Here is a 69,843-nt window from a genome sequence, read left to right as displayed (position 1 = left end):
TCCTTTTTTTTTTTTTTTTGCCTCTCTGTCCCATTAGCATTAATTCCTTGGGGCAATCTTCTATTTCACTAACTTTCTCTTTAACGGTGTCGGCTTTAGGGTTAACTGTGTTTCATTACAGTTTTTGTTTTAATTTCCAGGCTCTCCAATCAGTCATTTTTCTCACCTGCTTCTTGATCCCTAGCTTTGCAATCTGTTTTGTGATCTGTTTTGTGGAGTCCTGTTGTCTGTTTCTACTGTTACCCCTGCCTCTGTGTCTTTGAGGAACGCATACAGGGAGTTAAATCCCTTTGATGATTGCTCTTTTCTTCAGATTTCCTCAGAGGCATTCTCTCATTTGTTGTACTTACTGGAAATGCCTCCAAGGCATTTATTTCCCTCCTGTGTTCTGGACGCTCTTTTGCAAGCTCCTATTTCGTCCACTCAGGGCCTCTACTCTCTTCTATTACGGCTGATGGCTTATGGTTAACTCCACCCGTCTCTCCACCCCGGCCCAATGCCAGGAAAACAGTCTTTATCAAAAGCAATCAGTTTCTTTTTTCACCAGAGGAAAGCCACAGCCCTGCTCTTTGTTTCCTAGTGAGCCCACAGCAGGCTCCTGCCACACACAGGGCACCATTGGTGTCCTTTCCCACTTGGAAGTGACATTCCAGTGGTACTGCCTGTGTCTAGGCCTGGACACTAATAGGCAGGTTGATTTTGCCTCTTCCATGAGTTTGCTCACTCAATTTATAGCCAATATATGTGTGTGGAATAGTTGTGTACGTTAAGTATTTTGTGTATGTATATTAGGATGCTTTGGGGTGCCAGAAGGAGAGAAGCTAATTCAACATGACTTTAAAATATGGGGCCCCTTGGGTAACTCAGGCGGTTAAGCATCTGACTCTTGATTTCTGCTCAGGTCATGATCTCACCATTTGTAGGATTGAGCCCCAAGTCGGGCTCTGTGCTGACAGCACGGAGCCCACTTGGGATTCTCTCTCTCCCTGTCTGTCTCTGCACCTCCCCTGGGGAGAGGGCAACCAACTTCCCTCGGTGTTTCATTGGCCAGAACCACTCACGTGTCCGTTCCTGAGCCAATTCCTGTCCACTAGAGAAAGGCCATGTGTTGGTTGGCGTAGATGGAATGTTCTGACCCATTGCTATCAAGGAAGCTGCTGTGATTGGCTTAGCTTTTCTAGCTCTGAGATCTGTCCTCCAATCACAGGGCTGTTGTTACATGGTGGGGCAGGGACGGAATGGGTGACAAGGAGACATTCACCATTTCTGCTAAGTTTGGAGAGAACAGAAGATCACCTGGTGAATCTAAGGGTATATTTCCATGACAACTCCCTTTGCTTGGCAGTCTATAGAATTTTGCAGTTCTTCTGAAGACACTTGTTATTTGAAAGTCGTGGCTCGTGGAGCGCCTGGGCAGTTCAGTCGGTTGGGTGTCCGACCTCGGCTTAGGTCACGATCTTGCGGTCTTTGGGTTTGAGCCCCACGTTGGGTTCTGTGATGACAGCTCAGAGCCTGGAGCCTGCTTCAGATTCTGTGTCTCCCTCTGTCTCTGCCCCTAACCCACTTGTCCTCTGTCTGTCTCTCTCTGTCTCAAAAATAAATAAGCATTAAAAAAAATTTAAAAAAAGAAAGTAGTGGCTTGTAAAGCCTTCATAAGTCCCCAGATCTAAGACTACTACTATTGGGGCGCCTGGGTGGCGCAGTCGGTTAAGCGTCCGACTTCAGCCAGGTCACGATCTCGCGGTCCGTGAGTTCGAGCCCCGCGTCAGGCTCTGGGCTGATGGCTCAGAGCCTGGAGCCTGTTTCCGATTCTGTGTCTCCCTCTCTCTCTGCCCCTCCCCCGTTCATGCTCTGTCTCTCTCTGTCCCCAAAATAAATAAACGTTGAAAAAAAAATTAAAAAAAAAAAAAAAAGACTACTACCAAGATGCAAATGCTCTCAGCTTCCTTACTAGAAAGAGAATGATTATCACAGAGCATTGCTTTGAAGATTGAATGAGATCTTGTGTCCCATAAGGACAACCATGCCAGGTGGGGAGGCAGCCAGCCGGGTTCAGGTAGAGCTCTGGGACTGGCTCTTACCCTGCCCTGTCCATGATGCAGCCTGACGGAGGCAGCATTCCAGGGGACCACTGTCAAAGGCTTGGGGGGTTGCTTATGATGGTCCGAGGCCAACCGAGTACCAAGTGTCAGAGACCATGCCCTCTCTCCTTTTTTGTGAAACTTGATCTTCAGACAGTTTTTATTTCAAGATCCATCATTTAAGTAATTTTCTTCATAGGAAGAGAATGAGAATTTCCATAAACTACATCTGATCATTACATATAACTATAAAACATGATCATATATGCAATGTCTGAAACTTGTAATGATTCTTCACCCCCTTTCCTTCTTCCTTCTTTCCCCTCCCCTGGCAGCAGTAAAATTTAAAGCCAACCCACTCTCTCTGTGTGAATCTTGCCCCAGGGAACAAAATTGTTACAAAGAAAACATAGGATTACAGGACGCTGTGTGAGTGTGTGCCCATGTGTGTTGTCATGTTTGAGCACCATGTTGTGTGGCCATGTGCGTGTATGTGCATGTGTGAGATCATGATGGTGCACATGCATGTATGTGTGAAAGCATATGTGCATGTGTGTGCACACACACAATTGTGCTGTCCACCGTGCATATATCTCCTGGGCTCCTAGAAATAAAAAAAATAAATAAGATTTAAAGACCATCTAACTCACACGCTTTTTCGATCTCAATGAACTTAATTTCAGCAAAAGACCCAGAGGTCTGCCAACATCCACCCGTTTTCACTCTGTGGCAGAAAAGGACTCGGTCACAACAACAAAGGTGAATGAAGATCCCCTAGAAATGTACATGCCTCATTTAGTTATGTCTCCCTTAGAAAAGAATACCAGCCTGTATATACTATTTGATATTATAAACGACGCTCTACAAAACTTCAAACGATCCAATAATTTTAGTATGCTTTCCTTCAGAGAATTTTGCACGCACTTTAGTCTGTGTGGATTCAGAGGCAGCCCGGTGTCACTGCCTCGGCAAAGCCCCCCAAGCACGAGCCTCCATCCACCCCTGCCTGGGAGGGGTAGTAACACACGTGAACGCCGATGATGCAGGGCTTAGTTGTGAGAGAGTTCCAGAACAAAAACCTTATTAAGTTCCAGACCAAAAACCCTATTAAGGCATTGCTGTACCCAAACAACCTAAAACCAGGTAAGTTAATAATAAAACCTACCTAACAGTAATTGACGAGCAAAAAGCATGAATAGTGACAAAGAAAAGCCACTGATGGTGTCAATGACCTCAAAGTCTTCAGCGATCACAACCGCTGTGTATACCCCTCACTAATGTTGTTTCCCCCCAAAGAAATCTTCCCCCGGAAAAGATTAGGTTTTCTTCTATGGAAGTTCGTATCGGGTTTCTCATGTTATAAGGCACTCACAATTGCTTTTCAAACAATGTTTGTATCGTGAAGCACAATTTTGCAGAAAGCACACCTCTTTTTTCCTGGCAGCACAAGAGCCTCAAGTGACCTCGGTCCGTGCTCAGTAGGGATGCTTCGAGTGGCCACCTGGTTGAACCACTAACAGAAGATAAAGAAGAAAAGATATTTAATGAGGATCGAATTACTCCAGAAAGTATGACCTCACACTCAGAGGACTAGGGTGTTAAAAAGAAGCCTTTATTTTTTTTTTTTATTTATTTTTTTAAGTAAACTTTTTGTTTTTTTTAAAGACTACATTAAAAACAATAGGGTGCCCGTGTTGTGCAAATTCACCCACAAAAGGATTAACACGCAAAGGGGTTATGTAAGTAGCACTTACAGTTTGGGATACAGTCTCTAGGGACGGCACCCTCCTCAGTCACCTGGCTGTTGCTCAAGGGAATTAGACCCAAGTGAAGACGTCTAACGTCCTCTGGAAAGCTGCCAGATGGCACACGCAGCTGTGGGTCCGCAGCGTGCACACGCACGAACCGCGCTTCAAAGGCAAGTCTTCGTTGAACTGCGTGTGGAAAGTCAGTCCTCGGGTGATTAGGAATTTATTTGTATGACATCTGATCTTTTCATGCGTGTGATGGGATTAATAAATGCTATATTGTCAGTAGAGGTTTGGTGATTCAATCTGTCAGTAAATCCTTTATGGGTTTTCTCATATGAAAGGGCCTTTGGTGGCCAGTGTCCCCTGTCTTCAGGGACATGAGGCAGCTCCGTGACTGTAAGCAAATTGGGAGGCACTCTGGGCGTCAGCACTGGATACTGCTTTTGCACGTGCAGTAAATGGGCCACAGGCTGATCGTATCTGGTGCCTCCGAAACATCAGCAATCTTTACTAATTTCATAGGACCACCCACCCACCCACTGGGGCAGCCGCCTTCAAATGCTCCCTCATAAAACTTCACATTTCTGCAAGACCATGAGGCCCTTGCACTTTCTAAGCTGATACGTAAACACTAGCATACATTTAATCAGTAAAGTGTGGAATCCAGCCCATCGTGGATATTGACACTTAAAGAACACTTTTATCATCTTTAAAGTGCATCCAGTTGAACCTCCATCACGCAGCAATTTGACATCAGCCACGGCCATTTATTTTTTTATTTTTTTTTTAATGGTTATTTATTTTTGAGAGAGACAGAGACAGAATGTGAGTGGGGGAAGGGCAGAGAGAGAGACAGACAGAATCGGAAGCAGCTCCAGGCTCTGAACAGAGGTGTGAGCAGGGGAGGGGCAGAAAGAGAGGGAGACACAGAATCCGAAGCAGCTCCAGGCTCCGAGCCGTCAGCCCAGAGCTCAGCGCAGGGCTCGAACTCGCAAACCGTGAGATCGTGACCTGAGCCGAAGCCAGACGCTCAGCCGACTGAGCCACCCAGGCGCCCCCAGCCGCTGGCCATTTACAAAGCCAAGAACCAGCTCTTCTTGAACAGCCAAGAATTTTATGTGGATTCTTTTCTCCCCGACTTGCATCTCCACCCCCCACCCCTACAGCATCCCCAGCATACAGTCTATTAAATACGGACAGCGTTGAACTTTACCTGAGGGTTATGAAATCCCCTTACCCTTTTGCGTCACAGTAAGTGGTTTATTCCAAGGAACGCCCTTCCTCACGGGACTTGGTAGGACTCACAGATGCCACCTGGTTTACCGGTGACACGTCCCGGCATGGACCCCCAAATCTCCGTTCTCTGCCTCGTCAATGATTAGCTCAACTGCTCATCCCCACTGCCCCGTTGAAACAAAATGCTGGTTAACTAGAGTTCAGGTCCCTTCCGGGCCACCAGACTTTGGCCTGAGCTGGCAGCAACCTCTCCTGACACTGATCAGGCTTCTCAGGCTTCCCGTGTCTCCTCCACGTCACTTCCCCACACCGTTCCCTCGAGCTTTGTCCGCTCCTCGCTAGGAACAAAACCCCCTTTTGCCTGGCTCTTGAGATGCTGCCTGAGCTTCAGAGCGATCTTGCTGTGGCCACGGTCTCCTCCCCTTGCCTGGGGTCCCTTTCCCTCCCGTGAGACTTTGCTCAAAGTGTCTCCTTACAAAGTCCGGGTTGGTTTTTGATTTGGGGGCGAACCTACTTTGTTCTCCAGAAGAAAATGTAATATCTAAGTGATCTGGAACACAGGGCACGGAGTATGGGAAAGTGGCTCTTGACTTGTCCTTATCACCTGGCTAAGGCACAGCAGGTGACAGCGATGTGAGGTACAAACTCAGACGCTGTTGTGACTTCTAGCTTCGGTAACTTTATCGGAAATGCATCTGTTAATGAGATGAACTGATTTGAGAGCAGAAACCATACACACACACACGCGCATGCACACACACCCCGTCTAAGGAAAGGACACCATCTCACGTGTTCACTAGCGTGACTTTTCTACTCTCGGCGTCTGCTCCCAGGCAGATGGCCTGAGCTCTCAGCGTAGGACGTTCCTGAATGATCCATCAACCTTCCCATGGACAGTATCCACAGACAGCCCAAAGATTCTGTCAATCCCCTCCCTCAAGATCCCCTCGCGGCTCTTTCCTCCAATCCTGTGACCCTAACCAACCCCAGTCAAGCCCCACCCAGCCAGACTTCAAAGTTGCAGTGAATCCCAGCCCTGCCTTCGCTTCAGTGACCGGACTCCCCCGGTGTCTCTGCCCAGCGCCCGCCCAGTCCTAGTGCAGCTGGGAGACAGGGACCCGAGAGAGTGACCTCATCCCATCAGTGGCTACCTTGCTGCTGGGTCCACGGAGACAGTGCCCCCCCTGTTGAAGGCACCCCCCAAGTTGTCAGGAAGTCACCCACCTCCTAGGTAAGTCTCTTGAGTGACGTACAGGTGAAGGAAAGGAATTACCCGGGACTGTAAAGCGATGGTTCCCAAACTGGGTGTCAAGGCACCCTGGGGAACCTTAGCGAATTTTCGGGGGGGCCCTGTGTCGTATTGAGAGACATCTGTTGGGCACCACACAACCTGCTATTACTGAGTTGTGTGGCCCTAATCAATAGGACCCCTCAGTATTTCTTTTGGTCAGGGGTGAAGGAGTTAGAAACAGCACCTCCCCCAAGAAGATGTCACTTTGTCATGTGGATTATTTTGAGCTGAAGGCAACTGGGACCCTGTGGGCTCAACAGAAACTTTTGCCCCTCCCTTAACTACATAGACAAGTCTCGACTGGGGGGGGTCTTTACAAAATAAAGGTTATTAGCAGAGATCAATTTCATCTGTCTACCAGGGCAAACATCTAATTACCTTTTTAATGTTTATTTCGAGAGACAAAGAAAGAGAGAAAAGAGAGAGAGAGAGAGCAGGGGAGGGGCAGAGAGAGAGGGAGAGAGAGAATCCCAGGCAGGCTCCATGCCCAGTGCAGAGGCAGAGCCTGATTCGGGGCTCAGTCTCACGAACCGTGAGATCATGATCCGAGTTGAAACGAAGAGTCGGACGCTTAACCGACTGAGCTGTGCAGGTGACCCAAACATCTACTCTTTTTGTGGCCCAGGAGGTGCATTGCTTCCCTCTGAGGTCCCAGACCCCTGGCCCTTTCTCCTTAGTTCAGGATCCCACGCATGCCTCCTGTTGCCCAACGGTCTTTGGAATGCCCATGTCTGTGTGGATTCCCCGTACGTACACGATCACATTTGATTTTCTCTGTTAATCTGTCTCATGTCAACCTGATTCTGAGGTCGGCTAGAAGGACCTCTTAGGGGACAGGAATTCCAGCTCCCCGGGCACCCTCTGCCTTCATCTCCACCGTGACACCTGCAGCCCACATCAGTCCCCAGCAAAGGGGAGTCTGCTCCCTCATTTTCTGTTCTATGCCCTGGTCTCTCTGATGTGTTCCCTGATGGTTCCACACCTCTGGAATTTGTATTATTTTAGGGACCATCTGTCTTAAACACCATACTATATATTTTCTTAAAAATATTATTTATTTTGAGAGAGAGAGACTGCACGAGCAGAGGAGGGACAGAGAGAGAGAGAGGGAGAGAGAGAGAGGGAAAGAGAGAGAGAGAGAGAGAGAGAGAGAGAGAATTCCAAGGAAGCTCCATGCTGTCAGCACAGAGCCCAATGCGGGGCTCGAACCCACGAACTGTGAGATCATGACCTGAAGCAAAACCGAGTCAGACGTTTAACGGACTGAGCCCCCCAGGCGCCCCCATCTGTGGTCTCTATTACCTCTTAAACCACCTGCTGGACACTGGTTTCAGTTTACTTTTTAAGCTCATATGTTAATATTCTTTGAAAGGGAGATGGTACAAGGAAAGTTCTCTGAATCTTCTCTTGTCTGGAAATACCTTTATTTTCACTCTCGCTCTGGATCTCGCTCTGGATCTCACTCAGCTGTTGCTGAGAACAAGATGCTGGCATGATGGCCATTGTTGCCCAGCACTGTGAGAATGTTCCCTCCTCTATCGGTGATGAAAGGTCTGTTGTCTGCTAATTTCTGTCCTTTTATCAGTCATCTGTTCTCTCTCTCTGGTGGCCTGGAGAATTTCCCACCACCCCTAACGTCCTGAGGTGTTATTGCAACACCCACCTCAGACCTTGCTGTCAGTCGAGTGCTCGGTGCTTGGTGGCCACTCGGATGTCACAGCCAGAGTGAAAGTCCCCACCAATGGGCTCTGGCCAGTCAGGGACCTCAGTGCCTGATGGATCACCTGAACTTGGCTAGAATATCAAATGTTTTTGTTGGCAGGTAACTGATTCTGTGCAGCAGCTTTATTGAAATGTGATTCACATACCATTGTGTCACCCACTGTAAAGGTGCCGTTCAGTGGTGCTCCGTGTAGTGACAGACTTGCGCGTCCATCACCACAGTCAATTTTGGAACTTGTCATCACCCTTTGGCCGTCGAGCCTACACCGACTTCTAGGCAACCACGAATGTGCTGGCTGGTGCTGTGATCTGCCTGTTCTGGGCTTTTCCCACTGACAGGATCACACAATACGTGGCTTCTTTCGCTCAGCATCGTGTTGTCGAGGGTCCCCCATGCCATAGGTGCCAACGTTTCATTCCTTTTGGTGGTGGAAGAACAGTCCAGGTAGGTCATTTTGAACCCCTGGGAAGGCTTTGAAGAGAAACCGAGGTAAGAGTTGAATTTCCTGTGAAACGAATACGGCTTAATCTGCAAGTCCTTCGAATGCGTGAGCCCCTTCCAAGGCTTTGGAGGTCCTTCCTTAGTCATAAATGTGTCCCCTTTCTCTTTCTCTTTTTTTTTTTAAAACTTTTTCTTTAACGTTTATTTATTTTTGAGACAGAGAGACACAGATCATGAACGGGGGGTCAGAGAGAGAGGAAGACACAGATTCTGAAACAGGCTCCAGGCTCTGAGCCATCAGCACAGAGCCTGACGCAGGGCTTGAACTCACGAAGCACGAGATCATGACCTGAGCCGAAGTCGGACGCTTAACCGACTAAGCCACCCAGGCGCCCCTGTGTCCCCTTTTTCTTGAAGAGCCTGCAAATTGAATCAACTAGGCCCGATGGTTGGTTGGTTTGTTCATTTTGAGAGAGAGAGAGAGCACGAGCGGGGGAGAGGGGCCGAGGGAGAAGGAGAGAGAATCCCAAGTGACTCCACACTCATCACAGAACCTGATGTGGGGCTCCAACCCACGACCCTGGAATCGTGACCTGAGCCAAAATCAGGAGTTGGACGCTCAACCAACAGAGCCACCCGAGTGCCCCTGTATTTTACTTCTTAAAGAGGGTCCTCCCACATCAGATAAGCCTCAGCATCCACAGACTAGGGACCCAGCCCTAATCGGGCCTCTTGCAAATATGCGTCACCCCTCCTCCAGCGGCAGGAGATGCCCAGACCTTTTGCATAAACAGCCTGTTTGTTTCACCATGACTGACGGTGAGCAAAAGCTTGGATGTGCTGATGCCCGAGAAAACCCAGTCCCATCTGCCCCCAGTTACCGGCGCCTGCGGTCAAGGTTGTGATTTTATGTTTGATTCTGTACATTGGTTTAGCGCTCTCTTCTCTTTTTAACCCCGCTTCGGATCCATCGTGTCCTGGGACGGCTGGGGCAGGGGAGTAGGACCGGCAGGTCACAAGTCCTTGTGTGACGGAGGTGGACACCGGTCAAAGTGGTGTCATTGACATTGAGGGCTCAGTCCTGGGGGCCTGGAACCCAGACCTGGATTCCCTAGAAACTCCAGTCCTTGCCTGAATGCATATGCAGTGAATATGGACATATCCAGCGAGGGCCGTTGTCCGAAATTTCCAGGGACAGGAAATTTGCCAGGACGTGTGCAAGGAAACACCCTCTCCTCCAGGCCCAGAGGAGCCTGCTCACGAGCCCCAGGGGTTAACACGCTTCAGCAGGCATTTCTGGACCAACTGGAAAAACCAGGCCAGGCCCTGGGTGACCGCAGGCTGCCCAGTGGGAAGAAGAGAAGTGTTTCCCCAAGCGGGTAGGGAGAAAAGAAGGCAAGAAAAGAATCTGAATCACTCAGCAAGTAAACACATACCACCCAGATTCCCGCTGGTGGAACCGGTCCTGGGGGAGGCAGGCGGTTGGGGGGGGGGGTGTCTGGGCCCCTCACCCCAGGCATCCTGGCTGCTTGCCCTGGCCAAGGAAGGGTCAGGACCCATTCAGTCTCTTCTCCCTGAGCCCCATTTCTACCTTCTCTTCATCCCGTGTCCCAGATGCCGGCCCAGCTCCCGGATAGGACAGGTGATCCTGTGCCCTTTCTAATGACCCAGCCGTCTCCCCCTGCAGCCCAGAAGTAAACTTACAAATGTGGAAAACACGACCTCCCACCGTGCAGAGCCACCTGGGAGCAGGGACAGCCTCTAGGGCTCAGGCCTGGGCATGATTCCATTGGCACCGACTCTGGGGCAGGGGTGCTGACCCTGCTGGCCCAGCCTGGTGCTCACCTCCCACATCTCACCCAGCTTGATGGTCGTGCCACGCGGTGCCCAGCCCGACGACTCAGCTGGAGGATGTGCAGTGGACACGGGCCCCCCTCCATCCCCTCTCCCTGTCCCTGGCCCGGCTCCTGACCGCCGTGCAGCTCTGACCTACACACTCAAACTCTGCCTCGAGTGCAAAGAGGGCTATGCCCTCGACTCCCAGTATCATGCCCAGAATCTCAGTGGGTCACATTCAGGAAGTGCGGTCGAGGTGCCAGGCACATGGTTAACCCTCTTAAAACTTAAAAAAAAAAAAAATGAAACCTGTCGCCTTAGTCCATTCAGGCGGCTACGACACATATACCATAGACCGAGTGGCTCAAGCAACAAACACTTCTCGGCTCTGGAGGCCATGAAGACTGAGATCGAGGGGCCTGCAGATCCCATGAGGTCCCTCCTCCCAGTTCATAGCTGGCCGTCTTCTCCCTGTGTCCTCACATGGGGCCCGAGGCCAGGTTGCTCTGCGGGGCCCCCCCCACGAGGGCATTCATCTTTTTCATGAGGTTCCACCCTCGTGACCTACTCACCTCCCAAACAGCCTACCTCCGAATGCCACCACACTGGGGGTTAAGATCTCAACGTGCCAATTTTTGGTTCGGGGGGTGAAGGAGGGGGGACACAAATACTTCGTCTATGGCATCTATGTGATTGCATTTCTGTGATAAATAATGCCATTTTTAATTTGCATATTTATTATACTTAATCAATATAATTGGCATCACAGATTCTATATTCCAAAAACATTGACCACAAACTCTCCCATCTCAACTATTCCTCCCTATTGCTTTGGGTGCCTTTTGGGTGCTGCTGATGAACAAGAACCAACATGGCACCAGGAGATTCATTTATCCTCCCAAACTCTTCCCTGATAAGATGGCGCCTAGTTGCTATATCAGTCTAGGGTTTGTAACAACAGGAATGTCCTCCTTTAACCACGTCTTCATTAAATCTCGGGGGGAGGGAAGACATTTCACACCTAGAAGTCATCACTATTATTCTGTAAAGATAGAAAGACCCCTTCCCTCTCTATCTTCTCGGTGCCGGGGGCCTGGAGAACACCCGTGAAGGAATTCTGACAGTTCTCAGAGGCTGTCCAAGTGTGGTCATCACAGGTTGGGCGTTAGCAGAGTCTGGTAAACATGGTTCTCTTGCCTTTCTATACCTTGTGTCCTGTCATCGTCCCAGTAACCCGCGGGGAGGCGCGGTGTCTGCGTTAGGAGGCAGCTGAGGCTTGGAGAATTTCAGCCACCTTTCATGATTCCACTTCATGAATGATGGTGCCAGGGTTTAAAACGTGTTTTTTAACCACCCTGAACTGAACACGTTAATCAACCAGCCCCTCTCTAGGGAGCATCTACGTATCCCAAGGAAGAGTTCACGACTGGGATCAGGAGGTGGCCAAGGGGCCATGGCCTCATGGAGCTTTAGCTCCAGCACAACTGTCTCCCAGGTAAGGAACTGCCTTTTTAGAGACCAGAAATCATCCTGGCTATTCATTTTCTGTTTGCTTCTCATCTTGCCTCCTTTTCTATCTTACCCTGTTCCAGCCAGCCCCACCCCCATCCCCGCCTCCACTGGGAGGCACCATGATGGATTCTCTCCCATCCCCCACCCCCAAGCCTCCTCCAAATGTTCTCCTCGGCCCGGCACCCCTGCCCCACCCAGCGGCTCCCTTAAATCTGCCACAGCTCACCCCACATGCCTTCCGGGCGCCTGGCACAGGTGAGCCTTCTCAGATGGGTTTCCCACTCAGTGCTTCCAAATGCTTGTGTGTCATCTACAGGAGAGTCTAGGGGCGCCTGGGTGGCTCAGTCAGTTAAGCGTCTGACGTTTGATTTCAGCTCAGGTCATGATCTCACGGTTCGTGAGATCGAGCCCCGCGTTGGGCTTTGCGCTTGACAGTGCGGATCCTGCTTGGGATTCTCTCTCTCTCAAAATAAATAAATAAGCATAAAAAAAAAAAAAAAAAAAGGAAACTCCAGTTGGCTTTCAGTATGACTTGTAAAATGCAAGACTGATTATCAGTTGCAGATGTGGTCCTTTTGGCCACTTACCCATGGGACAGAATCCAAATCCAGTCCTCTTTTTATCTCCATGCTGAGGGCATCTCGGCGACAGCAGGTTGGGGATGAAGTTGGGAGTTTTGTCAAAATAGTGTCAAAATAGTCCTTCTCAGGGGCAGCCTCCCATCCCCCAAGCCCAGAGACCTTGGAAGGGGGTGTTCAGAGTATGTTCTAGACCACCAGCATCACCCTCCCCCGAAACCACCAAAGAAGGCTCTCGGAGGCAAGGCTCATAAGTTTGTATTTCTTAACCAAGCTTTTTAGGTGACTCTTACATAGGATGGCATGTGAGAATGACTGGGGACGTCACACACTCATATGTACATACAGAGGACCTCCCTGATGGCACTTTTCCAATCTTCCACGTCTGCTCAACCCTCTTCCACTGTGTTTGTTTGCTTGTTTTAGCTGTATTCACGTGTTCAACTGAATGAAGGTAAGGTCTTGCTGGTGTTGGCTTTGGCCACCTATGCTCTGATCCATTGGGAATTGATTTGCACTGTTTTGCTGTCAGAAAACAACTGCCCCATTATTTTCAAGTTCTTGGGTCACCTCCTTGTTCCTCTATGCTGGAGAAAAAAGTGCTGTTAAAAGTCCTGTTGTTTTAGGGCGCCTGGGTGGCTCAGTCACTTAAGCATCTGACGTCGGCTGAAGTCATAATCTCATAGTTGGAGCCCTGTGTCGGGCTCTGTGCTGATGGCTCAGAGCCTGGAGACTGTTTCACATTCTGTTTCTCCTCTCTCTCTGCCCCACCCCCCACTCGCACTTTGTCTCTCTCTCTCAAAAATAAAAAAAGAGGGCTCCTGGGTGGCTCAGCCGTTTAAGCGTCTATCTTCAGCCCAGGTCATGATCTCGCGGTCTGTGAGTTCGAGCCCCGCGTTGGGCTCTGTGCTGACAGCTCGGAGCCTGGAGCCTGCTTCGGATTCTGTGTCTCCCTCTCTCTCTGCCCCTCCCCCGCTCGTGTTCTGTCTCTCTCTGTCTCTCAAAAAATAAATAAACATGAAAAAAATTTTTAAATCCTGTTGTTTTTACTAATCTCACTGTCACAAAGGTGTCCGTGCAGTCACCGCGTCCTGTGCGGTGGTGTTAGGAAGGGTTTCGTGTGTAGCTGGATAGTTTTAGGTATTCATTCATATGTTTTCCTTACCTTCCCTCTTTCCCCCGTGGTCCAGACCAGGCTGGCTCTGGACTTGATCTCTCCCAAGCTGGAGGTGGTAGCCTCAGAGAAGTGACCAAAAATGGGTCTTTCTGGTTCTTACAGTCCCAAAGTCTAAACCCTTAGGAGAATGTTTTAGAGAGAACCCTTTTTAAAATTTTATTATTTTTATTATTTTTTATTTTTATTTTTTTTAATGTTGATTTAATTTTAAGACACAGAGAGACAGAGCATGAACGAGGGAGGGTCAGAGAGAGGGAGACACAGAATCCAAAGTGGGCTCCAGGCTCCGAGCTGTCAGCACAGAGCCCGACGAGGGGCTCGAACTCACAGACTGTGAGATCATGACCTGAACGGACGTCGGATGCTTAACCGACTGAGCCACCCAGGTGCCCCTGGGGAGCACCCTTTTAAAAAACTATAAAATGAAAGGAGAAAGAGAATTGTTTTGGAGGGAGAGGAAGTTCCCTTCTCGGGGAGAGGAGGCAGGAGGGCTGGGGGTGTATGTGCTTGATATCTAGCCTGTGCCTTTTTTTTTTTTAAACAATCTTTATGTATTTTTGAGAGAGCGAGAGCAAGCAGAGGAGGGGCGGAGAGAGGGGGCCACAGAGGACTCAGAGCGGGCTCTGTGCTGATAGCAGAGAGCCCCATGCGGGGCTGGAACTCATGAACCGGGAGATCATGACCTGAGCAGATGTCGGCTGCTCAGCCAGGAGCTCCTAGGCTGTGCCCCTTTCTAGGCAGAGATGAACTGTTTCCGTTCCCTCTTGTACAGACTGCTGGTCGCCTCCACCCGAGGGGACCCACGTGCACTCAGCAGACGGCCACACAGCGCGGTCTTCCTGAGCAGCGAACGCTGGGGTCCTGCCCTCTGCCAGCGCGGACCCTCCTCTTGGCACTGCAGGGCCCACGGGGCGACGTGGGGGATGGCTTCACAGCTTTCTCAGCAAAACGTTGCGGGCAGACATGCCCCCAAACAGCAGCGAACCCTCACCTCCAGCGATGCTCTGGGTTTGTGCCTTTCTTTCTAGGCAGCTGTGTGGTGTCTGGGTATAAGGTTTTGTATTAAAATGAATAGATGCATTGGGTTTGAAAATTTGAGAATTAAATGTCATCAGTATGATGACTAAACCTACCTTATGAAACAAAAAAACCCCCAGAGTCTGGAATGTTTAGGAGGGTATAGACCGATTCAAACTGACTATGGTGTCCACCCAGAAGAGCCGGAAGGACTGTGCAAGGAATATTTGCTGGGACTGATTCGTGAGCTGCTCATTTTAAAAATAAAACATTTTTAGGGGTCCCTGGGTGGCTCGGTCGGTTAAGCGTCGCCTGACTTCGGCTTGGGTCACGATCTCACTCCTTGTGAGCTCGCGCCCCGCGTCGGGCTCTGGGCTGACAGCTGGGAGCCTGGAGCCCGCTTCGGATTCTGGGTCTCCCTCTCTCCCTCTCTACTCCTCCCCTGCTCGTGCGCTGTCTTTCTCTGTCTCAAAAATAAACATTAAAAAAACTTTTTTTTTTTAATTTCAAAAACCCACTAAGGTGACTGAAACAAACAAGACAGAAAGAAAAAGGAAGAAGACAGCGTGAGGGCCGTAGAGGTAGACGCAATAAATTTGCCTCGAGTTTCCTGGAAACCAAGGGCGAGGCAGAGGGAGCACTCTGAGTCACCGAGAGAGGGAAACAGAGCAGCGCGCCGGGGGAGATGATGGTCCTTTCCAGAAGGATCAGATTCCACACCCTGATGCGCCCCGACTCCGCCTGCATAGACAGGGCTGTGTGCTTTCTGGGAAGGCCAGTAGCACTGTCCTTGTCTACACTGGCTGTCCCTTCTATAAATAACATAGAAGGAAATCCCCTATTCTTGGACTGGCCTTAAGATCGTGCCTCAAAAGGACATGAAGCGTCACTTCCTTCTCTCGCTCTCTCCTGACTCCTGACCGGTGTTTGCCACCCACAGTCCCCTAGAATTGCCCTTCCCGTGCTTTCTGGATCCAGTCAGGTGCGGTCTGGTCCTCCCTCACACCACAGCCGACTGCTTCATTCTCCCTGGACCCTGTCACTCAGCCTCCCACCCCATCACGGGCTACTCCCTCTCATTCTCCTTCCCTGGGTCCCCCTGACCTTCACGCAGGCGCCCCTGGAGCTCGGTCTCGCCCAGCCCCTGGCTTTCAGCAACATCTCTGTGCTGACCCCCAACTCTGTGTCCAGTCCCTGAACTCCAACAGCATACTGACCGTCCCCACTCAGAGGGCTAAGGGCCGTCCGTGTTCATTTCCCAGGGCTGCCATTGCTGAACACCACAGACCAGGGGGCTGAAACCATTTGCTTTCTCACACTCTGGAGGCTGAGAGTCCCAGACCAAGGTGTCTGCAAGGTTGATTTCTCCCCGGGCTCTCTGCTTGGCTTTTAGGTGGCTGTCTTCTCACCATGTCCTCACATGGTTGTCCCTCTGTCCGCGTGTCCAAATTCCTCTTCTTACAAGGCCGCCACCCTGAGTACCTCATTCTCACTGAATCACCCCTTTAAAGGCCCTATCCCCAAATGCAGTCACTCCGGGGCCCCTGGGGTTTGGGGTTTCACATGAATTTGGGCAGCGACACAATTCAGCCCACAGCAGCGTCTCCGACTCAAGATGCCCACTGCCATGCTCTTGGTCTTGTCCCCCAGATCTGCCTTCCCATCCCAGCCGACAGCACCCCCATTGCTCTGGTTGTTCAGGCCAAAGCCCTGGGGGACCTCTCTGACTTCTCACTTCAAGGTCCGCATCATCTGGCTCCGTCCCCCGTCCCCCGGAGCCAGGACCACTGGATGCACCTTCTCCAAGGACCCTCCTCGCCTGCATGGACCCCCAGCAATTCGGTCTCATCACAGCAGAGAGCAAAGTGCTCCTTCCAAACGCAAGCCAGGCCGTGTGACCTCTCGACCGCCACCCACTCCGAACAGAACCCCAAGTTCTTTTTGTTGCTCCGAGGTCTTGCACCATCGGCCCCCCTCCCAGTCTCTTGTCTGTTATGGTCCGTGTCTCTTCGGCTGCTCCTCTGGGCTCCACACCTGCTCCTGCAGGGGCCTCTGCCTGGAAAGTTTTTCCTCTGGCAAGACCACTGGTTGCCCTTCCTGCCCTATTGGGGGGCCTCCCCTGTCTCTAGCACGAGCAGGACGCCTCTGCTGTCGCCACTCTGGCCCCTTAGCCTGGTTTTTTCCTTTTGAGCCCTCAGCACCCTCTGACTCTACGTATTTATTGTTTATGAGTTTCTGTCTTCAGTTGGATGGGGGCTGCATGAGGACTCACACGGGGCTCCCTCTGCGCCCCCGGTACGGGGCCTGACGCGCTGCAGGTGCCCCGGAAAGGTGTGTGTCTGCCCTGTGGAATAGAGGCGGGCATGGGGGGGGAGTGGGGACTCCTCTGCTGTTTCCCTCGTCACCTCTAAGCTAAGGAATTTAAGAGGCCAGGAGAGAGCACGGAGAAGGCGAAGGTGTTTCCTACTTAACGGGAGTTTCTGACTTCAGCCCTCCTGGGACACGGGGACTTTGGGACTAGGCGTCAGGTGTGGACCAGACCCAGGGCCTTCTGGAACAGTCCAGGAGGGTTCCGGCCATGTGCCATGCCGGGGCCAGCCACTTGGATGCCATGGCTGCTCCGTATGATCCGTGCAGGCTGTCGGCCAACTCTTCCAAGTTGTAAAGAGAAGCTCGGAAGGCTGGATTTTATGTGAAGTCTCTCCATTTTAAACTGTTAGTTCAAATGGTTTTGTTTTGTTTTTTTTTTTTAATTCTGTGTTTCTAGGAAGACGTGTCACACCTGTTTTGGGCCCACTACAACCAAGTAAGAGCTTTGCTATAAATCAACCTAGAGTGGTTTGGTACATTTAATCACATTAAAGTGATCGATGCCTTTATTTCTGGCCTCTAACCATATATTTAAGTCAAAGAACAATTAAGATACAAACCCATGATTCAGCTTTATAAACCACGTGGAGGAGAGCAGTGCTGTAGGGTTAGTTTATCTTACAAGAAAGCGTAGGGACAGGCTGCCTCATGAGGGGTGCATTCAGCACTTCGATACGAATTGGAACAAATCACCTCCACGAGATGTTTTCTGGCATCCCCTGGAAAACTGCCATGTTAAATACACACGTCCCTCGTGACTACGGATGTGGAAGGCACCGCCTGGGTTTGTGCAGTCCACAACCTGCACAATCCCCAGGTATGGATGCCTCTGCCCAACCCACCCTAGACCTAGACTGGCTTGAGAGTTGTCTGAATTCACCCCTCCTTGGAAAAGAGGACAACTCTTGTTTGCCTACCTCTTCACAGTGCACAAAGTCTCTCTTCCTTCATTGGCTAGTTGAATCTTGCGCAGTCCAGAAATGTGTTATTATGCCTCTTTTTTGGATAAAGGGATAAATTCCCAGAGACTTTAAGCAGTTTGCCTGTGAAAGTACTTAGAGGCAGAGAGGAGTACGAACCACTTCTCTGACCTCAGGGGTCCCTGAGGTCTGGGCCGTTCCACCCGGCATGGCCCGGACCGCTTCGTCCTTCTCCTTTTGGCTGGTGGGCACTCCCACTCCCACTGAGCCCTTTGGTCCGCGGAGCAGTGATCTCCAGTCCCTCCCAGGCCACTGCCGGCAGGACCGCGAACAGTCCTTTTTACAGTCAGTAAAAGAGGAAGTCGATCTTTTTTCCTTCCTTCTTCATAGCCGCGTAATTTATGGTTTTACAGTCGATGTTTTGTACCCAGGACTCCAAGACTTTTACAACTGGGAACATGACCGCTGGTTTATTTTCTTTATTGCTTTGTTGAGTAATTTGTCACTGTCGGGCTACATAAGACCGTCCATTATTGTGAGGTGCAGGCTCCCCAGATACCTGCCAACACACCCAGACAAAGACCGGCTGCTTGCCCCAAGGTTAGTTTGTCTGCGTCTTCAACTAAGAGTGCGGTGGGGGCAGTTTGTCGAACGCGTGGGGGCCCCTCGGAAGCAACTGGGTCCAGCCGTTTGGATAAATAGGCCACCGGTCGGCGCCAAGGTCCCAGGCGCCGAGTCAGAACTCCCTCGGTTACCCCCCCCCCCCCCTTTTTTGGCTACAAACAAATGGAATGGCTTGGTGGGATCTGGCAAAGCCAAGGCTGGTGGGGTCATGAGAGCATTTCGTAAGGCTTGGAAGGCTTTAGTCTGAGTCTCCCCCCATGTGAAGGAGTCCGGAGACCCCTTGAGAGTGGCACACAAAGGGACTGTCAGTTCAGCAAAGCCAGGTATCCATAGTCTGCAGTAGCCTGCTGCCCCCAGGAACTCACAGACTCGTTTGCGAGTTCTAGGCTGAGGAATATCGAGTATAGCCCGAATTCTTTGTTCACCGGGATAGCGCTTACCTTTTTTTAAGGTTGTAACCTAAATAGGTCACTGCAGTACGACAGATCTGCGCTTTTCTGGCTGACGCTCGGTACCCCGGTTTTTGCAGAAGACTCAAGAGTTCTTTGGTGGCGCTGAGGCATTTTAAATGAGAAGGGGCTGCCAACAAGATCTCATCAACATATTGCAGTAGAGTTACCTGCGGGTTGGAGATTCGAAATGGCTCTAAATCTTGGTGCAGGGCCTCATTAAAAAGAGTAGGAGAATTTTTAAATCTTTGGGGGAGTTGCGTCCAGGTGAGCTGTCCGGCTTTTCCCTCTTTAGGATCAGTCCATTCAAAGCTCATCAGTCACAGCTGTAAGGCGGGGGCCTGCAGTGTCCCGGAGAGGGGACCCAGGCAGGACCTACTGGGGACTGGAGGTTTAGCTTGGGGCAAGGCTTTCGGGACGTGGTGGGGAGGGTTTGGGTACAACTGGGTGTGGATGCTGTTGCAACACTCGGGACTGGTGGGAACAGCCCGGCGAGGAGTTTGAGGAAAGGATTCGAAGAATCTTAGGGCATCAATGGTTGATACTTGCCATTGAAGAAGTGTGGGGCGGTGGGGGGGGGGGGGGGCTCCCAGAGGCTTCAGCAACGAATGGTCAAGCCACTTGCTGGGCCAGAGTCTCCTAGAGTGGTAAAGTCATGCTTCTAGGGGCAGCGGAACAGTTGATCTTGTTAAAGGAGATAGTGAGCTGCTTTAGGTGTGGGCCTGGGTGGTTTCGGTGCTCATTCTTTAAAGGACAGACTCACTAAAACAGTTAGAGTTTCTAAAAGCCAGCAAGAAAAGGGAGTGTCTATATCTACCTAGTTACGCATACATGTTGTATATATGTGCGCACACATATGTGTGTATATGCGCACACATCCGTGTGAGCACATATATGTGTATGCATATTTACAGGCTCTCTCACTGCCTGCCCCCTCTCAAACTAAATAAATAAATGTGGTTTGTTTGGGTTTTTTTTGAAGAAACAAATTTAATACGATGCTAAAGAAATAAGAGGGACGGAAGCATATTTGGCATGCATATGAAGCTGAATACTATTCCTGGTGTCTAACCACCCTCGCCCCCGCCCCGCAAACACCCCCTCCCTGCGCTGTACCTGGGTGGGTGAAGGGAACGAGGCACAAGCCACAGGTGCAAGTTCATCTCATCTTTCCTCTCAAACCCTCGAGGATGCCCCCGCGAGAGGTCAAACCAAACTCTTTGAACGGGTCTTCGAGCTCTGATCCAACCCACTTCCATCCGTTGTCAAGCGTCAGTATTTGTTCCTCCGGTGACATCCGGTATGCCGTCTGTGAAACGTACCCAAGCAGAGGGCAAAGGAGGAGACTCCGACCTGCCTGTGCCCACCCGCCTTGGTGCCCACCCTGGGGAATCTCCTTCACGCATGTACAGCAGGAGCCCTGCCCCACGTAGCTTGCCCAAGCACATGTAAAGTTGGGGCACAGGTCTCCCTGTCGGGGGAGGGAGGGAAAACCGTTCCCACCCTGGAGTTACTCACCACCTCCCTCTCGCCTCACCTGGAAGAGGCTGCCGGCCTGGCTTTGCACAAGTTTCTGGTGCAAGGAACTGCCGGCCCCTGAAGAGTCCTCACGGACAAGACGGGCAGCAGGTCTGCTGGACCTTGCTCTTCTGAAAAGCAGGACGCATGCACGGAAAGGCTTTGTGACGGCCACCTTGCCTTGCAAAGCAGCCCTGTATGCCTCGCCAGTCTTGACTAAGATAGCCTTTCATTCCAAGCCCAGGAAGTGGGCTTGAAATAGAGTTCTAGAGGCTGACCTTTAACGAAGTCCGTTTGACGATAAATGGTTGTCGTTAGAGCTAGTGCCGCACCGGTGGGCATGCCGTAAAGGTCACGGTAGCACCCACAGCCGGCTGGCATCTGCCCTTGCCCAGGAGACCGCAGTCACGCTGCCATTGATGCCCAACGTGTTGGCATTCATCAATGCGGCATTAAGTATTAGTCTCGACGTGATGGAAGCAATTTCTTCACTCACAGAGGCAAGCTGAACACAATCTACTGGGCCCCGAGAGAGGGTAGGTGGAGGGCTGTGAGGACAGCCGTCTTGGATGCTCCAAAGCAGACATGTGGTTTGACACGAGGCAGAGCTCAGCATTCCCGGGCTGAGGTTGGTGATTCATTCCCCACAGAGGTTCGTTCCAGAATGCTTCATTAGAAGTGGATTAATTCACATGTGTGAAGTGAGTCCCTTTACTTTATGGTTCCTGGAGCCACAAGTGCCAACTCGAGAGTCTAGAGTATGTCCCCATAGCGACGTGGGTCTGAGTCAGGGTAGGTGTTTTGCTAGGTTTGTTTGAGGAGGATGTGGCATGTCCTGAATACCTTACTAGTTCTCCTACAGTAGTCGTAGTAACTAGGCATTTAGTAGGAGCTGGGTGGTCTTTGAAACCTTTAATATGCCGGAACTCATTTCCACGGAGCTGTGTCTCTATGAGACTTTAGGGGCATCCAGCGGTTAAGTGACTTCTGTCCTGTTCCAGGTTCTCTGAGAGGCAGGAAGTTTCTTGGGGAGTGTTTTGGGTCCATCCTTCTGGGAGTGCAGGTGGCAGAGTCAGGCAGAGGGAAGGACCCAGCTCTGGTGCGGTCACTCCCAAGGCCTCCTCCCCCAACCTGGGCGCCTCTGGCTCTCAGGGTGGCCCATCGAGTTGTCCCGAATTAGAGACAGAGGCTCCGGTCAACTGGCCATGGGACATGGACACTCTCAGCAGGTGGCTGTGCTCAAGGGCCAGGCGGCTATCTACAGGGCAGCTGTGGATGTCATAGGCTGGGGTGGGGCAAGCGGGGGGATTAGGAATGAGGGGAATAGCTTCGGTGCAGGGACGGGGGACACACGTAGCCAGGAGCTGACCGGCGTGTAAGCAAAGAGCCTGCGCTTTTGAAGGCGTAGAGCTGTATCCCTGTTCATCCACCGCCGCGAGAGGGTAGAGAGGGTCACCTACAAGGAAGCCTGATAGCTTGGGAATTCATAGTCTGCCCAGGAGAGAAAACATGGGGCGAGAAAAAGGTCACAAAGCCATGAGAAAGGCCAGAGCGTGGCCCGCCCCCCCCCCCCCCAGCCTGGCTGGGACGTGGGGGAGGGGGGTCTCCCAGGGAGGAGGTGGGACCTCTTCTCAGCTCCTCTGTTCTCTGTGACAGGACACGGGCCATAAAGGCCAGCGGACCAGGCCTGAGTCTAGCTGCAAGGAGCTTGTCTGACCAGGACCCTGGTTGATGGAACCCACATCCTCGGGGAGCCTGGCACGGACCTCAGCCCAGAGGGGCCCTGGGCTAGCCCAGAAAAGCCTGTAATCCCTCAGCTTGGAGGCACAGACGCACCCAGATGCCCGCCCAGGCAACAGGAGGCAAGGAGAACCCTCTGCTCTGGACCACGGGACCAAGGAAGTCCCCCGAGGGCAGAGCTGGGGCCCCCAGGACCTCTCGGGATAACAGGGCAGGGGTCGTGGTCCTCCCCGCTGGACAGCATCTGAGGGAAGCCACGTGACCACCAAATGCTGCTTCCACCCTCCCCTTCTCAAGTGGATCTTTCTATCGCAATTATCCTATTTTTCCTCCATCATTATGACTCAGGTGTGTTGGGGACAGTTTACGTCGTAACTTGGCCTCCAGAGCCAGGCCGAGGGGCCCCGCTGATCTCAGTGAGTACACGTCAGCCCAGCCCCCCATTCCTACTTGGTTGCCCAAGACGCACCCGAGGCCAGAGAGCCAGCCCAGGTCTTGGCACACCCGAGGGACCCGGGGAGCCGAGGTGCCCTCCTGGAGACCCCGTGTTCCTCAGCTGTAAAACGGGGAAACCCACGCGCCTATCTTGTAACCAGGTCACTGGCATGATATGTGCTTGATAAAAGGTCGTTGTCATTTTTACAGGGCCGGGGACCCAGTGCCCACTGAGCCTTGGAGCCACGCCTTGTCACTTGCTTCCACCACGGAAAAGAACGACTATTGAAAACTTCTTCCCTGTTTGAACAACTGGGATGTGGATTTACGTGAGGAACCCGCTGGGAGCACGGTGTCTGCATGAAGGGGCCCAGGAGTGGCGTCTAGGAGAGGCCTCGTCCGTCTCTTCAGGACACCCCGGAGGTCCTGAGCTCACACAGAGAAGGTTTCAAATGGTTTCCTAAACAAAGCGCTGACGCCCTTCCGACAGCACTCTGCTGGGAATCAATTCTCCATGTCCCGTCTTCTGCAGGGGGTGTGTTCTTTCTCCACCATTCCTTCTGACTACAGGACTCTGAGCTCGTTAACATGACCATCAAAATACAAAACTAGCTTCTCCGTCTTAAACAGCAGGGGGACCCGAGGTCTTACCAACAGCGGACCATGAACTATTCCCATCAATGGATTTGCTGTCAGGGACACACATTTCAAAACCAGTCAGTTGGACGGTTATTCGTACATCATTTTTATTTTTATTTTATTTTATTTTATTTTATTTTAAAAAATTTTTAACATTTATTTACTTTTTTGAGACAGAGAGAGACAGAGCATGAATGGGGAAGGGTCAGAGAGAAGGAGACACAGAATGGGAAACAGGCTCCAGGCTCTGTCAACACAGAGCCTGACGCGGGGCTCGAACTCACGGACCGTGAGATCATGACCTGAGCCGAAGCCGGACGCTTAACTGACTGAGCCACCCAAGCGCCCCATCATACATCATTTTTAAACTTAGGAAACATTCCATCCGTACAACAGAGTACAGATACTACAAAAAGAAGGTACGAAGAGAAAAGGAAGGGGACCCCAATGTTGTCACCGTCCCGGTTAACAGATTGTCACCAACCCCAGCCTGTCAGGCTCTTGCTTTGCACCCTCCGCCGTTCCCACTTGGGGAAACCACAATCCTGCATCTAGGGTTTGCCCGTTTCTTTCTATGTTTCATGGTCTTCGTAGGTAAGTATATACGCATATACCTCGAAACAAGATGTCACTGATGTTGAATGTTTAGATATTTATGTGACTGGAGCCACCTGTATGTGCCCTGCTGCAACTTGCTTTTTTGCTCAACAAGTTGTGGGATTTATTCACGATAATGGGTACAGCTGTGATTTGACAGGAGTTTCGTGGCGTCCAGGTTTCTGCAACAGAAATAGTGCTTTTGTGAACACTCCTGTGGGAGTTTCTGGGCACACTGCTAGAGTTTTCTTTAGGGCACACACTTAAGAGTGGAATTTCTACAGGGCGCCTGGGTGGTTAAGTCGGTTAAGCGTCCGACTTCAGCTCAGGTCATGATCTCGCGGTTTGTGGGTTCGAGCCCCGCGTCAGGCTCTGTGATGACAGCTCGGAGCCTGGAGTCTACTTTGGATTCTGTGTCTCCCTCTCTCTCTACCCCTCCCCAACTCGAGCTCTGTCTCTCTCTCTCTCTCTCAAAAAAAAAAAAACATTAAAAAATGTTTTAGAAAAAGAGTGGAATTTCTGGGTGAAAGTTTTATGTGTCTTCAACATTACAGCCTAATACTGAAAAGGTTTTCAAAGCGGTTGTACGAATTTAAACCCTTCCTCCTTTCTCTTCCCCTCCCTGCAGCTGACTCAATTTTGGTCATACACAGTATTGAGTGACTTTAATTTTTGCTAGTCTGGTGTGTGTGTGTGTGTGTGTGTGTGTGTGTGTGTGTGTGCACTACATAAAATTTGCCATTTTAACCATTTTTAGGGGTATAGTTCAGTGGTCTTTAAATGCATTGACTTTGCGGTGTAGACATCACCATCATCCATCTCCAGAACGTTCCATCTTCTCCAGTGGACACAATATCCCGATTAAACAGTAACCCCTCCCCCAACCCCCCGGGACTCCCACTCTATCTTCTGCCTCTAGGACTCTGACTACTCTAGGGACCTCATATCAGTGGGATCATATAATATTTGTGCTTTTGTGTCTGGCTTATTACACTCCACATAACGTCCTCAAGGCGCCTCCACGTTGGAGCACTCCGAGTTTTAATTTGTGTTCCACTTCCCGTAACGGCGCGTGTCTGTGTGTTCTCCAGGGCACTGGGGAGAGGATCTGGGATCATGCAATTGAGGGAGCTGCCAGCGGCCGCTGTGTGCTTCTTGTCTGCGCAAGGGATGCTGAAGCTTGGAGACCGCAGGGCAGAGAAGGATGCTGTCTTAGCCAGCTCGGGCTGCTACAGCAAAATACCACGGCAGGGTGGCTTAAACACAGTTCTGGAGGCGGGAAGCCCAAGATCAGGGCTCTGGCCTCTTTGGTTCCTGGTGAGGGCTCCCTCCCGGGCTTGCAGGTAGCAGCCTTCCTGCCGTGTCTTCACGTGGCCGTGCGCGCAAGAAGAGAGGGACAAGACAGAGACCGAGGCGCAGACAGACACACACACACAGAGGTCTCTCTTCTCATTATTACTAGGGCACCAACCCCATCAACCACCAACCCACCCTGTGACCTCATTTCACCTGAATTATCCAAAACCCCATCTCCACATACGGTCACGTTGGGGGTTAGGACTTGAACATACGAATTTGGGGGATCATAATTCAGTCCACAACAGATGTAACAAATGGGACGGCAAAGACAAGCTGGAACCCATGTGCATGGGCTGGAGGCCATGGCGCCAGACGGTTGCCCGTGACCTTGATGCAGGTGTCCTCCAGAAGCTGGGGCAAGGGTTTGTCGACACAGACCTAAACACACATGCCTGGCCCAGGAGTTGGAGAGGCGGGAGGATCCGGGGAAAGGCCTGGCCACTACCTCGTGCAAGGAGGTGCATAGCTGACCAGCAACACGATATGGGAGCAGAAACCAGACCTGCTTCACTTCTGGCCTCCCCAGGACCCCTTATGGCCCGACCCCAACAGGTGCACACAGGACAGGGAGTTCTGGTGATGTCGTGTCATTGCAAAGCCACCTCCTCTCCTAAAAGTTCCAGGACTTTTATGTTCACATATGGTCTGTAATTCACCAGAACCGCCTACACATACGATGCGATACAGGATTCTAACGCCGTCTTTAGCCACGCAATACTCGGTTTGCATTAGACTTCTCCACCGATCTGCATGTCGCCTGTTAACACTTCAAGACCCCGTACACCCGTGGTTCTGTTTCTTGGCTCTCTGGTCTTCCCTATTCACTGCCTTCTTTTCCCCACACCAGCATCGTTGTACAGCTTTTTATAATGAGGTCATCAGACCCTATCTCCTGCAAGTGGTCTTCTGAGACCGTTTATTTGGAAATAATCCTGCCGTGTCTTTGCTCCCTGTCAGGCGTGTCTTGCCTGTTTTTGGCCCTGTGTTCTTTCACACTCGTGCATATGTAGTTTAGACTACATCAGTGAGCGTCACTACACATGTGTCAGAAGTTTGGATGCTGTTGTGCTAAATGTGTGATGTCCATTGGAGGGGACAGTTGACATCCTTATAATATTGAATCTTCTATACATGAATTGTGTTTCTTTCCATTTATGAGGTTTTTCATATCTTTCAGTAAAGGCTTATAATTTCCTCCATAAGAGTTTTCACATATTTTTGTAAGATTTATTCAAGGCAACTAATTTTTTGTTACCTTTGTTGGGCTTTTTTTTTTTCAACTTTTTATGATGACACGGTTCAAAGATGCAGAAAGTATGGAATATTAGTATAATGAACACATGTACACACTCCTCCTACAGCCAATTAGATGGCTTTTTCTGATGAACCCTTTGAAATTAAATTGCAGATGTCATGACCCTTCATGCCTCAATCCTTCCACGTGCCTCTTCTGAGAATGACATTCTCCCACCAAATCATGCTACCATTGTTACGTAAATGATACGTTTAAAAAGAACATTCTAGGGGGGCCTGGGTGGCTCAGCCAGTTAAACGCCTGACTTTAACTCAGGTTATGATCTCATGGTCCATGAGTTCGAGCCCCACATTGGTCTCTGCTGACAGCACAGAGTCCGGCACCTGCTTTGGGATTCTATGTCTCCCTTTCTCTCTCTGCTCTTCCCCTGCTCACTCTCTCTCTCTCTCTCTCTCTCTCTCTGAAAAATAAATAAACATTAGAAAAAATAAAAACATAAAAAGTAAATAAAAAGAACATTCCAGTGGCTAGTTGGTGACGTAGAAGAAAGCAGACTTTTTTGTGCACTCTCTCTGTATCTACATTGACTGACAGCTAACCTTTCTTAGCAATCCTACTGATTTCCTCTTGAATCTTTGAGGTTTTGTAGGTACACAGTCACATCATCTTCAAATAATGACAGACTAGTTTCTTCCTTGGAAATTCTCATCAGGTTAATTTCTCACCCTGGCCAAAACATTCCGTACAATGCTGACTAGAACTGGTGCTAGCAATAATCCCTTTCATTTCACCACGAAGGGTGATATTTGTGGAGATTTTTGTAGATCTCCTTCATCAGATAAGAAAGTTTCTTTTTATTTCATCTTTGCTAAGGACTTTTATTTTTTATTATGGAGGCATGCTGAATTTTACTGAATGTTCTTTTTAAATCTATTAAGGAAGGTGTGTTATTGTGTTGAACTATACTGATAGCTTTTTTAATGTCAAAGCAATAGTATATTCCCAGGAGAACTCCAACCTGATCACGATCGTTTTTTGTAAAGTGTTGGATTCATTTTGTTAATGTTTGTTTAGGATTTTTACATTTATATTCATGAGTTAAATTGGCTTGTAATTTTCCTTGAACAGGCTTTGCTGGTTTGGACCTTGATAAATAAACAAATTTTTTGTTTGTTTTTCGATTTCTTGGAAGAATTTTTGAAAGACTAGAATAAGAAGTTACTTAACTGTTCCTTTAAAAGCTTTTAAATGTTTATTTATTTTTGAGAGAGAGGGAGAGTGAGTGGGCAAATGGAGGAGGGGCAGAGAGAGAGGGAGACACAGACTCTGAAGCAGGTTCCAGGCTCTGAGCTGTGAGCACAGAGCCCGATGTGGGGCTTAAACTCATGAACTGTGAGATCATGACCTGAGCTGAAGTCAGATGCTCAACCGACTGAGCCACCCAGGTGCCCTCTTAACTGTTTCTAGCAATTAACCTGGAAAATCATCTGGCCAATTATTTAGTGTAAGCGTCTACTAATTAATAAAGATTGCTCATTATGTTGTGCACAACTTCTATATTTTTACTGATGTTTATTTGTTTGTTTGCTTGACCTTTGATGGCTATGGGAGAAGAAGGCAGTTTTGTAAAGATCTCATAACTGTATAAATGTTCCTTTATACATTTTTTAAAACTCTGTTGTTAGGTATATATAAGTTCACAACTATTATATTGTCCAAGCAATCTGTTTACTTTATCATAAGTGACCCTCCCTTATTTCCAATAAAGCCTTTTAGTCTCAGATCTATTTTGTCCGTTATTAATAAAACCAAACCAGCTTTCTTTTTACATATGTCCATTCTACAGATGTTTCATAAACAGCATAGCACATGGCTGTCTTAAAAATTAGATGATCAGATAATTTATGTATTAAAAAAATCCATTCCTATTAACTGGACAGCATAGAGCATTTACATGTAGTATGACTACTGATGAATTTGCATACACTTCTACATGTATACTTTGTGCTTTCTATCTGTCCTGTTCTTTCTGGGTTCACTTTTCCTCCTCTTCCCTCCCTTATTCTTCTTTGCTTCATTTTGTTTGACTTCATTTAGTTCTTTCCCACTTATTCCCTTTTTTCCTCTTTGCAGTTGGACATATCAACATATACTCTATTTCTTATTCTTTTGTAATTATCCTTTTAACAAGCATATCAACAATGTCTAATGTTAATCAGCATATTTGTTCTCCTCCAGAGGAATCCAATCATTCAAATATGTTGATCTTGTTCATTCCACTGGGGATACCACTGTTTTCATGCTATTATTTTCTGATATTTTAGCTCTATTTGTTGTTGTTGCTGTTGTTTCTACTCTACCTTTGCAAATTACACATTATTGGGGTGCTGCTTTTTGTTTCTTTGTTTTTTTTTTCTTTGAGAGATAAAGAAAGAGTAGGGGAGAGACAGAAGGAGAGAGAGAGAGAGAGAGAGACAGAGAGAGAGAGAGAGAATTCCAAGCAGGCTCCATGCTGTTAGTGCAGAACCCCATGCAGGGCTCGATCTCACGAACTGTGAGATCATGACCTGAGCTGAAATCAAAAGCCCCACATGGGGCTCAATCCCATGAAGCACGAGATCATGACCTGAGCGGAAATCAAGAGTCAGACGCTTAATCGATTAACCAACTGAGCCACCCACGTGCTCCTCATGGGTGCTGTTTTATTCCGTCAATGTTGGTTTAGATTTATCCACATTTTTACCACATCCTTGGCTCCCTCCTGCCTCTGTGTGTCAGTCTTTCCTTCTGGGATTTTCTTCTTCCTGAACTACATCCTTTTCAAGTTTCCTTCTTGTGGTCAATACTGTCTTGATTTGTCTGGGAATGGCTTTTCCCTCTTCCTTGAAAGAAATTTTTTTACAGGATATAAAATCCTAGGTTGTCAGTCACTTTCTCCAACACTTTGAACATTTGATTCCTTCCTATGCTGCCTGTCCTGGGAGGGGGTGGGGTGGGGAAGTGTTCTGCTCCAGGAGGCTTTTCGGGTCTCCTCTTTATTTTAAGGGTTCTGCATTCTTACTATAAGATGTTTAACTATGGATTCCTCTTTTTCCTGCTTTGGATTTGTTGTGCTTCAATAATCTAAAGATTCATGAGTTTTATCAATTTTAGAAAAGTTTTAATCATCACTTTTACTTCATTCTCTCTGTTATCACATTTTGGAGATCTAATCAGACCTACTTATCTTTTTTTTTTTTTTTTAAGTAGGCTCCATACCCAACAAGGAGCCCAACACGGGGGCTTGAACTCACCACCCTCAGAATGAACACCTGAGCTGAGATCGAGAAAGACGCTTAACCGACTGAGTCACCCAGGAGCCCCCAGACATAGTTTAGATCTTCTTCCTCTGTTCTCCATACCAGCCAGCTTCTTTTTCATATATTTTTAAAAATAACTTAGTCCCTTTGTGTGCGTTTTGGATAAATTCTCCAGTCCGTGTCATGAATTCCCTCTTCAGCTACTGGAATGCTTTTTTGTTTGGAAGTTCTCTTTAGTGTTTCCCCCTGCAGGTCTGCTAAGTTCTTTTTACAGATCCTTGCTTCTTATTCATTTGTAGAGTCTCTCTTTTTTAAAATATAGCGAACATACTTATTTTCTCATTTGTATTTAATAACTCCAGTAGCTATGGTCTGATTCCACGGCTTGTTGTTCTCGCTGACTGTTTTCCTAACGCCTTCTATTTGTTGTTTTTAACTAAATTAACGCTCTCTTTAATTGTGACTGTATAGGACTTCCCCCCCCCCCTCCACTGGGCTGAGGGGTGAATAGTCAGGGTCATCCAGAGAAAACAGAACCAACAGGATAGATCCACCTCTCTCCTCTCTCTCTTTCTCTCTCTCTCTCTCTCTCTCTCTCATCAGAATCAGCTCGTGTGATTATGGAGGCCAAGAATCTGCTCCCTGCGCGCTGGAGAACAGAAAAGCCAGCGGCATGATTTAATCTGAGTCAAAGGTCTGAGAATCAAGAGCACCAGTGTTGGAGGGCGGGCATACATGGATGTCCCAGGTCAGGCAGAGAGAGCATACTTTGCCCTTCCTCTGCTTCCACCTGCATTGGTGAGGGCAGTGCTCAGTGTACTAATTCAAATGCCAATCTCTTCCAGAAGCACCCTCACAGCCACACCCAGCAACAACGTTTTACCAGCAAGCTGGACCTCTTTTAGCCCAGTCGAGGTGACACATAAAATCAACTAACACAAGCAGCATTCCACGAGAGAGGATTCAAGTTGGCTCTGGCCGTATGCTGGGACATCCTCAATCTAGAACCACCTTAGATTAAATTCTTGGCTCGATGTTTTCTGGCCACCAAGGTAGTGAGAATTTAGGCTCAAAACTTAAACTGTCATAGGAGGACCTGTTTGTAGTTACAAATTCTCAGGGGAGTATTATTCCTTCTCTAAGGAGAGCCAAGACTAAGATACAGACAAGTTTGTTGGTCATCACCTTCCAGTGGGATGGATAGCAATTTTTTCTTTGCATCCTCTTTCTTTCTGAGAGAGCTTTGTGTGTTTTGACGTGCTGTGGTGGTATCCTAGCCAACTTCCCACCTTGCTGAAGCCTTTGACTTTGCCATTCACCCTCATCCCCTGGGTGTAAAGCTCTTCAGAACTTTTGATGGCTTCACGATGTGTGCCACTGTGGCTCCTTCCTCCCTTCCCCGGATACAGACCCACACTTCACTTTTGTGTCCGAGAAGTTCCCAATTCTTCTTGCAAATTCCGCTGTAATTTTTTAATGTGTACTTATTTTTGAGCAGGGGGCCGGGGGAGGGGGCAGAGGATCCCAAGAGGGCTCTTCACTGACAGCAGTGAGCCCAATGTGGGGTTCGAACCCACAAACCATGAGGCCATGACCTGAGCCGAAGTTGGATGTTCAACTGAGCCACCCAGGGGCCCCAATGCAGCTGTAATTTTAAAGGACATTAACAGGGGCCCCTGGGTGGCTCAGTTGGTTAAGCGTCCAACTTCAGCTCAGGCCATGATCTCATGGCTCATGAGTTGGAGCCCCGCGTCAGGCTCCGTGCTGACAGCTCAGAGCCTGGAACCTGCTTCGGATTCTGTGTCTCCCTCTCTCTCCCCGCCTCCCCCACTCATGCTCTCTCTCTCAAAAATGAATAAATGTTTAAAAATTTTTTAATGAAAAAAGAAATTAAGGTTCTGCTTTCATTGTATCACAGCTACTCCCCTTGGTAAGCCATTCTGATTTGCCGCCTGTATTCATGAAAGAGGTGGCAACGTGGGCCTAACTTGGGAGCCGATGCGACGCTGTGGTTCAATGATGCCGTGAAGAGCTGGGTTTCTAGTCTTCTCTATGCTGTCATTTTGGAAGGTGGGACTTTCTCCACTGCACAAGGCAGTAGGTTTCTGGACGTTCCCTGAGAAGAAAATCCCCAAGCCCCTCCCCTAAACCCCTCACCTCACGGGCCATGAGCCAGTTGTGAGCTCATCCCTGAAGCAGGAATTCTGGCAGGCAACGGGACAGAGCGGCTGAGCCAAGACTGGCCACATGGCCACCTCCAGCGCGGAGGTCAAGTTGGCTCCCAGGCTGATGGTCAACTCCTGGGAGGTGTGTCCACTCCAACAAACATTCCCCGCAGCCGTGCAGAGAAGGAGAAATGGACGTTGCGAGAATAACCAGCAGAAGAGGGATGAACACAGAGACACATGTGCCACCTGGTGTGAAGGTGGACTTGGGGGTTTGGTGGAACACGGGCTCATTTCTGGACAGCCCCGAACACGCCATTCAAAACCGAGATAAGTGAGTGGCCGGGAGGAGACCATCGACCGACCTATCTGTCATTCACAACCCTGCCTGGGCAATGTCCTCTACTGGGGACAACCGAGACACCTGTAAAGTATGAGAGATGGGTGGGTGCTGGAGAATATTCGGGATGGTCCCCTCGGCGGCTGTGAGGGTGGGAGACAAAGGAAAGGTCGGGAAGGGAAGAACTCACCAGGGAAGCCCAGCTCCCCGCCAAAGAGTCATGTGAGTTGGCAGGAGGTAGGTTTTCTTCCGCTCCCACTTTATCAGAAAGCAGCCCATGTTTTGTGTATTGCAAACTTGGAAAGAGTTCCTAAGGACAGGGAAGAGCCTGCCTTCTGGAGGAAGGTTTATCTCCCCCGCTTCCCCCCCACCCCCTTGTGCGTGATGGTGGGTAGCCCTTCAACCACTGCTGGGGACAAGGGGAAGGTGGGGGTGACTTGGGATCCGAAGGCAAAAAAAGGTTGGGCACAGGAGGGCTGGAGAGGGTCCTCGGCGGTCCTTGCGTGGGGACAGAGGCCACACGCTCTGTCCAGGAGCTCCGGGGGGGGGGGGGGGGGAGCTCCGGCAGGGACTCAATCACTGCCCCCCCAGAAGTTCCCTCCTTAACCCAAACTCGAGACCTCGGGGCCCCAAAGCGCTCGCAACGGGGGCGCTCCAGGGGACGAGGGGAGGGAGGCGCGCCCCTCAGAGCCCTACGCCGCCCTCGGCCCTCCGGGGACCTAGCCGGAGCTCCAAGGGGTCCACCCCGCGGGCGGGGACCAGGAGAGCGCCCCGGGCTTTCCCGGGAAGAAACTCCTCCTCCCGCCGCCCCGCCCCGTCCCCTCCCGGTGTCCGAGGTGCCCCGGGACCGCGTTTAGGGGTGTCGCCCTGGGCGCTCCGACACCGCCTCCCGGGATTAAAGCGGGGACGCCGGGCAGAGGAAGACGCGAGTTCCGCAGGAGGCCGAGGAGGCGGAGGAAGAAGAGGAAGGGGAGGACGAGCCAGGGGCGGAGAGCGCCGGGCGGGGAGCCCCGCAGGTGAGCGGCGCGCCGGCCGGGTCTCCCGGCGGAGTCTGGGGCGCGGGTCCCAGGCGCGAAAAGAAGGATCTGGGCGCCAGGGGACAACCCAAGCGCCCCCCTCCCCCCCCGCGCTGGGTGGCGGCGTCTGGAGGTGAGGCCAGGTGTGAGCAGCGCGAGCGCGGCAGGTGCGTCCTCCCGCCGGCAGGACGCCCCGGGCAGGGCCGGGCAGCGCGCCCTCGGTGGGGGCCGGAGGGGGCCGGCTTCGCGCGGCCGGGAACGTCGCTCCGCGTCCCTGGCTCATTGGTCGGAGCAGAGAGTGCCTCGGGGTCCCTCGGGGTGGGTCCCCTCGGCCAGAGCCGGCTCCAGGACCCCCCACCTTCTGTGGCCCCGGAGCTGGGGGACGGGGGTGCGCCTTTTCCTTTGGGGGGATGAGGAGGAGGACAGAGCGTTGCCTATCCGTTTCTTTGTTTCGGGAAAATCTCTGCAGCCCCGGAGTGTTACCTGAACTCCTACTTCTTGGTTCCCTCCCGAGGTGGGGGGAAACTGGAAACTCGCTGTAGATTCCGGGAGCGATACGGCCGGTGCGGCGGGGACGGCGGGGACAGGGCCCGGAGGGCCCCCGGGCGAGGCGCGAACGGCTCGGCCGTTCCGGGGAGGGACTGGCCCACAGCCCGGATCAGAGCCGGGCCGCCCGGGCACCGGGATCCGCAGGAAGCCGCCCGGGAGGAGCGCTCCTGGCCCCGGCCGCGCGCTCCCTGCCGGGGACAAGGACGGGGCCGCCCCGGCGCTCCGGTCCACCGCACGCCGTCAGGCCCCGACCTGGACGGTGGCTGCGGGGCTCAGCGCACCGGCCTGGCTGTGGACAGGTGTCCTGCCCGTGGCCCCACGTGCTCTGCGGAAGAATTGCCTTATGGCCCCAAAGTTCGTGCGTCCACACCCCAGAGGGCATTTGCCAGCCCAGAGCCCTGAGCCGGTGCTGAAGCGGTCGCCCCCATCCGAGGGCACAGCCAGGTGGCCTGGAATCCTAAAGCCCGAATCCCTTTCCAACGCGCAGGGGAGGCGGGAAGCCGTCAAGAGGAACCCTAGTGGCTCATTTGGGAGGGAAATGATAGCTGGGGGGCCGAGGCCCACGTGGTGGGCAGGCGTCACCAGGGGCTCGGCCCTGACACCGCGGACCCCTAGATTCCAACTGACGCAGCAGTTCCCGGGCTAAGATGGGCACAACCAGCGGGACGCTGGCCTTTGTGCTCCTGGCCTAGCAGCTACAGGGCCTCACCCGGGTCATGGAAACTTACAAAGGCCGCCCGGAGGGAGTTTTAAGGTGTTCAGGAACCCTGAAGTGAGGGTTGTTGACTTAGCCTGGGAGGTGGGGGGAGGTTCTCCCGGAAGTGAGGCCGGTGCCAGCCTCCCCTGAAGGCCGGTAGGGGCTGGGAACGGGGGCAAAGATTACCCAGGCCCAGGAACCTGGGGACGCAGGCTCTCAGGCTGCCGCTGCTGGGTGAGGCAAGGGGACCTGGTGGGCCAGGTCGGGTGGGGGGGAGCCCCCAGGAAGTCGCTGGCTTCCTTTCCTCAGCGTTTCCAGAGGTGAGGCCTGGCTGCCTCCCTCCACCACGGCAGGCCTTACTGGGGGTTGGGGTTACCAGGAAAGGGCACGGCCAAGCAAGCAAACGCTCAGCCCAAGAGTTGGGGGGTGGGGGGCGTTCCCACAGTGGAGACCCTCTGCCTGGAGATCGGTCACTCAACTCCTTCCTCTGTTTTAGTTTTTTGTTTTTAAATATCAACCCAGGAGCAGCGTGGCCTTTGTTCTTGGCTTGGATGAGTCAGGCCAAGCTACTTTTCCCTTCAACATTCACAAGGTCAGGCTTCCCCTAACAAGGCTGTGTTGTTGCCAGAGCCCCGGACACCGCTTGGAGCTCGGGCCTCGCACCCGTGGCTGGCTCTGCCTTGGGCTCAGTCCCCGGAATTGCAGGAGGAAACGGGGCCGCACTGGTGTTATAATAATAATGGCAAACCTGGACGAGGCACTCTCTTCCAGCCAGGTGTCATTCCAAACTCTTTGTAGCGTACTTAATTATGGGGAAACTGAGGCAGAGAGGTGAGATACTTGCTCCGGCTCCCGTAACCCCTGGGAAGACCTGGGGAAGAAGCCAGGCTGTCTGGCTCCTTAGGGCTCTGACAGGTAGTGCGACTGCCTTTCCTTCCTCCAGAAGATGGGAGTGCCATAGAAACCGTGGGGACAAGGGCTCAGGGAGCTGAGAGCGGGGCCCAAGGAAACCTCACGCGGAAGGGACTTGCTTGGGGGCCAGGCTCGTTCCCCCTATCCTAATATTGGAGCACCTGCCCACAGCCCCACCTGGACTCGGTGCTGAATCTTCCAGAATAATCCAGGCAGACGTGTGCAGGACTCCTCCGCGGGGAGAGCTGAACTCCCTGGCTATTGGGACATTGAGGGACAAGACTCAGGCGAACATGTGCAGTAGACAAGGAAGCCCAGATACGTGGGGGCCTACCCGGAATTGCACAGCAGGAGCCCAGGCCAGTGGCTCACTCTTTTCCACCCAAACCTGTGGCAGGGGTCCTGGGAGAGCTTCCTAATGAGATCCAGGTAATTGTCCTGGTTCCAGTCGCTGTATCAGACTGACAGCGGGGCGGAGCTTGGGAATATACTTTCCTAAGCTCTCCAGAAAATCCCAGGCTTGGGGGCCAGGGGCAGGTCGAAGCCTTGATAATAGGAAAATTAGCAGGGTCGAGTTAGTGGTGACCAGTTTCGGTTACGTACAGGCTGGAAGCCGGCCTCTGATGAGGGCGGTGAAGGGCGTCTGGAGAGGCTCTCGGGGTCTGAGTGCTTTTCCATGTTGGTTTCCTCCGCTGCTCTGGATCTCCCGGGGTCATCCTGCTTCTCACAGCTGCTCGGCCTTTGCTCGCCCTCCCCGCCCCACCTTTCCAGGGCACCTGCAGGGACCTGCTGACATTGGGTCCTCCCAGGATGAGTTGGTGGCCTCTGCGGATGGGGTGTGAGGGCGTCACATACCTGAGCGCTGAGACCTGAGTTGGGAAAGCACCGTGAGTCCCATCCTGGTTTGGTGCTGGGGACCCGAAAGGCCATCTCGGGGAGCCCCGGCTTGTACGCCTCCAGGGGTAGTGGGCCAGGGGTAGAGGGCTTGGGTAGGGCCCTCTGTGCTCTGGGCCACCCTGGCCTCAAGTACATGAGAAATCCTGGGGAGTAACAAAGGGCTTGTTTGGTCATATAGGCAGTTTGAGGGGGACGCCGTAGGGGCAAAGCTGGCCGTCAGGAAGAAGAGCCGGCCAGGGACTCGGTCTGTCCCGGCCACTGCACAGTGGTTGGGAGCAGAGGCACCAGCACGTATGGAAATGTCACGGTCACGGGCAGCCTTAGAGGCATCGGGGGAGAAAGGCAGACACCGATTTTCTGGTGGGAGTGCGGGCAGTCGTGTGGACTGTGAACGGTGTGAACTTTGAAGAGGGAAGGTGGCCCAAAGACATGCTCGTAGAGGCGAGTCCAGGAGGAGGAGGACAGGGCTTGCTGGGTAGAAACTCAGGGCATTTTGTTGGTGTGGACGGAGCTCAGCCGTGGGTGTCCCCGCTGTATGAGGGTGCAGGGGTGTGGTAAGGGAGCACAGGACGTTTCAAGGGCACCACGTGCAGTGGCGGCATTCTGGAGGCTCGTGCGATGGCAGGAGAGGTTGGGGGCTCAGGGGAAACCAGCAGGAGGCCGCGGCGTCCAGCGGACATTCGACAGAGAAATATCGTCAAGCGAGAGCTGAGCTGGAAGGAGACGTGGCCTGGGCCTCATGACCACTTATTGGTGTACGAGGCAGGAGACCCGGCATCGGAGTCCCTCAAGGTCACTGCTCTGCAAGGGACCGTCCTGGCAGGACCCCACGCCTGAGCTCATTTCACCCCTTGATCTGAACTCCAGGGACGTGGGGCCTGTTTTCCAGGGGTGCTGGGTCATTCTTCGGGTGTCTGACCTCAGGCAATAAGAGTTCATCGTCCCTGGCCCCCCCCCCCCAGTCAAAGCTCAGCACCGTTCTAGAATACGCTTGGACCAATACGCGTGGAGAGCCCACCTGCCAGTCTCAGATCAAACATGCTTCCGTTTGAGGAACTCTGTTCTCTCCAAGGCAACTAGTTGACTATTTAAACTTCCTCACTGTTGGAAATTTGGTTTCCCGGGATCGGGTTACACCTGCCTTTCTGATACCGCTGACCGCTTTGATCCTGGCTGCGTCCTTTGGATTTACACAGACTAAACTGAATGTCTCTCGCACATGACAGTCCCTTTGCTATAGGCAAGCAGATCTTAGCTGCTGTCACGATGTGTTTGTTCAATGCCTAGCGTGTGTTGGCCACGGTGTTGGAAACGGACACACTTGGTCCTCGAAACAACCCTATTACCTTATTATCCCATTCCACAGATAGACTTGGGCAAGGTCTTCAACCCTAGCCGGGGCCTTTGCACGTCTCGGGACTCCTCTCCCCTGCAGGGACCCGGACGCCTCCCCAGCCGGCCTGTCACATTAGGTGTGCACTCAGTCTTGTGCACCTGGGCCCGTGAGGTCACCCACGTCCTCACCTTGGAGGCTGGTTTTGTCTTGTCCAGGTGCAGGCTTTCCGGCTTGCTCTGTCCCTCAGATTCCGTCTTACTCCTTTGGCCTCTGGAACTCAAGAAATATTGGAACGCTTTCTTGTATGCTAGTAAGCGAACAAAGCTTAGCTGTAAGAAAAAAGACAGAAAGAAAAAAAGGGACCCGACCCAATTCCTGCCCTAAAAAGTTTGTAATCTCAACCGGGACAATGAGGCATTCATAGAAAAAGAAACTTGGAGGATGCGGGCAGAACCTCTCCTGAGGTGATGACTCTGCCTCTGTGTGCCTGCACTGTTCCTGTGTGAATCACCGCGTAGGCCTTTTGTCCGATTGTCTTATACTTGTTCATGTTGACTTGCTACTTAAACCCACCACTGTCCGATAATTTGCATCTAACAGCGCTTTGGATTTGGGGGGTGGTTAAACATTTTTTTAAGTTTATTTATTTTGAGAGAGAGAGAGCATGAGCAGGGGAGAGGCAGAGAGAGAGAAAGAGAGAGAGAGAATCCCAAATAGGTTCTGCGCTGTCAGATGCGGGGCTCGAACTCACGAACCGCGAGATCAGGACCTGAGCCAAAACCAAGAGTCGGACCCTTAACCGACTGAGCCACCCAGGCGCCCTATAACGACACTTGTGATTTGACGCAGTGGTTGAGGCATAAAGGGGCTGTCCTTGATCATTTGTTCATTGGATAAGGAGTGTCTGTTGGTGTTGCTCGCTTCGAAGTTTGAAGAAAGGGGTACAGGGGTCAAGGAAGGGGGGCCTCAGAAAGCAAATGCTTTCTGAGATTTCCAGAGAAGAAATTTATCGCTTGGAAACAGCTTCGTCATGTCACGGGGTGCAGGCAGGACTCCACGGCACGGTCCTGCCGAGCAGTGGCCGGGCAGGTGCTCGGGGTGACCCAGCTCTCTGCAAAGAGAGCCCCGAGTGACCGAAACCACCGTGTCGTGTTGTGTGACTCAAGTGGACCTTTCGGTGCCGGCATGGGGAGCTGGCCGGGGACAAGGAGGGGCTAGGAGCTTGGTCACACATCTGCTCTTTTGTCACTTAAAGAGAAAAGTGCTTTCGAGGACAAGCATCTGTGTCCTTTAAATGATAGGAAAGGATGTTTGAGAAACCACGTCTCCCCCCATCTAGGCTGTCTTGCTCGGCTCAAAAACCAGTTGAAGAGATTTGCTTTGCTGTGGAAATGCGTAGGCGTTTGTGTTTGTTTTGTTTGTTGTGTGTTTTTGTGACACGTAACCTTTTTTTCTACACGTGCCGGTTTTGAAGATGAACCCGCCCCCGTGTGGCCTCCCGGGCGGGGCTTCTTAGAGATCCAGTTCCAGAGTGAGACCCTGCCCCTTCCCTTCTTTTCAGCCAGAGAAAATTACAGGCAGTGTGACTCCTGTCTTCTGTTCCAAAGTCCGAGGAGGCTGATCTGGGCGCACCGGGTGTTTCTGGTTCTAAGGTTGTGTGGCTCGTGGGATCTCTGGATGAGATAGGATTATCCTGTCGTGACTTCTGGGTCCTGTGGCTTTTCCTGGATCATTCATGGCTGCGGCCGCCTGGGCTTCTTCCTTCCCTGGCTTCCTCGTCTCTCTCTGTTAGGGATCTCGAATGAACAAGGAGCATGGATTTCGAGCGTTGAGTGATCATTCTTTTCAGAGGGCTCTCAAACTGGGAAAGACGCCAGAGGGATCAGATTTTCATTTCCTGAAACTTCACCCAAACCTATAACTGGTGAGACAGCTCAGAGGCGCGGGGAGCCGGAAACCAGAGGGCTGAGAATGTTTGCCTAGGCAGAATGCTTTGCAAAGTAACCTTGGGGATTTTTTTCCCCCAACTTGGACCAGAGGGGAGCGGGAGACACTGTATGTGTTGGGTCTTAGAGCCCTTGTTCTTCAAGGGGCACACGTAGGACAGGTGGATTTTTTTTTTTAAGTTTACTTATTTTGAGAAAGAGCCAGAGAGAGAGAGAGAGTCCGAGAGAGAGGGAGAGAGAGAATCCCAAGCAGGCTCTGAGCTGACAATACAGAGCCCAACTCGGGGCTCTGACTCACGAGCTGTGAGATCATGACCTGAGCCGAAATCGAAAGTCGGACACTTAACCAACTGAGCCACCCAGGCGCCCTGGACAGGTGTTTTAATATGTGATAATCACACCATGTAGAGGCTTCCATGGGGACCCTCCCAAGTGCATACTGCTCAGGTTTCTTTCCTCGTATCTAGAACAGCGTTGCCCCTTTTTGATTTTTTAAAGTGAAAAAATCCCACAGCTATCCCTATGGACTCACGCGTGTATTTTCGCTCTATGTGAACAGTAAAGAAATGACATGGTGCCTGTTTATCGTGACCTGCTCAGGGAGGTTTCCCAAGATTACAAAGCCATCCTCACATTTTCATTTACAGCAAGTTAACGTGCGTTTTGAGTTTGACGAGTCCAGTGATGATCGGGGGCTGGAGTGTCGCATTTCGCTCCCCTGGGGTTTCCGGGCGGGTGGACTTGGCCGTTGGGGAGAAGTACCCAAGGCAAGTCTGCAAATGCCTCCTCTCAGTCCCCAGCCCCCCAGCCCCCCAGCGGCAACATCTGTCAGCTTTATAATCACTTTTATTTAACAGAAATGGCTGCATCTCTGACCTTGCTGCAGACACCGAGGGCTACATCGGTATCCACTCATTTCACAGCTCATCAACCCGGTAGTGGGGGCTGCTCTGATCTCCTTTTGTAGATGAGGACGCTGGGGCATGGGAACGTTAGCTGACCTGCCCCAGGTCCCAGGTCCCGGAGGGGACGGGCTCACCCACTGCACTGTGCTGCCGGCCGCCGTTTGAGCACCTGCTGTGTGCCAGGCACTTTACGGGCCGTGTGAAGGCCAGAACTTTCTCACTGGGAGCACGGTCCCGTGGGTGGAGGGCTGGGAGGGCCATTTCTTGCAGTGTTCTTTGGCCATTCCGAGACAGCAGGGAGGGGCCCAGGGCAGCCCTTCCTGTGCCCACAAGAGGGAGGGAGTGATGGCCGAATGGGGGCTTTACTATAACGCATCCCGTGTGGATGGTGTTTCTAGAAATTGCTGTCACAACTGTTCACAAACCTCTGCAAACAAAAGCGCCTTCTTTTCATTACCGCCAACCTCAGAAATGATCAAAATGGTCAGTTCTGAAGTGGCTTTTTTTTGGATTTGGGGTGGTAGGTGGTGTAATGGGCACGTGTGGACGTGTTTTACGGAGGGTTTTTTACATGTGTTTATTAAGAAGTAGGAGATTCCACATGGCTTATTTGGAAAGTCCGGTGTGACCTCCCTCGGGTACTAAGTTCTGGACCACGTGCTCTCCAGGGGACACCTACCCCCCCAACCCCCATCCCGTCCCCGTGGGCGCTCAGCAGGAGTGAGGGAGGGAGCCTCTCCTGGCCAGCTGTTGCTTGCTTGGGCCCCCTCATGAAATCCTCACCGGGGAGGGGGGGGGGTGCGCCTGGGTGGCTCAGTCCGACTTCTGCTCAGGTCACGATCTCGCGGTTTGTGAGTTCGAGCCCCACGTCGGGCTCTGTGCTGACCGCTGTCCCGGATTCTGTCTCCCTTTCTCTCTGCCCCTCCCCCGCTCACACTCTGCCTCTGTCTCTCTCTCTCAAAAATAAGTAAACGTTAAAAAAAAAAAAAATCCTCACCGGAACGGGACCGTGCCCGACTCCGTATCCATTTCTGTGCCAGATTCAGAGAGGTTCAGGCGCTGATGCAGTGATACCTCCAGGAAGGGGTATTGCCACGAGCTGACCCCAGGTCTCTGCCCCCCGTTAACCTCGCCTGAACTTGAGGGTCTCAGAGGCACCTCGTGCCTGCTTCTGTTGCCAGGATCCTCTGTTGCAAGAGGCAGCCTGGGGATGTCTGGCCAGAGCCGTGTTAAGCGTCGCTGGCCTTGGACCCTAATGCAGGCAAGCACCAGGCTCCTTCCGTCCGTGCGTGGGGAAGAGGCGGGCGAAGGTGAGGGCCAAGGTGAACGGGTAGAACTGCCGTTTCTTCCGGAGCTAACTCTCACCTAGAAAGCCTTCTGGTTCTTTCCCCACGGGTCTCCTAAAAAGTCACCGGTATGGAAGTACCACAGTCTTATCATTCTGTCTTCTAGGTCGTCTTGAACGTTCCGGATCTCTACCATTACCTGATGCTGCTGATAAACTCAGGATGGCTTTAAACTCAGTAAGTGGTTAATAATTACCTCCCCAGCCTTTTCTTCGTGCCCTTAATTCCTGCTGTTGTTTTCTGAGGTGTGTGCTGGGCAGCATTTTAAGAGCTGGCCGCAGGGAATGCGTGTGCTCCACGGATGCTGGTCGGGGCCCTCTCTCGGTGAGGCTGGGCGGGAGTGCGGACACAGCAGCTGCACCCCTTGAGAGCGCCCCAGAGCTGTGGGGCGGTTGTGGGGTATGTGCACTGCTCACTGGGGCCTCTTCTCTTCCTGCCCTGCAGGTGGGTTTCAGGATAGGATGTGTGGAAGGAAAAGGGCAGGAGGGTGCCCGGAGGGAGGCAGTCCCAGGGAAGGACAGCAGACCCCTGTGCAGCCGCGTGTCCTGATGAACCGGGGGAGGCTGCGACCGAATGGAGCACTGGGCTGACCATCCCTCTCTCTGGACGCCCCCACCGCCAGCAACTCTGGAGACTAATGCAGTGTCCTTATCCTTGGTCCCCATTATCTCTCACTGATTTATCTTTTTTTTTTCAATATAAGAACTTTATTGTCAAAAAGGTTTCCATACAACACCCAGGTGCCCTCCTCAATACCCATCACCCAGCCTCCCCTCCCTCCCGCCCCCCATCAACCCTCAGTTTGTTCTCAGTTTTTAAGAGTCTCTTATGCTTTGGCTGTCTCCCACTCTAAGCTCCTTTTTTTTTATTTTCCTTCCCCTCCCCCATGGGTTTCTGTTAAGTTTCTCAGGATCCACCCAAGTTTCACTGATTTATCTTATACCTGGGAATGCATGCGTTCAGGGCAGCTTTGTGTCATAACAGACATTTTCCGTATCTTCTATCTGGAGAATAGATCTTTACGCTTTTTCCCCTTTAGCCATTGCCGGTAGCTAGTCACTGGATCCATTTAAAACTTCTTATCCGCTGCACAAGACTCTGCGGGGACAGGCCACTGTGCCTGCTGCAACCTTCCCTGGGTGGGACAGCATGTTCTTAGATGCTTCCGATAGAGACCAAACACGTGTGCTTTTTTTTTTTTTTTGCCTCTGGTGCCCCATTTAGATTAGAGATTACACTGTTTCCCCTTCTGTGCACTGCTCTGGTTCAGAGTTACAGTCTTTGAACTTCTGAAGGAGAGCATCAGTGAGTTATTAAGCAGAGGTGAACCCTGAGAGCCCGCCTTTGGTGCATTGCTGTATAATCTCGCTTCCCTGGAGGCCCCGCTTAAAATGCTAAGTGTGGTGCCTCCTCTGCTCGGAATACCAGTCCTGTCGGAGACCATGGTCCGCAAGAAACGGAAGAAATGAATCAGTGGGAAGAAGGCTAGGGGGGCACACGTGGCCTCCCAGCGTGGCCCGGCCAGTGGGCGATTAAGGAGGATGGAAACAGAGGACACGGTGGGGGTCCAGGCGGGGTCTTGAGGGGGCAGCCGGGAGAAGGCGGCGTTTAGGCAGAGGGAGAAGAGAAGGGCATTCGGAGAAGATGGAAGGAGCCGGAAAAAAAAAGCTCGGCCTGGGGCAGCCCCTTGCACACCCTGTGCGCTGAGACCCAGCGGTTGCCCTCAGGGCGACAGAACCCCTCAGGCTCCCTGCGGACGTGCGTGCCCACAGCCCCCATCCACAAGCTATTTAAATGTCCGTTAGTAAACGGTGACACGTCTCTGTAAGAGAAGAGGGGATAGAAAAAGAACCTCTAGAATAGCATGTATAATGTGGACCCTTAGGTAAATTTCTCAGCCTCCATCATTCACGTTCGTCTCTGCAAAATGGGCGCGTCCGTCAGTCATCCCTGCACCATCCTCGGGGGGTCTGGTCAGGCTTCCAGGGGGTCATGCATGCAGGGGCCTGGCTGCCGCTCAGATACAGCCGGTACTGTTCCCCTGAGAATCTCCGTCCCTGGGGTTGGGTATTGACCCATTCCCAGACTCCTGCACGTTTTTTCTTTAATTCATATTTTCTTCTTCACTAAATTGCGGTGTTGACCGTTACTCGCTCTTTACTTCAAAAAATGACTAGTGAGCAAATACAAAAACCGTTGACAACCAGCTGGAAGTTCTGGCTAGCCCTTACTGCAGGTGAGTTCCGTGTTTGGCCCGACAGGAGTCTGCAGCAGCCTTATCAGCACCTTGTCTGAGGACCGCGGGTGGGCGTGTAACCTTTAGGGCAATTGGGGTTTTATGTGATTCATCTTCTTCTTCATTGTTCAGGGGCCCCCGCCAGGTGTCGGACCTTTCTACGAAAACCATGGATACCAGCCTGAAGGCCTGTACCCCCCGCGGCCCGCCGTGGCCCCCGGCGCCTACTCGGTGTATCCGGCTCCCTACTACCCGCCCGCGGTGCCCCAGTACGCGCCGAGGGTGCTGACGCACGCTTCCACGCCCAGCAGCCACACGCAGCCCAAGTCCCCGTCGGGGACAGTGTGCACCTCAAGTAGGACCCCTTTGCATTTACTTCCTACAACAGTCCAGGCGCTGGGGCCTGTCTTCTCCAGTGGCTCTGTCGCTAACCGTCCTCCGTCTGCCGGGGCTCCCCTCTCCCTCGCTGTCACTGCCCTTCTGGCCTCCGGCCCCGCTGCAAAGCCCTCTCTTCACTTTCCTTAACCCTCCTGTCGCAGCCTTGTCTGCACGCAGGGCCTCCCTGTCCTGCTCTTGCCTGCGGGGCCTGTCGCTGGGTCCGTGTGGAATGAATGGTGAGCTAGGCCACGGGAGTCACCACCTACCCTGTCTTTGTGGTGCGGTTCCCTGGAACGGCGAGTCGTGTTTGAGACACGGGACAAGGCCTTTGTGCTCAGCGAATGAGGCGGCTGGTGTGGTTGTCACACGGACGTATCTCGTGGCTTTAACGATCTCGTGGACGGAGCGCGGGGGGTGGGGGCGGGGTGCTGGGTGGCTCAGTCTGTTAACCGGCCGACTCTGATTTGGGCTCTGGTCCTGATCTCACAGTTTATGGGATCGAACGCGGAGCCTGCTTGGGATTCCCTCTCTCTCTCTCTCTCTCTCCCTCTTTCTCTGCGCCTCCCCTGCTCACACACACTCTCTGTCTCCAAATAAATAAACACAGGGGCGCCTGGGTGGCTCCGTCGGTTAAGCGTCCGACTTCGACTCAGGTCACGATCTCACGGCTCGTGGGTTCGAGCCCCGCGTCGGGCTCCGTGCTGACAGCTTGGAGCCTGGAGCCTGCTTCGGATTCTGTGCCTCCCTCTCTCTCTGCCCCTCCCCTGCTCACATTCTGTCTCTTTCTATACACGTATATATAAATCTCAAAAATAAACTAAACCTTAAAATTTTTTTTTTAAAGTACACATTTAAAAAAAAATAAAGTAAAATAAAACAGGATCCTGTGGACAGAGCAGAGCAGGTGTAGAGCACGTAAACAAGTACTGGTATTAGTGAGTCAACAATTCGCATTTTTGTCGACGGGGTTGTTATTTTGCAAGCACGCATGTACACACAGCCTGTACGGTCAAAGATTAACAATAAAGTGAATTTCCACCTGCCCCCGCAGCGCATCACAAAGCACAGACGTGAGTCCTCATGGCCTGTGCTGCTCGAGGCTCCGTGTGCACGTCTCTGGACCCCTGTAGCCCTCAACCAGTGCCGTCACCCTTAATTCCGCCCCGACACTTCCGTCTGCTTCCCCCACCCTTCGCAAAGGGTTCTTGTTCTTTCCTCCTCTCGTCAACCTCTACTTTTTTTTTTTTAATGCCAATTGTTGAGAGACAGAGACAGAGTGCGAGCGGGGGAGGGGCAGAGAGAGAGGGAGACACAGAATCGGAAGCTGTCGGCACAGAGCCCGACGCGGGGCTCGAACTCAAGCCATGAGATCGTGACCTGGGCCAAAGTCACACGCTTCACCGACTGGGCCCCCCGGGCGCCCCAACCTCTGCTCCTTTTTATTCCCACATCTCCTACCCTTCCGTCCTCCTCCTCCTCAGTTACCCCTTCTCCTTTCCTATACGGTTCCCTCTTTCCCTCCCCTGGTTCCTCTCGGATCAAGGAAATGCCCGCCTCTGCACTGATGTCTTTCTGGTGGTAGTTGGGGAGGTTGAGACCCGTGGTTCTTAATCGGGGCTGATTTTGACCCCCAGGGACACTGGGCAGGGCCTGGTCGTTATAACTGGGGAGAGGCTGTGACTGGCAGGTGCCAGGGATGCTGCTGAACACCTGTGGTGCACATGACAGCCCCCCGCCACGGAAGACCCGGCCAAGATGTCAGTAGAGCCGCGCCCAGAAGCCCCGGTCTTAGTTCATCATGGTGGTTGGAAGGAAGCCAGGGTGTAGACGGCTAGGGAACTCCTGACAGTGGTAACTGCCTCCCAGAAAAAAGGGGGTGGTGATCAGAAACCAAGGGTCCCCTCTTGAGGTCAGCACCTTGAAAGGGCAGGCAGACCAGGGGAGCCCACTCACCTGACACCCACATTTCCACTGTTCTGGGGGAAACCTGGTGATGACAGGCAATTGGACAGGAATCTGTACGGTCCTGATCAGTGACTTTATAAGGGAAGGACATGAGCCTACATGTGTGACTTTGCATTACAAAACTGCCCTTTAAACTCAAAACGAGCTGAGTGAACCTATTTTTAAGACCTTTTTAATTGACTTCTACAGACGCAACGGACATTTGATAAGTCTAATGTTTGGCCTTGGAAATGTTTTTTTAATTAGCAGACAGTTTTTTAGAGTAGTTTTTAGGCTTACCCAACAGCGGGGCGCAGTCCCTCTTACCCTTTTTACCCCCAAGTCTGCCCCCTCATCTTGCCGTAGCTAGCGGGCCCCGCTCGTTACAACCGATGAACCAATATGGATACATTGTCATTAAAGTCCATAGTTTTACATTAGGATCACAGTCTTTGTGCGTCCTGTGGGTTTTGACAAACGTACAGTGGCCTGGCCGTCATCACAGGAAAGAACGGAAGTTTCAGCGCCCTCAAATAGCACAGATTCGGGAGTGCGAGGGCTATTTGGGGACATAATGCACCTATTTGCCGTAGCAACGGTCCTAAATGTTTCACGCTGCGTCCCAGTGCGTGCACTGCTTAAAGGCTGGGTTTTGGAGGAATCGAGGCCAACAGTCAGTGATGCAGATGCTTGGTCCTGGGCTCGCTAGGGCCGAATCAATGGCAGACCGAATCGATAACGATGAAGGGGCATGGGCAGTGAGGTGTAATTAAACCTAATAGTAGCACGGTTGCAAACCAGCCCCGAGTCAGGTCTGGACCGACCAGACGCTGACTGCAGGATGCCTGTCCAGCGAAGGTGGGATCGGGGGTCCCGCTGCGCACTTGCTCCTAGTGAGAGGGGGGCAGGTTGCCCTCTGCCCCTTGAGAGGTTCAGAATACTTAATAGCTTCTAGCTCACCGGGCACATTATTTTATCCTAGATCAAACAGCATACAGGGAAGCTCCCTGAAGTGAGAAACTGTCCTTGGCTAACGGGTCAAACTGGCCATTTGGAATTTCCCCTGTGAGCGTCCCCTGCCTCTCCGCCCTGCCCAGTTCTGGTAACTTCAGGGCTCTCCTCAGACCAGTAGCCTTCGCCTCCCCTGTGAGCCTGTTAGAATTGCAAATTCATGCCTCCCCGCCCCCCAGTGGAATCCGAATTCCTAGTGATCGAGGCCAGGAACGCTGGTTAGCAGGCTCCCTGGTGATTCCTAAGAACTTGATAACAAGATGAGAGGAGTGGCTTTGAGCCCAAACAGATGGGTCCGCCCTAGTCCACCTGACTCCAGAAGCTGAACTCTAGCCCCGGGTGACTTCCAGAAGCACAGACGTGTACAGGTGGGGTTCCCCGGGCCTCCCCCACCCTCCGGGACACCCAGGTGTCCTATAAACAGAGGGGGTTGGAGGGTCTGTTGAATGCCCTCTCCGCCTCCCTGCCCTCAGCCTCTCTCTCTACCCTCTGCTCCCCACCCCCCACCCCGGAGCCACTAATTACTGGGTGTGCCCTGTCTGGCCCTGCCCTCTGAACCTTGGCTTACACTCTGACCAACAACGGGCCCCTCGTTTTGTTTTGACTAGAGAACGCTGATGACCCTCTGCAAATGACTTTATTCGTAGCTGAGATGTGAGCTCAGTGCTCCTCCTCCAACCAAAAGGCTGATGTCAGCACTGCCCGATGGAACGTTCCGCAGTGATGGGAATGTTCTACACCCGCCCTTTCCGTACAGCAGCCCCCGGCCTCATGTCTGTTGAGCATTTGAATTTACGGAACTGTTTAATACCCCTAATGATACGTAACTGAAGTGCAAACAGCCACGTGTGGCTGGTGGCTGTCGAACGGGACGCTGTGGGTCTGTGACATCCATTCGCTAACCTGCCTTGAGTAAGACAATTTATTCTACCTTGAACACCAGCGCCAGGGAGGTGATAGTTTGGGGACACTATTACTGCTATCTTACACTTGTATTTTTTTTTAATTTTTTTAAATATTTATTTTTTGAGAGAGAGAGAGAGAAAGAAAGTATGCAAGCAGGGGAGGGGCACAGAGAGAGAGAGACAGAGAATCCGAAGCAGACTTCAGGCTCTGAGCTGTCAGCATAGAGCCTGACGCGGGACTCGAACTCACAAACCGCGAGATCATGACCTGAGTCGAAGTTAGACGCTTAACCGACTCAGCCACCCAGGTGCGCCTATGCTTGGAATTACTAAAACAAGGCATTTTCCCTCTTTGGGGCAATTTTTTACATTAATCACTTATTGGACCATTTTAAGATGATACTTTTTTTTAAAAGAGCTTAACATAAGTATATGTTACTTCATATCATGGCTTCCTGTTTTGCTTTTGTGCCCTAAAACGCATAAAATTGAGTGCGCGGAAGAGGTTGAGACCTCGCAGGATGCGTTCTTAAAATTAAAAGCCTCATTTTTGAGTGTATAAAAAGTTATCATGGGGCGCCTGGGTGGCTCAGTCGGTTGGGCATCTGACTGTGGCTCAGGTCACCATCTTCTAGTTTGGGGGTTCGAGTCCCGCAGCGGACTCTGTGCTGACCGTGTGGAGCCTGCTGGGGACCCTCTCTCTCCCTCTCTCTCCACCCCTCCCCCACTTGGCTTTCTCTCTCCAAATACATAAATAAACTTAAACAAAGTCATTATCTCATGATATGCTGTACTATACAAGTAGTGGTGAGATGTGAGAGTGTGCCTTCTAAGAAATTCTGTGACCACATGGTGTGCCCACCCCCCTTTCCCCAGAGGCGAAGAAAGTGCTGTGTATCACCTTCACCCTGGGGGCCGTCCTGGCGGGAGCCGTGCTGGCCGCCGTCCTGCTCTGGAAGTTCAGTAAGTGCAGGGGGGCATCCTCATGTGGTGTCCCGCTCTCTGGGGGTGGGGCTTGTTGCTTCTGTTTGGTGACGGGGACGCAGAATCCCCATCCTCCTCCTCCAATCTCACGGTCCCCATTGTTAGGAGTCACTTTCCCGCTTCCTCCTACCCCGTGGGTCGCGGGAATCCCATACTGTTGGTGGAGTACTGACCACGGTGGGTTTACGCGGTGCTCTGGGGCGCTAGCTGCCGCCCCGGGGCCACTTGTCCCCTGGATCTCTGTGCAGCATCACCTGCTACGCGCTGGGGCGGGTCTTGCCTGCAGCAGCTCTTTAACCACAGCCCGGCCTTTCCATCCGCCTGGGGCAGGGGACTCAGGGCATTTATGGATCCAGAGGTCACCTGAGGAAGGCGGGTGGTGCTGTCCAAGCCCAAGGCTGGGAGCCCCTCCCCGCCCCCCTGGAAGTGATGCACCGGGGCCCCCCCTGCCTCTGACGGCCAGCCCTGTTTCCTTTGGTAGATGATGGGGTCAAGGACACATCTGCTCCTTATTAAGACAAAGGGGGGACGTGATCTCTCCTGCCGCTTGGGGCTCGGAGAGCGGACGTTGGCGCTCGCAGTGGGTGCGTGGGGTTTTCCTGGTGTCCCCGGCTGACTGGGTCTCCCTCCCGTCTCTCTGCAAGTGGAGAACAAATGCTTGGTGTCCGGGATCGAGTGCGGGTCCTCGGGAACCTGCGTCAGCCCCTCTCACTGGTGTGACGGGGTCCTGCACTGCCCCAGCGGGGAGGACGAGAACCGATGCGGTAAGTCTCAGGACTGCGTGCGCCTGGGGACGCAGGCGCTCTGCCCGGGGTGCCCTGGCTCCTGGTGTCCACCGCAGAGACCGCGGCCCCATCCTAGGCAAGATGGCCAGGCCTGTGTCCGGCACGGCCACCCGGGAGGTCACTGAACCGCTACCTGGAGGCTGTACCTTTGGTCTGATCGCAGATGAGGACCCAGGCTCAGAGAGGGTGTGCTCCTGGCCCAGCAGCACACAGCAGGGACAGAGGGGGATTGCAGGGCTGGGTCACTGTGACAGGGCGCCCCCAGCTGGCCCGGGGCGTCACCTCGCAGCCACTGCAGGAGCGAAGTATTTAACGTGGAGATGGGGGGGGGCGCAGTATGTGCTTTCAAAGCCGGCTCGCCTTTAGAATCATGTGTGTCTATCATCACAGAGCGGGCACCTGGCTTTGCTTTCGGTATTTTCTGTCAATTGTTGCAAGTGATTTCAAGGGTGGTGGCGTGGCTGTAATCGGAGATGGGGCCTGAGCGGGAGCGGTGCTGCATCCACCGACAGCCACCCGCAGAGTGAGTCTGACCTCAGTCCGGCACCGGCCGAGGGGACAGCACGCCGGCTGGTTGTTTCCCGGCCGTGCCCGTGTGGCCTGGGTGGGCGGAGATGGAGGAACGAAGCATCGTCTAAGGTGCCGGTAACTGAGCTCCACCCCGGGCTGGAGCTGGCTTATTTGTCTTGAAAAGCTTTTACGTTGCGGTCCTCCCGCGGAACATGTTAGGCAGTGTGACCCACGCACGCGGGGACCACGGCCGTGGCGCTGTGATGCTATGTCCCCGCGCCCTGGATCCTGCCGCACGCTCTGACACGTTTATATGACAACCACTTGTTTTTAAGCAAACAGAAATTTCAAAATTGTAGTGCCAGGGGCATCGCCAGAAATTTCACGAGTGGCTTTACTCCTCTCCCATCCAGTTTCTCCTAACTCCCGAGGGTTTCATTTAAACATGGGGCAGACTAGGGGTGCTTGGGGGCCTCAGTCGGTTGAGCGGCAGGCTTCGGCTCAGGTCATGATCTCACGGTTCATGAGTTTGAGCCCCACGGCGGGCTCTGTGCTGACAGCTCGGAGCCTGGAGCCCGCTTCGGCTTCTGTGTCTCCCTCTCTCTCTCTCTGCCGTGCGCCCCTGCTTGGGCTCTGTCTCTCCCTCTCAAAAAAAATAAACATAAAAACATTTAAACACAGGGGCGGAAGATGTGGGTCCCCTTTCTTCTCCTGGGCCTTCCAGGGTGAAGACAGCTTTCCTGCATGTCCTCTGAGCCAGGTCACGGCACCTGTGCGGGACACCCCGCTGGCCCCGGCTGGTGGGACCCCCCAGTGGGGAAGGCTGGGCCTTGGGCGCCGGCTCTGTGTGGCCCGTGGGGCAGCCTGTGTCCATGGCCAACACCTTGGTCCGTGAGCCCCCACAGCACAGCGTTGCCTGTATCCCGGAGAGTGTTTGCACTTGGCAGTGACTCCCCGCCCCCAGCTCGTTAAACTTTCAACACACCACCTTGCCCGTGTGTTGGTGACATATTTGTCGCCATTTTCCTAAGTAGGGGGCGTTGCGATTCAGAGCGTGGTGAAGCGATCAGGTGTGATGGCTTTTGGTGTTTTCATACGCATGGGCGGGCGCACATGGGCAACCCTGAACTCTAGCAAGACGAATTGTTCAAGTTCCTCTTCCTCCCTGTCTTCTTAATGTTTACGTTGTGTCTGTTTCCTTCAACACGTTGAGCTAACGTACCCGGGCAGATCAAAATCAGGAAGTACCCAAGGATGTGCAGGGAAAACCCAACCTCCCCCACCCTGCACGCACACGCGCACACGGTCATGTGCCCATCCACCAGCCAATCACGTTTCTCTCTCAAGGGCAGCAGATATGTATCGCTCCCTTCTCTTTCGGATAGTTTTTAGGTGAAAAAGCAAATACGTGTGTGTATATTTTGTATTGTCCTCACCTCCCAGTGGTCACTGCCTCGCTGACTGCACGGGCCTTGATGACACAGCCTGGGACCATTTCTGATTGGGACGTGAGCCCTCGCTTTCCCGCAGCCACACACTCCGTGCTCCTGGGTGTAGACATGCCTTGGGAGGCTTCTTCTGGGGGACCCAACATGCATGTTCCAGGCACAGGAGAATATTGGTAGGAAATACCTCCAGAAGCAAGATCGCTGGGTCAGATTTTGTAATTGGATAGACCCACCTTAACTTAGGATTATTTAATTTCCACATTGATTATTTATATAAAGCAAAACAGGTGACCGTGACATCGTGCGTGTCTTCTGCGTCGGATCAGAACACACATTTGATGTGCTTGCAGTTGTCCACCTTGTGGAGCGGACGTTATTTTCAACAAAATGCACATCTTCTGACACTAAAGAATATCTCCCGTCCCGTTGAAAACGTTCAAGTGCGCACAGAGAGCGTTCTTTTTCCAGGGGTGCGTGTAGTCTTGAATATATATATCGAACGTATGCGTATTGTTAATGCTAATCCGCTTTCTACATCCGTCGCCCTGGTTTCTGTGGCCATTAAATGTCGCCAGAGAAACTGGAGAACCACTCGAGGTGACCCAGTTACCGTACTGTTCTGTGCACTTGAGATCGGCTGAGAGGGGAGACCTTAGGTGTTCTCACCGCAGGAGAAAGGAAAGAAAAGAAAGCTGGATCTGTGCAAGGTGGTGGGTGCGCTTGATTGTGGCACCCGGTTCCCAGGGTACACACGTCTCAAAACACCAGGTCGTACCCCTTAAGTATGTACAATTGTTATCTGTCCTCTATACCTCAGTAAAGCCGAGAAGTTCCTGATACTTAAAAAAAGAAAGAAAAGAACTTGAGCTTGGGACCGTTTCCAGCTCTCTGGGGCATCAGCTGTCGTGTTCTCCTAGTTAACATTTGTCTAAGTGTTTATTTAAACTGCAGTTAGTTCACATACAGTGTAATATTCGTTTCAGGTATACAGGAGAGTGATTCGATAGTTGCATACATCGCCCCGTGCTCATCATGACAAGTACCCTCCTTAATCCCTATCACCTGTCCTAGTGAGCATTTGACTGCAGAGACACGAGATGGAAGGAAAAAAAAAATCCCTAAAATTACCACAAACCGAAAAGGAAACGTCTCCTGCACTTTCTGCTATGCCACAGTGTCAGTTTTATTTTAATTTTGGAATTATTTTTAATTTTGTTTCATGTTTATTTTTGAGAGAGAGAGAGAGAGAGAGAGCGAGCAGGGGAGGGGCAGAGAGAGGGGGAGACACAGAATCCGAAGCAGGCTCTAGGCTCTGAGCTGTCAACACAGAGCTGGACCTGGGGCTCGAACCCACGAGCCGTGAGATCATGACCTGAGCCAAAGTCAGACGCTTAACCGACGGAGCCACCCAGGCGCCCCAGGGCCCCCTGCCCTGCACACAGTGTATGGGACTTTCATTTCAATTGATGAGCCAATTATTAGTATGTCGTTATTAACGCAAGTCCTTAGTTCACGCTTGGCATTGTGGACAAACGTGTGACGTGTTTGCATTTGGACAGCGGGTTAGAACAAATGTGCAATGACACGTACCCACCAGTACAGTATCATACAGAGTATCCTCACTGCTTTGAAAATCCTCTGTGCTCTGCCCGTTCATCCCTCCCTCCCCCAACCCCTGCAACCACTCCATAGTTGTGCCTTTTCCAGAACGTCCTATGGTTGGAATCATACAGTTTGTAGCCTCTTCAGAACGGCTTCTGTCACCTGGTGATATGCATTTCAGTTTCCTCCCCGGCTTTTCCTGGCTTGATAGCTCGTTTCTTTTTAGCACTGAATGATGTTCCATTGCCTGGATGGACCACGGTTTGTTTAGCCACCTCAGGGAGCTCGTGGCTAGCTCCCACATGGCGCATGGGGATCACCCATCCAGGAAGCATTAGGAAATTATCAGACCGCGGCTGGTCACGTCACAGGGAATGAGCCAGAACGTCCACTGAGTTGGGGCCACAGAAGCGGGGCAAGAATGAGGTCTGCGATAATCAGGTCCTCATTTTATATTTTAAGTCACATATATTCCCCCCGGAGCTCAGAGCACGGGCTCACATGCTTTTGCGCATCAGTGAACGTCGTACGTCACACAGCGTTTAGCAGCCTGCCCTCCTTCACGGCATGCCGTTTTCAAGGTCGTTTGTATGAATATGTGACACCAGTTAATCCTCAAGCCATATGGGCGGGACCCGCTCTGTGGCTGTGCCCCTCCTGATCCAGCCGTTCACACATGGAACGTTCTCGGAATTCTGGATTGTTGTTACCCCTAGGGAGGGAGAAGTCACTGGCATAGAGAGAGGTTTAGAAGACGTCTAAGGTGTTTCATTTCCTTAAACATAAGCGCTGAGGTCATTTGGGCGAAGTGTGACTGAATTTAGAGGCAGAACCTTGCACCAGGGGGGTGGGGCATGTCTCTGGTGCTCTGCCAGGATCCGGGGTGTTGGGCAAGAACGGTCGATCTGTTGTTCAAAATGATTGTTTAAAGATCATTTCTGGGGGCGCCTGGGGGGCTCAGTCAGTTAAGCGTCCGACTCTTGGTTTCAGCTCAGGTCACGGATCTCACAGTTCGTGAGTTCGCGCCCCGAATTGGGCTCTGCGCTGATGCTCGGAGCCTGCTTGGGATTCTCTCTCTCCCTCTCTCTGCCCCTCCCCCACCCACTCTCTCTGTCTCTCTCTGTCTCTCTCAAAATAAATAAATAAAACTGAAAAAAAGACCTTTTTAAAAAAAAAAACCCTTTATCTTTTTCATTTATTTTTAAATACTCGCTTTATCAAGATATGGCTCACGTACCATAGAATTCATCCCTGAGAACATACAGTTCAGCGGCTTTTCTACGGTCACCCCCTCCCCCCACCCCAGGGTCCCCCGCAACCACTAATCCACCGAGTGTTGCTCTGGATTCCCCACTCTGGGCCTTTCATACAGCGCATGGGCCTGCGTGGGCCTCCTTTCAGGGCCGATGACACTCCGTGGCGTAGATGGGCCACCTTGTGTCCATTCATCCGTCCACGGTCGCTTACGTTCTCCTGCCTTCCGGCTCTTGTCTGAACACCCGCTGCCAGTGCTTTGGGGGTGAAGAGCACTTTAGAGCCGGGAAGGGGTGCGCGGTCAGTGCCGTGGGGACAGGACCCCTCGTGTCGCCGCCTCTGAGCCTTTGTGTGGGGGCGGGGGGGGGGCTCGAGTGGCGTTGGGTCGGCCCCCAGAACCTCACGGAGCGTCTCCTTCGCTGCAGTGCGCCTCTACGGACCGAACTTCATCCTCCAGGTGTATTCGTCCCAGAGGAAGTCGTGGCACCCCGTGTGTCAGGATGACTGGAGCGAGGGCTACGGAAGGGCCGCGTGCCAGGACATGGGCTACCGGTGAGTGCGGCCCCACCGCGGAAGCGGAGGGAAGATTCTCTCCGCCCTCCCCGGAGGGACCTCTGGCTCCTTCCCAGAGCTGGTCAGGGAAGCCAGCAGGTGCCCAGCGCATCCCCCTGCCCCCGTCCCCTGCACCTGGTGAGCAAGACTCACTACCCCCCAGCCCTGCCGCCTCCTGGACCTCCATCCACTCCCGGTTCCCCGTCCGCTCCCACCCACGGTCAAGGTCACCGAGGTCCAGGGTGCCGGCCGGGGACTCCTTTTCTCAAGGAGCTCTTAAGGAGCACTGAGGCCTCACCTCCTCAGGCCTCCCTGGCTGGGGGGGGGGGGGCGGCGGGGGGCTGGGGGAGGTCAGAGGGCACAGATGTGCAGACGTTCACTGCATACATGCTTGGGGGACGCACTGAGCCTTTGAATGGGGGACAGGTGGCATCAGATTGCCGTGGGAGAGAATTCAGTCCTGCCTGTGGCCACAGGGATGGGGGGAGAGGCAGGAGGGACCCTCCCTGGGGCTCCCAGCCAGGGGCTCCCCAGGGTATCCCTTGGCGTGCATGGCAGCCGTCTGGCCGCACGGGGAAAGGCTGTGTGATTTTATTGTCACTAGGTCTTCCTCGGGGTGTCTCTGTGTGACTTCTGCGCAGCACTAGGGGGTTCTCCGTATGCCAGTAGTCAAGGTTAATCACTGCTTGATAAGAAGTGTGACATCTTTGGGGGTGGGGCAGAGGGGGAAATGGGTGATGGGCATTGAAGAGGGCACTTGTCGGGATGAGCGCTGGGTGTCGTATGGAAGCCAATCCGACAATAAATTATGTTTTTTTAAAAAAAAAGAAAGAAACTTGGCATCTTAGCCAGCGAAATCTCTCCAAATGCCATCCCCAATGGACGTAGTAACGCCCCCATCATGTTCAGGACCCAACGGGATTTTATAGCGGGGGAGTGTTTTAACATCCGTAAATTCTCTTAGGTTACATGTACTCACATCCCCTTTGTCCGTATTTCTCTATCCTCGCCCAAACTAGATTAGAAAAAGGCCCACGGAGGGCTTTCACCTGACGCTTCCGGGTTATTGGATCCAAAGAGGATTATTAGACAGCGTCACTTGATCAGACCTTGTGGTTTTGTTTCCCACATGCTAAGGTGTCCCCCCTTATCCGAACACCGTACGAGAGAAGTATGGCGATACGGCCCAAGGATTTGCCGTCGCTTGTCACGAAGCCATTATTTTAATCAAGGTTTTCTGTCTCCTTTAGGAATAGTTTCTATTCTAGCCACGGAGTAGCGGATGACAGTGGGGCCACCAGCTTTATGAGGGTGAACACAAGTGCTAACCATATGGATCTCTATAAGAAACTGTACCACAGGTATTTGGTGATTTCTTTATTTTTCCTTTAAGAAATTTTGTAACGAGAGCGAGCAAGAGACACCATGGGGAGTCACGGTCCCGAGGTGGCGTTCTCGGACTGCGATTCCAGTATCACTGAGAGTTTCTCTCTGGGAGGAGATCGGACTCGGAGTGGGGGTGGTTCATTCTCGGGGAGCAGCTGAGGGTTATTTGCCATGGTCTTCGTGCCCTCTGCCCTCAGCCCTGGTGGCCCTGGAAAACATGGTAAAATGAAAATGGAGAGTCCTCCTGACTGCATTAAAACACTCCCCAGACATTAGAGACGGACAGACTGCGGGTCAGGGTATGTCTCCACGAACCCCCGAGAAAGTCAGCGTCCCAAGGGGGTTGCCAGCCCATCCCGCTTCGCCCGGGATGGTGCCCGTTTCAGCCCGGAAGTCCTGCTTCCCCAGGGGCCCTCTCGGTCCCCAGCAGCAGGGATGGCTGGTCCCCTGGCCCCCCCAGCCACCCTGTCAGATGGCACCCGGCCGGGCGTGCGCGGCATCCCGGGGGGCCCGGGAGGGAGCAGCTAGTCCGGTTCAGCCCACGTGTCCTGTAGCTCGAAGCCAACCTGTGGCCCGGGGCGGGTCTCAGTGTGTCCAGTGGGTGGAAGAGAACCTGAACAGCAGATCGCAGGATTGGTGGCCTAGCTGGTTGGGAGGGTGGGGGGCAGGGGGTGCTTGAGCTGCTTGTTTCGTCTCGCGCGTGTTTAAAATGTTCACCGTCTCCCCAGACCGTCGTTGCTACCTGCCTCCTCTTTCACGTGAAAGTCGCACGGCGTCTTTGTGTGCAAGCCCTGGTCAGCTCCCAGGTCCCTATCGCTCATCCCCAGGTGGCTGGCCAAGCCGTCACCTCCCTGTGGGCCAGGTGCCAGGGGCTGCCCTTGGGGTGGGTGAAGTGACGTGGCACCCCTCCTTTCCTTGGAGAGGGCGGCCGGCGGCGGCTTTGCGTTCCTGGTGGCCGCTGGCCGTGGTGGCTGGGGGACCGATTTCCGCCCAAGCTGCCCAGCCTGGCTGTCCCCAGGAACGTGACAGAGTGAGCCCAGGAGGAGGGCTGTGCTCACCAGGTGCACATCAAAACGGCGGGGCCGCGGTCTGCCTGCCCAGGAAGCTAAACACAGCTGCCTGGGCTCTTGGTCGATGCTGAGTGTTTCTGTCCTTCCCGGTGACACTCCCATGCGGGATCAGGGCTGCGCGGGGAGGGAGGGCCACCACCTCCGGGACTCACAAGGTGGCTGCCGGGTGTGGGGGGGTGGTGCGGAAGGCTCCCTTCTCTTCGCTTTGATCCCCGAGTCGCAGACTCCATGTGACCACACGCTGGTGGCCGGACAGCGGCCCCTCCACATGGAGGAGAGTCAGCCTTGTGACCCTCAGGAAACATTTTCTTTTCATGGGAACGTGTCTTCTCTTGGCGTTGCCATGCCGCACAGCCGAAGACGCCTGGGACACACGGTGTCCGTGGAACCAGGGGGCATCTTGATGTGAGGGTGTCAGAAGCTGACTTTATGTGTGGAACTTGGGCTTGTGTCGAGTCGTTTGGGGGAGGTTCAAGGAAGCAGGGCTCTGCTCTGGATTGGATGCTGTTGGGAAGCGAGGCGATTTTGCGATTGGTATCTTAATGCCTTTTTTCCTTCTAGAAGGGGGCTGGCATGAAGCCAGGCTACACGGAGATTGGCAAGCAGGTGCCGTCACTCTTGGCGGCCAGCAGAGGGGGCTGTTGGTCACTGTGATCTGGACTAAGCTTCTGGTCAGGCCCCGGGGTGGACCCCCTGAATGTGGTTACGTTGGGTGCAACCAACCCTCTCTCCTCCACCATCTGTCAGGGGAAGATTCACTCTGAGACGGAATGCGCTGGTTACTTATTTTTCAGATGCAATTTCACTTACCGCCCAAATGAGTGACTTAACTTTTCTTTGGCTCCTGAGCCAGCGAGGGGTCGTCTCGTTTTTCTGTGCAATACGCGTAAAGCAGTTACAGGAACCCGGAAGGTTACAGATGACTTCCTTACAAAATTAGAGGGTGATTTTCAGTTCTGGAAATAAAAATAGTAGCTCATGTTATTGGGTGCTTACCCTCACAACCAGTCTATGACCAGGTACTGTTATCCCACTCTACAGATGGGACAAACGACGCACAGAGAGGTTAAGTAACGAGCCCGGGGTCACACAGCTGTGACTTGAAACCCGGGCTGGGACTCAGTGCTCGATGCCAGGGTCCCCCAGGTGGATGTGCTCTCCTTTTTTGACTCTTCAATCGCGGGCCCTTCTGTGTCTGGGGAGGCAGGGGGGTGCGACCATGGGAAGAAAATGTTTATTTCTAAGTATTTTGAGGGTCAAGCATCTCGTGTATTCTAGTGACCAGAACACCCCCTGTTCTTTTGTAGTGATGTCTGTTCGTCAAAAATGGTGGTTTCTTTACGCTGTATAGGTAAGCGATTCCTGGTTTCCACCCCCCCCCCCTTTTTTTTCTCCAAAGGGAGCACCCTGTACCTTCAGAAATGCATCCCCTGCGTCTGGGGAGGCGGGGTGATGGGGTGGGATGTGTCCGAGCCTTGCACCCGGTCTGTACCCCAGCTCCACTCAAGGAACACCTTTCTGAAACTGCGGTGTCCTGGAGATGCCTCCGGCCTCGGGGCCAGGGACGCAGCCGTCCTGCGGGGACAGGCAATCTCAGGAAACTGTCGGGGCGCCAGAGGCCGTGGGTCTCCCCGTCTCGTGTTTGGCTTGCTTCTGGCTTCCCAGCCTCTATCCGTGTGGAAGGCACCCTCCCCGTGCCCTCCTCTTTGGTCCTGTTTTCGAATGAAACACTGGTCCTGCAGCTCAGCTTTGAGTGTGAACAGGTCAAACTAGCCGATGCCCCCGGGTGGACCGCGTGACCCGGGATCCTGGCCGTGACTCCCCAGCCAGGCTCAGCTCAGGCTCTTTCAGGCACCAACAGGGTGCTCACCCCGGCTCTCCGGACCTCGCTGTCCACTTCGTGGGGCAGGAGACCCACCCCCTCGAGCAAAACCTCCAGGCAGCCCCCATTGGATGGACGCTCGTGGAGCCCCGCCTCCTTTGCCCTGGCGGTGACGGGGACAGGGCAGACACTGGAGGGGCTCGGAGATTTACCCAGGGAAGCCCCTGGGACGTTAGCATCCCCTCCAACCTCCCTTTCTCCCCCGGGTTCGGGTCCACTGTGAACTTCTGCTTGTGCCTCTGAGGCCCCTGCGTCACCCGCCCGCACGACCAGGAGCCTCTGTCCTGTGGCTCCTTCCCCACCAGCGCTCAGAGTTTCCAGAGAGGAAGCCTCCTCTCCCTTTCTGGCAAAGAACTTGTCACAAGTAGCAGCAGGCCAGGCCAGGCATTGAGGACTCACACTCGCTCTCCGTCCTCCTCCTTCCTCCCTCCTCCCTCTTCTCTTCCCCTCCTCCTGCCTTCTTCCTCCTTCCTCCCTCCTCCTCCTTCATTCTCCCCTCCTCCCTCCTCCTTCTTCCTTCCTTCTTCCCTCCTTCTTCCTCCTCCCTCTTCCCCTCCCTCCTCCTCCCTCCTCTCTCTTCCCTCTTCCCTCCTCCTTCTCCTTCCTCCCCCTCCTCCTCCTCTCCTGCCTCTTCCACCCTTTCTCTCCCTCCTCCCTTCCCCTCCTCCCTCCCTCGCCTTCCTCCTCCCTTTCCCTCCTCCTTCTCCCTCCTCCCTATCCCTCCTCCTCCCTTCTTCCCTCCTGCCTCTTCCACCCTTTCTCTCCCTCCTCCCTTCCCCTCCTCCCTCCCTCACCTTCCTCCTCCCTCTCCCTCCTCCTTCTCCCTCCTCCTTCCTTCCCACCCTCTTTTGCAACGTTCAGGAGTCTTGGGGCCCCTGAGCGTTCAGTCTGTCCACGACTCCAGCAGGCCCCAGGGCCTTTGCTCCCCAGGATGGTCGCCTGCATGCGCAGGGGACAGCGAGAGGGGGCGTCAAGTGGCAGCGGAAGTGCTGCTTCCGGGGGGGGGGGGCTGGGGGAGCGTCCCCTCCTCCCCGCAACCGGAAACAGACCAGGACGCATTCTCTGTAGTTCAGACCCCAAACGCGTGGGTTGCTCCCCCAGCCTGGCCGGACTTCGGGTGGAGGGGCCGGGCCCACCCTGCGGGGGCGGCGGGGCAGCCCCGCCCGCGCTCACCTGCTCCGCGCTGGTCGCCTTCAGAGTGCGGGGTCACCGCGAAGATGGGCCGCCAGAGCCGCATCGTGGGCGGGAGCAGCGCCTCCCCGGGGGACTGGCCGTGGCAAGCCAGTCTGCACGTCCAGGGCGTCCACGTCTGCGGAGGCTCCATCATCAGCCCCGAGTGGATCGTGACGGCCGCCCACTGTGTGGAGGAGTGAGTCCCCGGGGGCGGGGGGAGGTCTGGGGGGGGGGGGGGGCGAGGGTTTGGAGGTGGCTCTGGGGCCGCGTGACCTGGGGCGGAGTCTCCGATCTCTTCAAGCTCTGGTGTCCTGGCCCGTGCGTGGGGCCCGGCGCCCCCTTCGCGGCGTGACCGGGGGGGCCTGGTGGGCTGGAGCGCGGGGAGCGGGACCCCCTCCTGCCGCCGGCTTCGCGGCTCCTGCCTCTCTCGGGAGCCCCCTACTTCTGGGAGGGCCGGACTCCCTGGAAGCCCATCCTCACCACCGCAGGCCAGGGGACTTCCCGCTGCCCTGCCCCAAGGCTCCCTGGGACGCACGGTCAAGCATCCCTGGCCACAGCGTGGCCCTCAGGACGGGGCAGCCGTAATTTACAGCGTCCGCTTTTGTGGACGACGCTGCCCCCCTCCTTTCTCCTTAAACACAGACTTTTTTGGCCACACGCCTCCTTTGGAGGAAACCGCTCGGCAGAGAGGTCTTTCCGGCTTAGCATGACCTCAAGCCGGCTGCGGTCCTGGCCATGCCGTCCTCTGGCTGTGTGGCCCCCGACCGTTCACGCAAGGTGTCTGACCGCAGTGTCCCCTTTGCACACCTGCAGGACAGGTGTACCTGCCCCCCGAAGGCCGTTGGCGGGGGGGCGGGGGGGAGGGAGCAACGTTTGTCACCCACTGGTGTTCCCTTCCTGACTTCCTTCCACCGGATTCCGATACCTCCCGGGATCTGGGGTTCTCCTAAAAGGGAAACACTTAGACGAAGCTAATGCCCTAATGGCTCTGAGGCCTACAATCTAGCCATCCGCATGCACTTATTAAGCACCTGTTGGTGCCAAAAGATGCCCTGATACGTGAAGGCAAGTAAGACCCAGTCCTGCAAGAAATGAGGTTTGGAACCTCAGGGAGGCAGTCAGACCAAGAAACAGCGTTCTTCGATGTTCTGAGGGTTTGTGGCTGGTACAGAAGTATGGGGGTGGAGGGGCTGGGTGGCTCAGTTAAACGACCCCCTCTTGATTTCGGCTCAGGTCACGATCTCACGGTTTGTGAGTTTGAGCCCCCCATCGGGCTCTGTGCTGATGCGCAGAGCCTGCTTGGGATTCCCTCTCTCCCTCTCTCCCTGCCCCTCCCCTGCGCTCTCTCTCCCTCTCTCTCTCTCTCTCCTAAAATAAATAAAAACACTAAAAAAAGAGAGAGGCACAGGAGGAATGGACCTCATTGTCGAGGTGCAGGGGTGGGTGGGGCCACGGCAAGGCGCCAAGGGACAAGAGCCCGAGACCTCCCTGGCCTGGCCGTGTTGCTTCTAGAGGGTCATGGCGCCTCCGGGACACCTGGCTCCGGCTTGTGACTTTGGAAGTCACCAAAGGAGTGTTTCCCATTTGCGTTGCTGAGGTGCTGAGTGGTCTTCGGCTTTACCTTCCAGACCACTGAACAACCCACGGCACTGGACGGCCTTCGTGGGAATTTTGAGGCAATCTTTCATGTTCTACGGACACGGGTACCGAGTGGGAAAAGTGATCTCCCACCCGAACTATGATTCCAAGACCAAGAACAATGACATCGCTCTTATGAAGTTGCAGACGCCTCTGACTTTTGATGGTACGTGACCGCGTCCGTGGGGCTCGGGGGCGAGTGGATGACTTTGACCAGGTGTCCAGGGAAGATGGAACCAGAGAGGGGGGTTGTGCTGTGTGCGGGGGCGTGCACCTGTGACGGGCTGGGGGAGGGAGGGAGCGGCACGCGTTTCCTCTACCGTCCGGAGTCGTGATTTAATCGACACGCGTCAAAGTCCACACGGGCTTTCCAACCACAGCGCTGCTGGCCTTCGGGGTCGGACGGCGCTTTGGAGCTGTCCTGGCCTGGTCCCCATCCACCAGATGCCACTGGTGCCCTTCAGTTGTGACACGGATGTCTCCAGACGTCGAGAGACCTGCCCTGGGGGTGAAATCGCCTCTAGCTGAGAACCGCTGATCTGAAATTTGTCAGGACTTCACTTTTTCATATAAATCCTGAAAACAAGAAACTTAACAGTTTACAACAACGAAAAGCAAGCCACGGTTTCCCTTAGCTTGGGCCCCCATTCTAGTCGATCCAAGGGGTCCTCCGGAATGTTGCAGCCCACACGGGCAGAGACAGACCAGACCCTCATCCACCACCACCCCCCTCCCCCATCTGGGACACAATGTGGACCCAGAAGAACCGGTCCACGGGGGCCGTGCCCAGCATGGCCTCCGAGGTGCAGGCTGGGAGTGCCCGCCAGCTTCTCCAGCCTCACGTGTGTCCTCTCTGCCCCTCGTCCCCTGCCGACAGTGTCTATTGTCAAATTTTTGTTCCTTGAAGATTTAAGTTTGAAAAAAGCTTCACTACTTGCAGCCTCTTTCTTAGTTCTGTTTCTTGAAGAGTTCAGCGTGAATTTCTAGAAGCAGAGCTAGCAAACAGTTCTGTTTCTAAGCAGCTTAACTTCCAGAGAAGGGAGCACCTCGCCTGTGAGGAGGAGGGGCCCGGCAGGGACAGAACGTGGGCGTGCGGGGACAGGTCGGGGTCCGGGACTCTCCTGGGGTGATGGTGGTGGTACCGGGCCCCGCGGCGTGCAGATGGGGGGGGTGGTCCGGGCTGAAGACGGTCGCTGCACAGCCTTCAGTTAGACCAGACTGGCTCACGCTGTTTTCTCTTCTTGGAACAGACAAAGTGAAGCCGGTGTGCCTGCCCAACCCAGGCTTGATGCTCGAGCCGGAACAGCCGTGTTGGATTTCCGGGTGGGGGGCCACCCACGAGAAAGGTGAGGCTCTTGGCCACGCGGTTCCCACGGAGCCCAGCACCGGGCTTGGAAGTGGGGGGGCCGGGGGGTTGATCCCGGATCCGCTCCCACGCGATTAGATCACTTCGGCCACGTCGCTCAGGCTCCGTGCCTCAGTTTCCCCATCTGCTAAATGGGGGGGAAAAAAAAAAAAAAACCCGTGCCTGCCCTACCTGGCACTGTGTCCTTACTAAGACGCAAGGGAAGCAACGTGTGTGGAAACTGCTTTTCGAAGCGTAGAGGCCGCATCAATGCGAGGGACGTACAGGCTGTGTGATCGCGTCCCCTTGTTGCTAACGGCTTGCCCCAGAAGCCGGCCATGCCCTCCGGGGGCTCAGGGACAGTGGGCTCGGTGAGGGCGGGCTTTCATGACCCGCGATGGCCAGCCGCAGGCCGCTGGAGCTGCGTCCGTCTGCCCCGACGCCCCAGAGAGGGGGGCAAGCTGCACAGTCGTGGTGCAGACCCGCTCAGCGGGCTTTGCTACGATTGACTTTCTTCTCCGAGAAAACTTTCCGGAGAAAGGGAGCTTAGCGGTTCCACTTTTATGGAGCGTGAGAAGCACTTGGTGGTACAAAGAGGCCTCTCACGCACTGTCTACGTCCTTCTGGAAAGTGTTCAAGGCAACACCCGAGAGACCCTTTAGAACAAGGCGGGAAGGACAAGAGCTGGGTGATGTGGGGGCAGATCGGGGCGACGGTGGCTGAGCCGGGCATCCAGGCACCTGGTGTAAAGAAAGTTAGAGCCGCTGAGCCTTACCCCGGGCTCACAGTGGGAAAATCGACCCGTGTTTGTGGAGCACCTCCTATGGGCTGGGAGGGCGTCACCGCACAGCATAGGACAGGAACATCTGCCCTCAGGAATGTCGCATTTCCTCGTGGATGTCTGGGGGGTGGGATGTGGTCAGCCAGCAAACAAAGAGCTGAACTGGGTGCTTTCAAAGGGCAGAAAGTTGTCACGGCGGGGGCCTGGCTGCTCTGAAGGGGTGATCAGGGAAGGCTTCTGGTAAGAGGCGACACTTGGGATCTGAATGATGAGGCTGTTGAAGGAACAGAAGGGTCAGTGTGGCGGGGTGGGGGGGGATGGCGAGTCAGGGGTGACGGTGTAGGCTGCGGGGGGGCCTCACAGGCTTTGAGGAGGACCCTGGCTTGTATTCTGCGTGAGCTAGGGAGCCGTCGGGAGCTTTTAAGGAGAATGGCATGAGCTGGCGGGCTTCTGGGGAGTCCCAGAAAGGATGCAGGCAGGAGGGGGCTGACCCCAAATGCAGGGGAATCATGTCTGGGACGCGCTGGCGGCTCAGCTGTGGGAGGTGGGCCTGGAGGCAGGAGACCGTGTCTGGGGCAGACCCCCCCCCCCCACACCACCTTGCAGGTGGACTGAACATCAGCAGGGGGAGAGGGAGGGATCCAGGGCGGTCAGCTTCTTGCTTGGGGATCTGAGCCCCAGGGTGGGTACGGTGGCACTTTCCGAGCCAGGGAGGACGGGGTGGTGAGGACTTGGGGTGGAGGGGTGCGGTGAGAGGCTCTGTTTTGTCACGTGAGGCCCGTGGCGCCTGGAAGAACCCCACGCGGAGGGAGCGAAGAGGTAGATGGACACAAGGGCCCACCCTGCTGTGGAGAGGTTTAGCGGGCAGGGGAGCCGGGAAGCGGGACCGGACCGTCGGTGGAGCCCCGTGGGGTTACGGAAACACAGCCTGACCCCTGTGGGCCCGGGAGCGGTCTGGCGAGGACGGAGCCCCAGAACCAAGGCGCTGGGCGGAGAGGGAGGAAGATTCTAGAACACAGAGCGTTCCGTAGCTCCAGGGCCAGGAAGGCCTCCCTGATTGGGAAGAGCTGTGCCAAGTCCGAGCCGTCAGCTGTCGGGATGACCCGGCCTCCCTGGAGGAGGAGGAGGAGGTCTCGGGTGCGCACTGGCGCGTCCCCAGGAGGGAGGCCACTGTTCCACGGGAGCCGCTGGCTGCACGGCCGCCCGACGCTGTTTTCCGTCTCAGGGAAAACCTCGGATGAGCTGAACGCCGTCATGGTGCCCCTCATCGAGCTCTGGCGTTGCAACAGCAAGTATGTCTACAACAACCTGGTCACGCCGGCCATGATCTGCGCGGGCTACCTGCAGGGGACCATCGACTCCTGCCAGGTGACTGGAGGGTGCCCTCGCAGCCCCCACGGACACGGGGTCCATGTCCCTGGCACGCGGGGGGTCAGCTCCGGGGTGGCCGTGGCCAGCCGCCGTGACACTGATGGTGTAAAAGCACGCGCGTGCCCGGCCACCGGCCCCGAAGGGTTTTATTTTGTCGGCTCGGGAGCGGAACAGAAGCAAGTTTTGCAACCGTTTTAAAATACGGCCGACAATTTACTTAGTAACTAACTGCTACCTGATGCAGGCTAAAAGTCGTCACTGGAAGAGTCTCTTTTGGGGATTATATTACTGTCCCTCTTGGTGGGGGGGGGGGACACAAAACCCGCACACCGTGTCATAACTGCCACGGGGACCCCCACTCCGACCCTCGCCCTGACCCCATCCCTCCGGGCGTGGCCAGTTGTGTGTGCGGGCTGTGGCTTAAACTTCCGCCCTTGGCTGTGTCCCCCAGGGTGACAGTGGAGGCCCCCTGGTCACTATGAAGAGTCACATCTGGTGGCTGATTGGGGACACGAGCTGGGGATCAGGCTGTGCCAAAGCCAACAGACCAGGCGTGTATGGAAATGTGACCGTATTTACGGACTGGATTTATCGACAAATGAGGGTAAGTTCCTGTCCCCCTCCCCACCTTGCTCTCTACTCTCGTCCCAAAGCCCAGAAGTCCGCGGGGTGTGGCGTGGCTGCCGGGGGCTCAGGCTGGCCAGGGCACGGAGGGACAGGGCCGGGTGGTGGGACAGACGGCAGAGGGAAGCCGGCACCGAGTAAGCACTTGCACCTTCGTGGGCTGCGGTCGACTTGCGCCTCCCAGACGAGGCTACACGGCTCACTTCCGCACGTTCTCGCTCCTGCCCCGTCCGGCCCTGTCCGCCTGGAGCCCCTTCCTTCGGCAGCCCGAGTCCTTGACCGTTGCCCTGTAGGAAAAAAACGTCTCTTGGCCCCGCTAAGCTTGCTGCTTCGGTTATAAGTCAGTCTAGGAGGGGCGCCTGGGTGGCGCAGTCGGTTAAGCGTCCGACTTCAGCCAGGTCACGATCTCGCGGTCCGTGAGTTCGAGCCCCGCATCGGGCTCTGGGCTGATGGCTCAGAGCCTGGAGCCTGTTTCCGATTCTGTGTCTCCCTCTCTCTCTGCCCCTCCCCCGTTCATGCTCTGTCTCTCTCTGTCCCAAAAATAAATAAACGTTGAAAAAAAAATTTAAAAAAAAATAAATAAATAAAAATAAAAAAATTAAAAAAATAAGTCAGTCTAGGAGACAAAACGAATTTGCTGCCTTTTTGTGTGTTGAGAAGATAAAGCCGTTTCTTTTTTTCTCGTTTCCTTTTTGAACAGGCAAACGGCTAATCCGCGTGGCCTTTGTCCTCGACACCGTTCCACAAGAAAATGAAGGGGCTGATTTTTAACTCCCCGTGCGTGATGTGCTGTATTTTTAGAAATGATTCGAAGGTCCTTTCGTTGTTATTAAATAGTGTATTTGTCTGTCTTCGGCACTCTCCATAGTTCTGTGCAGGCCACAGGCCCACGCTCCTGGACCCCTGGTCTGCAAGGCGTGACCAGGCCCAGCGGGGTGTGGACGCCCAGGGCCACCGCAGGGCAGAGGGATAGAGGCCGCCCGGTGGGGTCTTCCTTCTAAGCCCACTCGGGGGGCCGATGCACCTTTTGGATGCGCCTGGGGCTGGTGACTTCTCAGCTGCTGGACGGTTTGAGACAGAAAGGGAAGAAAGCCAGGTGGGACTTTCAGGGTCAGCCTGCTGGGGTCACTGCTAGGGAGGGCCAGTCTCCCTCCACCCCCCCCCCCCCGGGGGTTTTCGCTGATCATTTTTTAGTGCCTTCTTAGCAGCCCTGGATGGTGGCTGAAAATAAAGGGACCAGCCCTTCACGGGTCAAGATGGAAAGGCAGCAAGAACCTTCTCTCCCGCTCAACAGGGTGAGAGTGTAGACAGACCCCTCGGGGCAAGGGAAGTCCTTGCAAACGCAGACGCCACTGTGTGTGGGGCTGGGCGCCCCCGGGGAGAGCCAGCCCCACTCCCCCACCCTCTTCCCTTCAGATTGTGGGGTGCGGCGGAGTGGGGTGCTGTGCTGACCCTCTTGGGGCCTGCTGATTAAATGGAAATTGAGGTCACCCCCTGGGAGGGGGGGGCGGGAATCAGGGATGTGTGATTAAAGATACACTGTTTCCATGTAAAGTTCCTACGTGTTACTACCTCAGTGCTCCGGGAGTCTTGGCTGTGATGTCTCTAAGTAGTTGCTACATTGACTCTTTGACACTCTTGGCCTTGCCAAGTGGGCCGCGCGGGGGGACTTGAGGCGCTTTCCAAAGTGTTCTGTGCCGGGGGTGTGGCTTGTGCTGGCCACAGAGAGGAGAACCTGCGGCCCCTTTCAGCCCCTCAGGCTTCCCCGGGAGGGAAGGGCTGGGGTTGAATTGCCAAGTGTGGAGCCTAATTGCCTCTGCGCTGAGTCCTGCTTTGGGGGGGGGGGGGGGGGTGCTGCCTCCTGTCAAGCGCACCGGTTTCCAAGAAGGAAATGAACGATCCCACCGCCTAGGGCTTAGCCCCGAAGGGCTAGGGCTTAACCTTGAAGCGGGAGGCGGTGGCGGCCCCACTCCCCGGATGGATGCTTCCGTGCCGCGTGACCCGCCACACCGCGAGGTGCCCGCTCCCCGAGCCGGATCTTAAAATGCATTGTCGTGGCGAGAACGTGTTGCGTCCCTGGCTTCTTTTTATGTGACGCCTGTTTGTCCTCTGTTTTGTACCTTTTTTTAACTGTAAAATTCAATTGTGAAATACTGTACAAATAAATTATACATTTGTTTTCCAAGGATTTATGGAGTCCCTGCAGATGGGGATGGTGAGCAGAACCAGTCTGCACCTCCTTGGGGGGCGGTGATGCTGGGGGGCGGCCGGGGGGCGGCTGCCGGAGGGGACGGGGCTGAGGACTGAGGTGCGGGGCGGGGTGGGGGTGGGGCTGGGGGTGTGGTCCCGTCGGAGGTGTCCCGTGGTAACTCCTTTTTTTTTCCCCAAGTTTATTTATTTGAGAGAAAGAATGAGCAGCGCAGGGGCAGAGAGAGTGAGAGAATCCCAAGCAGGCTCCGAGCGGTCAGCACAGAGCCCGACGCGGGGCTCGAACCCACCAACCGTGAGATCATGAGCCGAGCCGAAGTCGGAGGCTTAACCGACTGAGCCACCCTGGCGCCCCCGTCCGTGGTAACTCCCGCACGGCTGTCACCCATGGCTCCCGCTTCCCCCTGACTCAGACCCTGAGACCCCACTGTCTTCCAGATCTCTCTGCCCGGTATCCCACACATCCTCAGCCCCAGCCTGTCCAAACCCGCGCTCAGCATCTTGTACCCTGAAGCTGTCTCCCCAAAGTCCCTGTTATTTCTGGGTGACCGAGCTGCCTCCTCAGCTCTCTTGGGCGCCAGTCCCATGGAGATGGGACTGGGACTGTGGGCAGGAGAGAAACACGGAGTTTTTTTTCTCTGCCTGAGAACAGAACTCCATTCGGATCCTTTGCATCCCCCAAATCCTGCACCCGTGACAGGTGATTGTTTTCATTATGTGTTAGAATTGTGGAAAGACACGTGGGGCGCCTGGGTGGCTCAGTCGGTTAAGCGGCCAACTCTTGATTTCAGTTCAGGTC

General features: G+C 53.6%; 1 protein-coding gene and 1 long non-coding RNA gene across 4 annotated transcripts; one reads left to right on the top strand and one right to left on the bottom strand.

Annotated features, from left to right (window-relative positions):
* Positions 1-33,211: 33,211 nt before the first annotated feature.
* On the top strand, positions 33,212-69,024 carry TMPRSS2 (transmembrane serine protease 2). Of its 3 annotated transcripts, none has more exons than XM_086676010.1 (14): positions 33,212-33,369; positions 42,064-42,134; positions 44,326-44,548; positions 49,308-49,394; positions 50,060-50,179; positions 55,440-55,566; positions 56,817-56,927; positions 59,330-59,373; positions 61,102-61,273; positions 62,706-62,881; positions 63,966-64,061; positions 66,067-66,209; positions 66,664-66,816; positions 67,537-69,024. In XM_086676010.1, the coding sequence occupies exons 2-14, from the start codon at positions 42,120-42,122 to the stop codon at positions 67,546-67,548; spliced, it is 1,479 nt and encodes a 492-aa protein (XP_086532136.1). In that variant the 5' UTR covers positions 33,212-33,369; positions 42,064-42,119; the 3' UTR covers positions 67,549-69,024. The 3 variants fall into 3 exon arrangements, with proteins under 3 accessions (XP_086532136.1, XP_086532138.1, XP_086532137.1); XM_086676012.1 differs by lacking the exon at positions 33,212-33,369 and adding an exon at positions 33,395-33,536; XM_086676011.1 differs by lacking the exon at positions 33,212-33,369 and adding an exon at positions 34,365-34,849.
* Positions 56,936-59,594, bottom strand: LOC147577632 (uncharacterized). The gene is made up of 3 exons (XR_015240464.1): positions 59,436-59,594; positions 58,833-58,978; positions 56,936-57,160 (listed from the first exon to the last, which is right to left on the bottom strand). It is a non-coding gene; the product is annotated as an uncharacterized LOC147577632 (long non-coding RNA).
* Positions 69,025-69,843: the final 819 nt, after the last annotated feature.

This window comes from Puma concolor, chromosome C2 (genome assembly GCF_028749965.1).
Source record: "Puma concolor isolate L17-30 chromosome C2, mPumCon1.1.hap2, whole genome shotgun sequence".
NCBI classification, from domain to species: domain Eukaryota; kingdom Metazoa; phylum Chordata; class Mammalia; order Carnivora; family Felidae; genus Puma; species Puma concolor.
The sequence above is the reverse complement of the archived record's forward strand: the minus strand, read 5'-3'. Positions and strand labels throughout refer to the sequence as shown.

What these genes read in the sequence shown, in the direction of transcription:
- TMPRSS2 (XM_086676010.1), top strand. An exon ending in GGTTTCTTTACGCTGTATAG is followed by an intron (nt 59,374 to 61,101) that starts GTAAGCGATTCC and finishes GGTCGCCTTCAG; the next exon opens with AGTGCGGGGTCACCGCGAAG. An exon ending in GGACCATCGACTCCTGCCAG is followed by an intron (nt 66,210 to 66,663) that starts GTGACTGGAGGG and finishes TGTGTCCCCCAG; the next exon opens with GGTGACAGTGGAGGCCCCCT.